General features: G+C 37.8%; 1 protein-coding gene across 6 annotated transcripts; it reads left to right on the top strand.

The window, feature by feature from the left end:
- Positions 1–26,382: 26,382 nt before the first annotated feature.
- Positions 26,383–54,266, top strand: INSIG2 (insulin induced gene 2). Of its 6 annotated transcripts, XM_045826192.1 has the most exons (7): positions 26,383–26,655; positions 35,572–35,617; positions 35,910–35,917; positions 46,450–46,574; positions 50,857–51,023; positions 51,202–51,301; positions 52,371–54,266. In XM_045826192.1, exons 1-7 carry the CDS (start codon positions 26,577–26,579, stop codon positions 52,410–52,412), a joined length of 567 nt encoding a protein of 188 aa, XP_045682148.1. In that variant the 5' UTR covers positions 26,383–26,576; the 3' UTR covers positions 52,413–54,266. The 6 variants fall into 6 exon arrangements, with proteins under 6 accessions (XP_045682148.1, XP_045682149.1, XP_045682147.1 ...); XM_045826191.1 differs by lacking the exon at positions 35,572–35,617 and having other exon boundaries at positions 26,387–26,655; positions 35,910–36,284; XM_045826194.1 differs by lacking the exon at positions 35,572–35,617 and having other exon boundaries at positions 26,400–26,522.
- The last annotated feature ends 17,823 nt before the right edge of the window (positions 54,267–72,089 follow it).

Raw genomic sequence — 72,089 nt, 5'->3', positions numbered from 1 at the left:
AGGGGAGTGGTGGGGAGAAAATGCAGACAACTGTAATTGAACAAAAATAAAGTAATTCATTAAAAAAAGAAATATTTAAGAAATACTTCTTAAATAAATGAGTAATTAAGGAAATAGATGATATCATTAGTGAACATCACTTCCCCACTTCAGCCTAGGACCCAAACCCACTTTGAAAAAAAGTTGTAATTACCACTTCTAAACCAAAAAAGATTTGAGACAGAAATAGAATGAGTTCATTGATGATGATGATGGTGATGATAGTATGTAATATTAATATGTAATTAAATAATAGAATAATTGTAACTAATAGTTAAATCTCAGTATTTATTGAGTGCTTATTGTATGTCAGTTATTATGATAGGTAATGGGGATAAAATATGGAGCAAAATCAAACATGGTACCTCTCATGTACTATCTTTTTTAATAAGTCCATTAATTAGGTATAATAATTTTCCCATTTGATAGATGAGAAATTGTGGAAAGTTAAGTAAATTGCTCATGATCACAAAGCTAGTAAGTTGCTGCTGATAGAACATGTATTTGAACCCTGGAGAGACTCCAAAGATTTTTACCATTGAATTGTATAAATTTTGAAGACAAGAAATTATATTTGACTAGTGTATTAACCGGAGAGATAATATCTCTTAGCAAATGCTGCAGATGCTACTAGATCTCCCAGCATCCATAGCAAACTGAGCATCACTGCATGCCAGAGATTGATTTAGGCGCTATGGGTATATTTTCTTTAATTTTTAAAGATTTTCATTAAAAAAATAAAGAAAAATTTTAATTTTCTTTAATCTTTTAATTTTATGGTAGGTATTATCCTCACTTTTATAGGTGTGTTGACAAAGGCTCAGGTAGGAAGAAGAAGCAAAGAAGTGGGCAAAAGCAGGTGAGATACTTGAAAACTTTCCAGCTCCTAAAGCTTTTACAGTATAACTTTTAAGCTGTATTTTAAAGACAGGAAAACCTTTTGAATTCAGATTCAATAAACCTAGAATTTGTAGCATTGAGACACTGAATCATAGGCTTTTATAGCTGAAAAAGACCTGAGAGACCACCTAGTCTCAGCCCTTCATGGGCCTTCTGATTGAGTTTAAAATTAGATAAATCTTAGGTAGCTCAAAACTTTTATATTATTTGCGTAATGTTATGATTTATAGACCAGTCACATCTTGCCATTTTAGAAGACCTACTCAATTTAAATGAATTACTAACTACTTCAGTCAATTTATAACTACATTTGCATGTAAGAAAAGTGTAATTCTTTATAAATATTTTACATTTGTAATAGTTACTAATTTAGTAGATAGGTCACCAACAGCATTCCTCTACGAAGAATGAGATGTGAACAAGACTTTTGTCATTTGAAAATGTCTCAAGACCTGAGGCACACATATATTAGAAAAGAGCCCTGGCTGCTGTAGCTCAGCAGGTTGAGTGTAGGGTGTGAACCAAAGGGTCGCTGGTTTGATTCCCAGTCAGTGCACATGCCTGGGTTTCGGGCCAGGTCCCCAGTGGGGGCCACCTGAGTGCAACCACACATTGATATTTCTTTCGCTCTCTTTCTCCCTCCCTTACCCTCTCTCTAAAAATAAATTTAAAAATCTGTTTACAAAAGCAAAGAAAAACACATTTTCAAAGTGTGATGGAGATGAAAGTCTCCCTTTCCTTCCTCCCTCTTTATCCCCCTCCTTCCCTTGTTCCCTCCTCTCCCTTCCCCTTTCTTTCTTTCTTTCTTTCTTTCTTCCTTCCTTCCTTCCTTCCTTCCTTCCTTCCTTCCTTCCTTCCTTCCTTCCTCTCTCTCTCTTTCCCTCTGTTTCTTTCCCATGCCACTGCTGCATTCTATTGTCTTGAACAAATAAGGATGAATCACATTTTAAATCTTTCATTTTCTGATCTATTAGTAGGATCTTGAATGCTTCTGGTCCCCAGGCCATTCAAAAGGAATAACTTTGAATAGAAAAGATGACATTATTGGTGAAATTGAAGGCTCACCTGAATTTACTTTAATGGGGATCCTAACTCCCCAGGGGAAAATGTCTGTAAAGATATCACTGAGCACTCAGAGGAAAATATTATGTTCTAACCTTTTAAAAATTAATCCAACTATTAGCAGGGATCCCAATTGTATTTCATTCAAGCCATAATCTGAAAGGTAGAGTGATTAAACCAAGACAAATGTAGTGTCATAAACAAATGTCATACCATAGATTTACCTACCACAAGACATTGGCATGGTTCAGGTCAAAGGTTAATTAAAGACATCGAAAGGTCATTCTGTGATTAGCTGAAAGCAGAGCTTTAATAGGGCATCAGTCCGAGCACACTGACAGAAGATTTATGCCAGCTGCGATGACACCGCCACGAATCCTGCTGATAACAAGAGCCTCAATATTGGACTGAACAGAATGATGAATGGAGCACACATATCCTCACACTTCTCATTACAAGCTCTTTCACTCCTGGTGGCACTGAGAAGCATTTATTTACTGGGGTTTGAAGGTGCGGGACAGCAGAACAGTATATCTAATACTTTTAAATGTAGACTTGTGATATAAAAATGAAACAAGAGATAAGATTAGGTCTTTGAATAATTGCACAGCTTTTCTTCCAAGATTATATTCACTTCTACTAACATTATTTTTCCCCCTATTGCTCTTCTAGTGTGTAAGCAGTTCAAGAAAATTAATTGTCTGAGGCAAAAGGTCAGAGGGAAAAAATTACTGATAAGCATTAAACATGCTTTAAAATAGTACCTCACCACATTTTGCCTTCCATAGCCCTCAGTACGTGGACAAAAAATAATATAAAGAAAAAGATATAAACATTTCCCACTATGCCATATTTAGGGTTGCTTAAATGCTATACTTATGTGCATTTGATTAGGTAAAGGACCTAGAAAGAAAGCCAAGTAAATGAAATATAAATAAAAATCAAACAAACACCTTATAATATTACTTAGCTGAAAGCAAAATGTGAAACTAAAGCCCTGATGAATAATGTTTACTTTTCCACAAAACTCCTTTTCAATATGTTATATATTTATCAAACTACTAGAGTATAAATTCTATGAATAAGTTCTATCATCTCTCAACCAGCAGACACCATGAAAATTATAACTACAAAAACTGTTATATTGTAAAAAGGCTACTTTCTATAGATTCAAACGTACTTGCTGCTGTAACTTCACAGTAGAAAAATCAGACTCTTTCTGCTTGGGCCACCAACCAGGGCCAGACCAGGGGGAGATCACATCACATATAACCCCAAGTCAATCCTCACATTTATTCAGAAACAAGCATGAGTCAGCCTGAAAGGAAGTGGTGGAACTAGAGGAGCTCTGAAAATTTTTCTTTCCTTTTTATAGGCAATTGTATTTGTGGGTAGAGAACAAATTGGAAATAAACTGATACAAACCATTAGTTCAGCCCAGCACGTGCAATCGTGTGGAGCCATGGGAAATACAGACATGTATGTGTCACCATGCACACAATATTAGGGTCACTTCTTGGCACTGAACAAACTGAATAAGTAGTTTGAGTGGCTGATTTAACTCCATCTGAGTGAATAAAAGCTGTTAATAATGAGAAGGATTTTCCTGTTGGGTTTTGAAAAGAGGCTTCTTTCATCACTTGTAGTTTAGGATTTTCAATTGCCCTAATAAATGTTAGCTAGCAAAGTCTTCAGAACAAATAACGTGGCCACGCAAAGAGCTTCTTGTCTCCTCCAGTGTGATCCACCAGAGGCTCATTTATGTAGGCAACCTCCAGCATTAAAATGCTGGACATGGTGGAGCAGTCCTGCCTGAGACCATAGGTCTTATCCAGGTCACTCATTCAATAGAATGCCCATTAGGCAGATTATCATGATGGCCATCAGAGAACTGTATTGGTCAATTTTTGGCAGTCCACATTTTGTCTGCCAGTATTTATAAAGCCCTTATAAAGTATGTATGTGTGTCTTGCAACTGTTTTGGGATAGTTGGAATCAGTATATTGTACGTGAGGTAAGTATTAACATCATGTATTTATACATAGAAAGGGTAATATTTTCCAAGCTACCTGTAAGAAATGTATGGCTGTCCCTCAGAAAAACTAAAGCTAACCAGTTTAAACAGCCTGTGCTCACTTCCCATGGCAAACAACAGGACTGAATGGTGTGAAAATAACATTATATCTTTCATTCTCTCCTTTTTGGTACCAAAAACATCTTATGGAAAATTTGGATATATTGTGTTCTTTAAAAAAATCTACTAAATAATTGATGATAAACTAATGTTTCTTGATAATCTATTTTGAGATAGGTTTTACAAAGGATTTATAAAAAAGTACAAATCAGAGGCCCTGCCCCCAGTGGGCTTACAAGCTTAAAAATCAAAAGACATACAAAACATGACAGTATGAGTTGCAACACAAAGTAAGGCTGTATGATAAGTATTGTGAAAATGGTATAGACCAGAGCTTGGCAAATTTTTCTGTAAAGGAAAAATAGTAATTATGTTAGGATTGCATGTTATGTGGTCTTTGGTTCAAATATTCAATTTTGCTCTTGTAGGGAAAAAGCAGCAATAGACAAGATGTAAATGAAGGATCATGGCTGTGTTCCAATAAAACTTTATTTTAAAAAATAGATGGCAGGCTGGATCTAGATGGAAGACCATGTTTTGATGGTATAGATATTAAGTAGTATGGGTATTCAGAGAAATAAGGGAATGTTACAGTGGGTGGAAAGGGAAGTCTTCATGCAGTAGCAGGAGAAAGATTGTACAGGAATGTATTGGAGAGTGATATTCTTGGTGGGAACAGAGTGTACATGAAAGTTATGTATAATAAAAAGCCTCTGTGTAGTTCTCTGTGTAGAAATAGAAGAAAGAAGGGCTCCTTCATGAAAGTACCCCAAGAAGAAAAGGCATTTCCCTTCTGAAAATCAACTGCCAAGAGATTAAATGTACAAATTAGGTCTTAAAGTGCATATTCCTAAAACCAAAGAGTCTGATTTAGGTGCTTTTCCCTTCTGTCAGGCTATTTTTATAGCCTCTCCTTGTGTAGGATTGGCATTGTGAGCTCCAGGGTGCAGTGATGTCAGACCACAGGAAGGGTGAAATTCATTGTATGAATACTTGGGAGAATTCCTTTGCAATGTTTTCTCTGTGTTAATAGTCACACACCAATCCAAATGACCTAGTAGTTCTGAGTATCTGTCTCTGATGACAAGAACTCTAGTTTAAGCCAAACCTTAAGTCAAATGGGTAATGTGTTAAAGTGTGTTAATCAGAATATTAGTTCTGGCTAGATAATGCCAGAAAAAGAGGGTTCTGTGGAATAAACTATGCTTCTTCCTAGAGATTGGCCAGATATATCGGAAAATTAAAGGACATGAAAATGCCTATTGCAAAGAAATGTTTAACTTGTATAACTATACATTTCCCAAATTTTAAACCACAGAACACATTTCTATGCAGCATCTATGAACATTTCATAGAACCTATTTTGGAAAACAATGCTTTAGCAAAACATGTGAAAATAAATATTGGTAACAATTTCTAGTTGTGGCTTCAAGTTAGCATGCAAGATAGGGGAGGGAGTGATGACAGAGATTTAAAAGCTCAAATGACTCTTGAAGGATATATGTATAGGGTGGAATTGCATCTTCTTATTTATTGTAACTATTTAAAGTCTACCTGTTTCAATGTACTTGCAACATATCAACTGCTGGTAAGCAGTACTAAAATGCTGAGATGGGAGAGCAGCAAATGGAGAGCAGGATATTTAAACTTTTAGATTATATTTTATTGACTATGCTATTATAGTTGTCCTGATTTTACCCCCTTTGCCCGACTCCACCAGCATCCCCCATTCCTCAGGCAATGTTCCATGATTATTCATGTCCATGGATCATGCATATAAGTTCTTTGGCTACTCCATTTCCTATACTGTATTTTACATGGCTAGTTAAATAGCCATGTACTTTACATGGCTATTCTGTAACTACCTATTTGTACTTTTATTTTTTAATGTTTTATTTATTTATTTTTAGACAGAGGGGAAGGGATGCAGAAAGAGAGGGAGAGAAACATCAGTATGTGGTTGCCTCTCACATGTCCCCTACTGGGCACCTGGTTCACAGCTCAGGCATGTGCTCTGACTGGGAATCAATCCAAGCAGCTACCCTGTTGTTTGCAGGCCAGCACTAGATCCACTGAGCCACACCAGCAAGGGCCCTATTTGTACTTCTTAATTCCCTCACCTTTTCCCTCCCATCTGGCAACCATCAAAACATCCTCTATATCTATGGTTCTGTCTCTGTTCTTCTTGTTTGCTTAGATTTTTAGATTCAGTTGTTGATAGATATGCATTTGTTGCCATTTTATTGTTCATAGTTTTGATCTTTACCATTTCCTATAATAACAGTTTGGTGATGATGACTCCTTTAGTTATTTCTTGTCTGGGAAGCTCTTTATCTGCCCTTCGATTCTAAATGATAGCTTTGCTAGGTAAAGCAATGTTGGCTATAGGTCCTTGTTTTTCATGACTTTGAATATTTCTTGCCCATTCCTTCTAGCCTGTGAAGTTTCTTTTGAGAAATCAGCTGACAGTTACGGGAACTCTCCTATAGTTAACTAACTGCTTTTCTGTTGCAGCTTTTAAGATTCTTTACCTTTAATGTTTAGCATTTTAATTATGGTGTGTCTTGGAGTGGGCCTCTTTGCATCCATCTTGTTTGGGACTCTCTGTGCTTCCTGGACTTGCATGTCTATTTCCTTCACCAAATTAGGGAAGTTTTCTTTCACTGTTTTTTCAAGTAGATTTCCAATTTCTTGCTCTTTCTCTTCTCATTCTGGCACCCCTATTATGCAAATATTGGATCACTTGAAGTTGGCCCAGAGGCTGCTTATGGTATCCTTGTTGTTTTTTTTTTTTTATTTTTTTTTTCTTGTTCTGATTGTTTTTTTGCTTCTTATGTTCCAAACATGGATTTGATTCTTGGCTTCATCAGTTCTACAGTTGTTTCCCTATAAATTTTTCTTTATTTCAATTAGTGTATCCTTTGTTTATGACTGGATCTTTTTTATGCTGTTGAGGTCCTCACTGGGTTCCTTGAGCATCGTTATAATCAGTTTTTTGAACTCTGCATCTGGTAGATTGCTTATCTCTACTTTGTTTAGTTCTTTTTCTGAAGCTTTGATCTGTTCTCTTATTTTGGCCATGTTTCTTTCTCTCTTCATTAGGCAGCCTCCCTGAGTTTGTTTCTATGTATTGGTAGAGCTACTTTGGCTCCATGTCTTGGTAGTGTGGCCTAAGGTAGTAGGTGTTTGTAGGGTCCAGTAGCAGAGTCTTCTTTATAACCCAAGCTGTGAATCTAGGCTGGACACTGATAGTCCAGGCCTGGAGCCACTTAACAAGAGGTATGGGAGCTGGGGGCTCTGTAAAGTGGCTGTTTCTTGTTTGATAGGATTTAGGAAGTCAGGAAGCATGAGCCAAGAGCAGTCATCATGTGGAAAAGTTATAGTTAACAGTTTGGATGGGAAAGACTCTCAGGGGACCTCGAAGGCTAGTGTTAGCCAGGTTAGTGGAGTCTCAAATATGGCATCTGCCTGATGGCTCTGTGACTCTTTTGGGGGAGGGCTGAAAGAAGGGCAATGACCTCTGCTTGCCATTCTTTCTGGGAAAAAGCTGTCCCCAGCTTGTGCCTTGATGCCAGACCCTTCAGTTCCTCCCTGTATGCTACTGGTGCCTTTCAAGCTGTTACCCCAGTGCTAGAGCTCAGATGGAGTGAGTCTGAATAACTCCATGTGTGGGTTCTTCAAGAGGAATTGCTTGGGACTCCAGTAGTTACTTCCACCATGTCAATCCCTGCTGGTTTTTGCAGCCAGTAGTTATGGGAACTTATTTTCCTGGCACTGGAACCCTGGGCTGGGATGCCTGGTATGGGACTAGGACTCCTTATTCTTGAGATATCTCTCCCAAATTTTATCCACCACATTTGAATGTGGGACCTTCCCATTGTACATCTCCACCCTTTCTACCAGTCTGGATGGATGTGGTTTCTTTAATTCTGTAGTTGTCAGACTTCCATTCAACTTGATTTCTGATTTTTCTGAGTGTTGGTTGTCCTATAGTTTAGTTGTAATTTTGATGTGGTTGTGTGAGGAGGTGAGCCCATGCCACCATCTTGACTGGAATATTTAAACTTAATTTCTTCTTCTTTTCTTTGTTGTTGATGTTAAAATTCTGGCTTAGTTCCCTTCATCCATGTCCTTCTGGAGCTTTGTTTGACTGAAAGCATGAAAATGATTGTCATCCTGAGCTATTCTTGTCAGGCAGAACTGAGCTAAGGGAAACAAATGTGTGATTAGCAAGTTCATAAACATCCCCATCCAGGCCTAACTCTCCTTCTCTGTAGAATAGAGGCAGAGTTGTGCAGAGGAATGAAGCAACCAAGATTTCTATTTCAGTATCTGGAGAATTCACTGGGAAGTGCTGTGAAATTTCCTGCAAACAAGTCAGACTTTACAATCTAATTAAACATAATTCTATGTTGAAGAGGCACTGGTTAGCGTTTTATAGCATTTTCTTTGTACTTCCTGGACATCCTAATTTTTATACCACTGTATTGCTATCTAATTTTTATCAGTTTGTTCACTTTATAGGTATTTATTAAGTAACAAGAACTAGCAAACTAATTAAGAATAAGACATGACCCCTGCCTTTGAGAGGTTGATAGTCCAGATGGGGAGAGTCACCAAAGCTAATTAATGTAATCAAATGTTATAAATGGTATAGAGATATGGGAACCCAAGGGAAGCAGTTGTCAGTTCTACCCAGGAATGTCAGGATAAGCTTCATGCATGGAACCAAATCTGGAAAAATGAGCAAGTGAGCATATTACCAGACCGATAGACATTCACATCCTCCAGAAATATTTTGCTGGTTAGTTCCTTGTGTATGTGGGTGATCAGCAAACCCTTAAGCCCATCTCACCTCTAACCCTTTTGCATTTGAGAATATTGTATCATCAGAGATTTTCAAAGTGGAGTGTATGAACCTAGGCTGGGACATGTTCAAATGATTCACTACAGTGTAAACAAATAATGTCAGAACTTTGAAAATTTTATTTCATCCCTTTGAAATCCCTTTGAAGTTTCTATATTTGAGTTTTATAATATACATATTAATACCATACTAGAGGTTTATAATTTATAAGCACATATACATATATTTCGTCTGCATGGTACAAATTGTTTTTACTTCTGGGGTGCAAGATCAGAAAGCTTTGTAAGCCACATGTATTCATTAGTTATCTGAAGTAATTGTAAGTACCTAAGTTTCATCTTCTTTATTCAATAATTATTCCTCAGAGTTTTCTCATTTTTAGTAAAAATAACACACTATTTTATGTCTGATGTTCCAGGCTCTGTACTAAGGCACTTTGTATAAAGTACCTCAGTTAACTATTACAATAGTCTAAATGAGATTGAGGTAACTATCCCAGTATATGATTGAGAAGCTGAGGAGCATAGATATTTAGTAATTTTCCCGATTAAAAAGTGGCAGAACAAGGGTTGAAATTAGATGTAGCGCCATTTGAATGTCAATGTGTTGAACATTTAACAATTGTCTTTTCAAAGTCAATGCAAAAAAATTACTCGTGGGCTCTTTGTTTTGTTAAAGATGATAGAAATTAGGTACCCATAGCCTTTTACAGTGTAATTTTCCTATGAAAATATGTATGCCTGTAAACAAAATTAAACTGTGATGCTTATTAAATTTATTCCTAAGTCTTTTATAATTGCATTTGATTTTTAAAAATGTATCTTTGATTTTGAAAGAACTACTCATCTTTGATAATTTATCATAAATAGGAAAATATTTATTTAGTACTTACCATATGTCAGACACTGGGAAAAAAATCTTTCCACATAATAGCAAGTCTCCAGTTAAGTTACTATTCAGGGTAATAGTTAAGTAATGGAGCCAAAATCTGAATCCAGGCAGTCTGACTTTGGCTTTGGAATCCATGCTGTTAACCATTAAGCTATATTCCCTCTTCATAAAACAGCATACAGTTTTCTGAACAAGAATGTTCATTGTAGTGTCTGTAACTGTGAAAAACTGCAAGGAACCTAAATGTCCATCAACAATGCCATCATTGTATTACATTCCCTATGGTACATCCACGTGGAATGGAATACAATAAATGTAAGCAGCCAATAAAAATGCTAATTGTACTGGTTGCCTAGGGCTGCCATAACAAATTATCACAGACTGGGTGGTTTAAAACAACAGGAATTTATTCTTTCACTGTTCTAAATGCTATAGGTCCGAAATCAGTGTCTTACCAGGGTTAGAGTTCCTGGGTTCCCCAAGATATAAGTTGAGAGAAAACTCCAGAGAAATTTCCAGATAGATTTTATTAAGCTTATTCTCCAGCACAAGGGAGGCAGCACACAGGAATGGAAGGTCCTCTGAACTGGCTGGGGGGCCTGGCTCTCCTTGACTGCTTTTACAAGCTGGGAACAAAGTAGGCTTGCTGCAAAGACAGGTTTATGTGAAAAGGTGGGATTTTTGAAAAAGGAAGCCTTGGCAATTTTCCATTTCAGGGTCCAGTGACTTCCTTTCCCAACTGTAGTTGCCTGGTAACTACTTCCTGCCTGTGCTGTGGGGACAAGATGATGGCCTACTCATTACTACCACCTTAGGAAGATCCTATAGAGGTTAAACCTTGATCAACTGTGTGTGTGGTTCATTAGTCTAAGCAGGGAGTTAGAAGATAAAAAACAGCCACTTATGTGTTTTTGAGTAGACAGTAGAAGGGTATTGACAATTCTGTGTTCCTTCTAGCCACCTGGTTTTAACTTGGCTTCCTGACCACCAGGTATTTTCCATTTCCACGCCCAAGTCCCTATGTTGTTTCAAAGGTGTCAGGAAGGCCAAAATCTCTCTGGAGACTGTAGAGGAGAATCCTTCCTTGCCTCCTTCAGCCTCTGGTGTCTCCAGGTATTCCTTGGCTTGCAGCAGCATCATTTCAGTCTCTGTCTCACATTTGCATGGCCCTCTCTGTCTAAATCTTTCTTTCCTTTCCCTTAACACAAACATCAGTCATTGGATTTAGGGCCCAGCCTAAATCTAGTATGATTTTATCTCTAGTATCTTAAATTTGATAGTCACTATTTCCCCCACCTGCTGTGGCTTAGCGGATTCAGTGCCAGCTTGTGGACCAAAGGGTTGCCAATTTGACTCCCAGTCAGGGCAGACATTGATGTTTCTATTCCTCTCTTTCTCCCTCCCTTGTTCTCTCTCTAAAAGTAAATAAATAAAATCTTTAAAAAAAAATAAACTCACTACTTCCCAGTAAGGTCACATTTTGAGATTTTGTGTGTATATTAATTTTGGGGGGATACTGCTCAACTCACCATACTTATTTAAAACTATATTTATTGAGATTCAAGATTAGATATTAATTAAAAATCCATTATAAAGCAATATGCATACTATTTCATTTTTATTAAAAACAAGTTTCTTTTTCTATGTATACATGAATAGAAAAATGTTTAGAAGAGTATACATCAAAATGTTAATATTGATTATATCTGTGTAGCAGGACTATGAGTGTTTTCTGCTTTTCTCTTTATTGCCAAACTATCTATATGTTTTGCTATGAAGAAAAAATAATCAGAAAATAATATCTATATTTTTAAACAAATCTATATTTACCTCAGAATTTCCTGTGGTACATTTACACAGTGGAATACTATGCAGCAGAAATAAAGAAGGAACCCCTACCCTTCACAACAGCATGGATGGAACTGGACAGCATTATGCAAAGCGAAATAAGTCAGGCAGTGAAAGACAAATCCGTATGACCTCACCTGTAAGTGGAACCTAATCAACTAAACAAACAGGCCCACAAAATAGAACCAGAGACATTGAAATAAAGAACAAACTGACAGTAACCAGAGCGGAGAGGTGAGCGGAATAAGGGAGAAGGGGAAGGGACAAGCAAGGGAACATGAATACAGGACTCATGGCCATGGACAACGAGGTGGGGAGATTGACTGTGGGAGTTGGGGGGGGAAGTTGAGGTGAACAAACAGGAAAAAGACAAGTATAACTGAACAACAATAAATTAAGAAAAAAAAGAAACCCTGTTGTCCTTATGCCTCTGCTGCTTTCAGGAAATCACTTGGGGAAAATCATTAGAAAAAATTTTGCTTTCTGTTTGCACAGAAAAAAACAATCTACTAGTTCTTCCTAGATTTCTAACCTCAAGTCCTTTGTTATTGTTTCTCGCCCCCACCCCCTTAACTACAAAAAGCCTCTAAATTCAACTTTTTACCTCTTGGTTATGGTCATACATAATTTTTTTCCATAGAATTTTCAGATATCAGGCAAAGGGTTTTGAAAGTATTTTACAGTGTAAATCAATGTCCCTTTAATTTTTCCATGTGCAAAACCTCATCTTCTCACCAATATTGTGACCCAAGGAAAAGATTATGTCACATTTCCTTGTGTTCTCATATTGTGATACACTATCTCTCAATGCCAAGAAAATATGTAATTATATGAAGACTAATTTTCTATGTAAAGACACCTCTTTAAAATAAATATTTAGTTCCCATCTAATATTTTATGAGAAATTAAGAGGCTTTTCCCAGGATATGTTTTTTATTTACTGAAAATCTGTTGTTTATCTCAACATACTCATTGTTGCTATATTACCATCAGCTACTTGGATAGTATTGTTTCTCTACTTGCTATCTCTGCAGTCAGAGTTCCAGTCCCTTGGGATGTTCAGACCATTTTAATCATCACCTTAGCAATTTCATGTTTTACAACATGAAAAATACATTGGTAGGCTCTTAAAATTGAGAATAATGTTGGGAATATTAACAGATCCACATAGTCAAATTTATTATGAGCTCCCTACTAAACTGAGAACTCTGAAGGCACAAACTGGGTTTTCTTCCTTCTTGTACAACCTCTGCACCATCTGGCCTATAGTGCTTACTAAATGAACTTACCAGTATAGTTTCCAAGACTCTAGACCTCCCATCAGCCTTATTAAGCTGAAGCTCAGAATACTTTTTTCCATTAGGGATGGGAAGTGACAGTGCTTGGCAGAGCACTAGGAGAAAAAGGGCTGGCAGATTCTTCTAACCCTGCTTCTATGTAAATATGTCCCTGGAATGTAGGGCATGCAAGTGTTTTGGCCCTTAGCTTTGGGCACACTTGCTTTTAGGCTGTGATTTAGGGATGCAAGAAGATGAGCAGTGGGTGGAGATTCTTTAGTGATTATAAAAGGACTCAAGATCAAGGAACTATCTGTCCCACCCCAGTCATCAGCCAGTCAAAGCACGCAGAAGGAACTTTCTGCTTCTGTCCCCTCCTTACTCCCCACCACCATGCACAGTCACTAGATGAACACAGACCCTAGGACCAGTAATGTACCACACACATATCCAGACACTGTCCATGAAACCCAGTCACCTCTGAGAGGAGTGTTGGGATTAAATGTATTTATGTATTATTTGGTGAGTATGTGGTGACAGGGGAGGTTGGGGATAGCCAGGACCAAATACACTCAGGTTTCTGGAAAGTGGGCACAAACACTGGATCCCATTTTTTTGCTGCAAAGCCTGTAACAAGCCCAGAGGAACTTTGGTTTACACAGTGGGGTACCTGTTGCCTCAATGCTAGGAGTAATTCCTTCAGCAGAGGTTGTAAGGCAGATCATAAGGTCAAAGAAATGCTCTATCCCCTCCCTGACCACATACAAGATTGAGAGTGCCAAAGCTAGCTGAATGTTCATCTTGTGATTACTGGCATAACTGAGTTTGGTATTGCTTCAGCAATTATGTTTCTGAGAAAGGCAGCAATACTGGTTAAAAAGGAGAACAGATCATTGAGTGACTTCATCCAGAAGAGTCTTCAGCATAATATCAGGAGTAGAATACATCATCCTGCTAGAAGAATCAGAAAAGAGAGCAGCTGAGTCAGTTGGGATGCTGAATCACTGAACAACATTCTGCATAATTATTGGAGCAAGAAAGAAATGCCAATGTTGTTTGCATCATTTCTTGCTTCAGTAGAAGAGAAGCTAAAGAACCTGATAAAGACAGATGTAAATTTTTTTTTAAATTATTTATTTATTTTTAGAGTAAAGAGAAGGGAGGGATTAAGAGGGGGAGAGAGAGACAGCAGTGTGTAGTTGCCTTTCACGTACATCCAACCAGGAACCTGGCCTATAGCCTAGGCATGTTGCCCTGACTGGGAATCGAACCAGTGACCCTTTGGTTTGCAGACCAACACTCAATTCACTGAACCACACCAGCCAGGGCTAGATGTAAAATTTCTGTTTCAAGAATCCCAGTTGACACTGATGGATTCCTGTTAAAAAAACAACCCCACAAATGTTTTCCAAAAATTAAATCTTACTGCAAAAAATGTAAAGGAGGGGAGTAAAGTAGCCTCAGATGTGAGAAATATCAATCTTCAAAGTCCATTATCCAAAGACCTTGTACATCAATACTTGATTTGAATTATGGAGCTGGGTTGTACCTTCATTTACATGGTATTTCCCCAAGTAGCCAGATAATATCAATATCTTGCATTTATATGACAATCATCTTCCCAGATGGCTTCATTAAATTGTATGTTTTATGAGACCCACTTTCTGAAATGTGGTCATCTCTGAATGAGAATGATGCTCCTGGGTAACTTAGGGCAAGGGAAAACTGTTTTGCATTTATGCTGTTTTTCTATAAGCGGACATGAAAATCTTTAGTTAGCAAGTGTTTACTGAGCATCTGTATGGGCAAAGCCCGAGACAAGGCTCTATATGGTAATATAAGAAAGATTAAAAGGCATGGTCTCACTGATCCAATACCAATATCTCAGTCTCTATTTAGAACAATTTTTTTCTGGGTCACAAATGTGGAAACTTGTGGCCAGAGAAATTTAGAGAACTGGCGAAGGTCAGGTGGTATTTGTTCTCGAAATGGGGGTCTTTATTTCCAGGTTTGGAAGAGTGGTTTTGATAACATCTAAAAATGTGTAAAATAAAAATCTGTTTAAGTGGAAAGGTTAAGGCTTTGGTTTTAGGAAAAGAAGAAAACATCAGTTCTCCAAAAAGGAAATGAAGGGTCCCTTATATGGTCATACAGATTTACTAATATTACTAAATATCTAGGACTGTGGTCATTGCACTGAGGCAAAGGAAAGCAGGGTTCCAACACTGAAGAGCTTGGCTGACTTTGAATGTATACTACTGCCTACATGTGGCCAGGAAACAGGAGCTATAGGGACATGACACTATTATATTTTAAGTACCAACAAGATCATGAATCATGGTAGAAATCCCAATTCTAATACTGTCTGCTCGGGATGTGGGACAAGTCACTTTACTTACCTGGGCCTTAGATATCCCATTTGTTAATCAAGAGGATGAACTAGATAATCTCTAAGAAAATTTTCTATTATATACAATTCAGTTATTCTATTTAAATGAGACTCTAGGATCATTTGGTACTAGAAATAGGGGAACGACTGTCCTGATGCTTACTTAGTGTCATGAAGAAAAGGGACAGTATTTAAATCAAAGGTGTAGTAACTCTTTCTTAATATAATATTAGAGCATTTCAACACATCAGTTTATTGATCAAAATATATTGGATTCTATACTGTCAACCTTAAAAGGCTTTAGCCAACTTCAGATGCATTTGAGTAACAAATGATTCATCTCTGTTCTAGATTCTGTATATTTTTTCTTTCCTAAGCTGGGATCTTCTTCAGAGATGTCTAACTTGTGGTTCTTAGTTTGTAGTAAAACTCCTAAAGTTTTTAGGTAAAAATAAACTTTTATGTATAAAACATTCTAAATTTCAAGACTTTTCCACAAAATGAAAGTGATAGATTATATATTAAAATAACAAGTAGTATAAAAATTCAGAGGGTAGTAGCATTATAATCATCATAGGTAATCAGGAAAACTTCCAGGGATATTTCTATGGGGCCTTAAGTTTGGCCTTGGGGAAATTTCAGAGAGCAATTGTTAGAGAAAGAGGCATTTTAGTTTTAATGATATTGTACAAAGAGCAGGACTTCCCAAATGCAGGTCTAAGAACCATTATGGTGCAGACTGAAGTTTGCACTGATACATAACTATTAAAAAAATTAAGAGCGATATAGTAAGTATGTCTGAAAACTAAATATAAGCAATTTAAAGGACTGTCCTTTGAGACTGTGTCCTCCCATCATTTTACTGTTAAAATATCCTTTTATGAAATGATAGTGGCCATGGATAGTAGATATTCTTATTTTGTGAAGTAATGGCATCAAATTTGTCCTTTGTATCATGGACTTTCTCTTTGAAATTTTATTGGGTTATGAAATTCTAAGTCCTGGGCACCACCACTTAGGTGATCATTCCTGATTATTTGGCCTTTACAGCCCTCACCCATGTGAGCCAAGATGTCATGTATAGCTTTACAACCAGGAAAAGCTGCACTACATTTTAGGATTTCATTTCCCTGTCCTTGTGATACCATCATGGCAGTAAATCCTGGTAAGGCTTAGTGGTGATGATGATATACTTAATTAAGCTTGATATGTTGGACCTAGGATATAGTCCAGGTCTTTCAATGATGATAGCACCCTGGAAAAAGCCATCTGCTTTGTAAACTGTTACTTTAGAGCTACATGCCATGTTGGCAGCAGAGGAGCTCCCAGTTCTTGTCAACATCAGTGCTTTGTAGGGATTGAATAAAGGAACTCTTTCATTATCCTTTCTCACTCTCTTGATTTAGAATTACTTGATTATTGATTTTTACTGTACTACAGATATGCTGAGTTCTTTTCTCAGAAGCCAATCTGGAGGATTTAAGTGATGCCTAACTTCTTGCCCACAGAGTTGTCCACCCCTCTAAGCCACCAGGTAAACATCCATTTCCCTGAGGAAATAAGTGTGGGGACACAGTGTTTTAGTGTAAAACCTTATGGTTTCATGTTTCTAAATTTGCTTCCCATGTCTCCTGGCCCCTTACTAAGGAGTATAAGGGAATTTTAATGGTGATACTAGGGCTGGTGCTATGTAAAAAGATGAGCTTCCTATATTTTAATAGACAAATTTCATACATATTTTTACTAAGCATTATGATTTTTTTTTTAAAGATTTTATTTATTTATTTTTAGGGAGGGAAGGGAGGGGGAGAGACAGAGACAGACAGAGAGAGAGAGAGAGAGAGAGAGAGAGAAACATCAATGTGCGGTTGCTGGGGGTTATGGCCTGCAACCCAGGAATGTACCCTAGCTGGGAATCGAACCTGGGACACTTTGGTTCCCAGCCCGCGCTCAATCCACTGAGCTACGCCAGCCAGGGCTAAGCATTATGATTTTTGAGTTAATGAAAATACTTTAGAAAAAAATATTTTAGAAACACAAACTCTGATTTTATCTTTTTCAATTCATAGATAAAGGAAACTAAGGCACAGATTAGGTAGTGACTAGCTCAAGGTCACCCAGCTGCTTAGCTGAAGTGTCAGGACTTGAAGTTGATCTAGTGTTCTCTCTTCAACCTCCCTCCAATACCCCATTGGAATTGAAATCATTGCAATAGCCACTGCCAAGTACTTAACAATGGATATTTGATGGTGGTCCTTTAAGTATGTACCAGGGTGGTTTTCAGTTTTTCCCTTCATCAGCACAGGAAGGCAAGGACATTGAACTGACTCTAATATTTCATGCTTAGCTCTGGATTCCCTTGGTTTTATATTTCTGACTCTTCCCTCAGTTTCTTGTAGGGCTTTATGATTTAATTTAATTTCATCTTATGGCTGGCTTTGGTACCCAGAAGAGTGGTAATTTGTCCTCTAAATTATTCACCCAGGGGAGTCAGTGTTCTTAGAAAGTGAGGAGGGGGGAGAACCTATAAGCTTCATCTCCTCAGAGGGATACATGCCACACACTGAAACCTCACTCACTTGTTCTCTCTCCACAATACCTTATCTCCTGTGTTCAGCTCTGGTTCCTATAATACCTTGTATTTCTGCAGAGCTTTTCACATTAACAAATAAAGCAATTTACAGAGTATTTACACAGTGACTAGTGACTAATTATACACCAGTAAACACTGCAATCATTCTGGACAAGCAGCATTTCTCTGCATTAGGTTTCTCTGTAGGAATGTGTATTAGAGTTATTTGCAGAGAGAGATTTGGGGCAAGTCCTGGCTCTGATGTCCAATTGTGCAATATAGGGACAGCTTATATAATCTGGGATGCACCTCTGGACTTTGTAGTTCAGGCCTGAGCTAGAGGCTAGCAGGGTTACAAAAGAAGAGAAAAAAAGGGTGACCATGAGTCTAGTGGATCTTACTAAAATTGCTGATAAAACCAGGCAAAAATGTATGTAACATTTTTACACACATTTGTGAGCTGTTGCTCACAAACAACATGTGAGATGATAAAGTCACTGCCAGAGTGTTTAGTATAGATATACAGGTGATGTTTTATGAAGAATTGGAGTACAGAATGGAGGACTGTTGCAGTTTTCAGTTAAAAGGATAAGAGATGAAAAATATTAAGGGCTACTATTTAATGAGTGCCTACTATGTGCTAAATTCTTTACATGTATTCTTTCATTTAATCCCACTGTCATACCATTAAACACTTAAAATTTACTAAGTTTTAAAGAAGTAAAGCAATGTTCTTCAGATTACACTGATAATTAGCAAGGGAGAATGGGCATTAAACCCTAGTCTGCATGGCTCTTAACCATGCCATTATCCTTCTCTACCCTAAGGAAGGGATGACAAGCTTAACAAGAGGCAAATACCTAGTATGTATATGTGTATATGTTGAAGTGGGTTATGCAGACAGAAGAAAAGGATTGGTAGCATTCTATTTATAGGGAAGCTAAAAAAATGAATTCAGTATTCTCAAAGTTTAATTTTTGGCAATACAATGGGGTGGGAGCACTGGAAGAGCTCCTAATAGACTGATGCAGTCCAGAAGCTCTTTGATGAATTCAAACAGAAAACAGACAAGCAGTCACATTCACAGATTAAACAGCAATACAAGCTTGTAAGAATGTTATACGTTAAATATCCAGAATGAAGGAAGATGTATGAAAAATTTAAGTAATCTAAAAGAATTTGTACACTTAAGTAGAGAAGGAAGAACAAGTAGCAAATGCCTTTGTTATATGGTGCCTGAGCTCTGTTCATCAGGCTCCACTAATCATGTGGTGTTTTAAAAACTTGTCTGTAAATTAAGTCTTTGAATCTGGGTGGAATTTAGTGGTCAGCTGACCAACAGTAGGGCAGAAGTGACGCCATGTGACTTAAAGGTGATTCGGCTGCTACCTGGTTTGACATGCAGCAGTGGATAACTAGAATGAACACCTGGTGAGAATGTCAGACTGAAGTATATCACCCAAAGGAAATAACCCATTTGCTGAAGTGGGACATTTACCATTGAAAAACCAAAGCAGTACAGGCAAAGTTTAGGAGCAAAGAGAAAAGTCAAAGTATGAGAAGTATTGGGTCTAAGGAGGGAAGTAGATAGAAAATGAAAATAAATCATAGGATCAGACTGGAAACAGGTCAGACTGTAGAGTGTAAGAATTCAGGACTGAAGTTATGAACAATACAAATATAAGTGGTTTGGGACTGATATGGTAAATCACACAGACACATTTTCACAGGTTGCACAGACATGTAACTGAAGTTTAAGGAGTGCCCGATACTTAAAATGTTAAAGGAGAAGAGCAGGAGAGTAGAACCCCCTAACTGCTTTAATTCCTATGGCTGTTTTTTTCCCATCTGAAAGACTGTAGAAAGGGAAGAGCTGCACTAATGTCAGTTTATTTTTTTTTAAATAAGGTACATTTCTTGGATGCTGAATGAACTCTGGGGTAAAATAGAGGAATTCCTGTCAATCATTTTTGAGACATCTTAAGAATTAAGGAAGACTGAAAATTGATAAATGTCTTATTCTCAAAACAAAGGTGAATCCTGTAAACTCTAGGAGATGGACTTAATAGCTAGGAAATTTTCTAGAAGAAATCATTCAAGACATGATTTTCAAGCCAGCAAAGAAGTCAGTGTAAGTTAGTGAAGATGAAATGGTTAGCTTGAATTTCTATTTCAAGTTACCAATCTCTAATATCACTCTGAATATGAGCTGGGTATATAGTAAACAAAGAGTTCTTTCTGATGAACAGATTTATCTCAACCAAAAGATAGGACTACCTCTAGAGCTCACCATAGGCCTCTGTGCTTGGCATTGTATTATCCAAAATGCTTATTAAGAACTTGGAATAAAATTTTGATGGCATGATGGCGTGTGGATGCAGGCTGAAAATAACACAAAGCTGAGAGGGCTCATCACTAGGTAGAATTATGGAATTTGCACCAAAAAGACCTCGATAGGTAGTAACTGTGGACATGGTTTAAAAGGAAGAAATTCAATAGGAAAATCATAGACCCTCTTACGTAGGCATCCACTCCTCAAACTCAGTGGAAAACACAGAAAAATCCAAACACCCCAAAATTTGACCCACAACCATAAAAGAACAGGATAGAGAAAATGTGGTTTGTGCACATGAAGAGTATTTAAGGTTGTTTAAATTTAACAACTTAATACAACTTAATAATGAGATGTAGCTGCCAAAAGTGCTATGGTAAATGGATATGTTAAAAGGAGGATCCAGAACAAGGGATGTGATGCTGCTGCTCTCTTTTCTCTGGAAGTGATTCTAGGGAGGGGATATTGTCAGATTAAAGTATATCTATAAGAAAACAACAATTGTGGTCAGAGGATAGAGAACCCTTCATATAGAAAATGACTATAGAAATGGGGTATATTTAGCCAGGACAAGAATCTTTGGTGGGTGCACTGTGGGAGGAAGATTAAAGAACTTTAAGGGTCATCATGTGAAATGGAGTCAAGGGATGGGTGCTGTAAAGAAGTTGAGTACAGATGAACCCTAGGAAAACCTTTTTCATATCTGGAGTTATGTAAAGATGAAAATAGTTACCTTAAGAGGTGATGAATTAGTAATCTTGGAGGCATTCAACAGAAATAAGGAGGTCATTTGTCAACAAGAATATCAAAGTGATTAATAATACCCACAAAACTATAACCTGTTTTGACTTAATCAGATACATTCCCTATAACAAAAAGTAGTTTAATGATGAGGAAATGAAGGCTCAGAGAAATCAAGTATCTTGCCTAGAAGATTAACAGAGAGCAAAGACTGGAAACCAGATCTGCCTCATTCTAAACAGGGCATCCTTTCCTACTTCCCCAGCCTTCCTAAAATAGAATGGAGCTCTAGGAGAGGACATTGTGTCAATCTTTCAGTTAACAGAGGAGCTACTGGATCTACTGGAGCTTGAGCGTCTGATAAACCCTCTGAGACTAGTAAGCATCACTAGGACTCTCCAAGCCATCATTTAGCTACACATATTGTGTCTCAGTTTGGAATGTCTTGTATGGTTCTATCATACTTCAATGCTAAAATTAATTTTATAAGTCTAAGATCTGCTTCTGAAAAGTCGAAGTTTTTAAAATTCTCTTTAATCATTATCAGACCATTAATTCCTAGCCTTAAAAAAAATAAATCCTTCTCAAATTCCAAAGACATTAAATTTAAAATCATTTCAAATGCTTTATTTTTATGGAAAATTCTTTTGCTTTTGGCAAATCTGAGTCTCAGAAGAAATCTAAATTCGAGCCCAAGAGTTTTCATAAGTATGTTTTATGTCTATTATATCACCTAGCCTTATACATATGTCTCTTGGAAAATTTTTAGCTTTTTGATCTTTTGGGTCCTCCATCTATTATCAGATAAAATCCTCTGCTTTGTGAATCTCTCTCTCTACACACACACACAGTTAGCAAATCACAGGAAATTCAATCTGAATTAGTCACAGAGCTGAATTAGCACAAGAAAAGTCTTTTAGAGAACACCTTATGTTTTTTGACCTCAAATTGTGTGGGCCCTTGTAATAACAGCTAGTGTTGCCTCTTGATTCTTGGTCTCTATTATTGCCTCTCTGACAAACAGTTTATAGCCTATGATCTTTCCAGTTGTCTTCTCACCCGATATTTTATACCTCAGGGACTTTGTCTTAGAGCTGTTCTGCATTTGCTTGCTCATCCATGGTGACCTTGTTTGGGCTTTTAGTTTATTTGTTGCCCGACGATACATACCAAGCCTTACAGGGACCATTGACTTTATATACATTCAATTTATTAACTTTAGTCATCACTGCTTCCTTACAGACTCAAAAAGCACCCTGAAAGGGGTACACCAAGGTCACCCTTTAAAGGTGAATGCCCTTTTCATTGCTGTCTTCTTTCAGAGATGTGGAGGTTCAACCTGTTCTATTCCCCATCCAGCCACGACCAGTCCCCCACTTTGGCCATTGTTTTTTTTTTTTTTTTCTGAAACCAGCATTGATCTTACTGATAATCATAGATTGCAGCAATGCAACCATGAAAATTCAGGTTAGTTTGCTTGCTTGTGACTAGATTGATTTATAAGCACCTCTGTCATTCCCCCTACCCCTTTTTTCAGTTTGTTTGAATGCAGTATAGAGTTTGTCATTGATTTAAAAATTAAAATCAGGTCAGTAATAGCAGAAAACATTTAATGAATTTACATCCAAGAAGGTAAGCATCCCTATTAGGAAACCACCTCACATTTGTTAACTACTTACTACTGAATGGTGGGTGACCTCAATATAGAGAGTTACAAGATGATAAGTAATACTGAATATTCTGGGCATATTATCAAGGAAATGTATAAAAGCTTTATCTACAAATATACCAAGAATTATCCATTACCATCTCAAAGTCCATTAAATTAATACAACAGAAAAAAATTTATTTTACATGATCTAAATGATTTAAAACATGGTCCTTTGTGGGAAAAAAATCACTGGATTAGGAAATAAAGGATCTTATACCTTTTTTGACCCCAAAACTAGTAAACCTTGGGCAAACTCTTCCTCTCTGTGAGCCTCTCTTGTCTATCTCACATCATTGACAAACGATGTAAGATGGTCCTGTGCTTAAAACGACAGCCTCTTTTCCCTGCTAGAATCTAGTCATTCCTTGATCTAGTTGCCCCATGCACTCGCAGCCCAGCAACTAAGTTGTGTGCCTATTAAGAGTCTGTTGTGATTGTTGCCAGTTGTGTCCTTGTAATTACATATTGTAATACAAAATTTGTAAGTTGATGAACTGAAAATATAAAAGGGCAGTTTTATGTCTATGACAAATAAGTTAAAAGCTATGGAGACCTGGATAAGGAGAATGTTACAAAAGAAACGTGCATATGTATTTATTAACTGTGAGCTAGATATTTGTATAAGAATGGACACAATATTTAGAAGGGTTCACATCACAGGCATTTTGGACCCTATATCAGTCTACGACCATTTTAAACAAAATTAAAGACAGAAAGTTTTTGTATTTACTGAGCTGGGGTGTGAATTTGCAATGCAAATTTACCCAAGGGCCAGCTTGTGGCCACGTTTCCACAGGTACTTATTTTTTATGCTTTTATTTCTCTCAGCTCTAGTCATTCTATGCTGTGGGACAGCGGTATACTTCATATTACTCTAATCGTGCTGTACTTTGGGGTCCTGCCTTTTAAATTTGAGGCCGCTGAATCTCAAGTTTAGCAGGCCCAACAATTTTATATTTGTTTTCTTATCTGAAAAAATCTGTCAAAGCAGAATTTCAATATTTTCCAATCAGTAAAAAATTTCACAGTAAGAGTGCCTTTCTTGCTATGTTCAGTCTTCTAGGGTCCTACTTTCTCTTAGATTTGGTTTTGTAATCCCTCTTCGCTTTTTCAGCCCTTTGATGATACTTAAAATATATTCTAACAGTTTTGTTTTCAGCAGGAGGATTTTTCTTTATAACCTGTTCTACATTATATGCCATAGACTTTCTATAGGCCACATACTCATGATTCTTGTTGAAAAACCAAATTGGCTTTTGAAATTGACACATCCCTCTGGAAGAGGTTGGTACCAGGTAAAACTTAATATTGCCAAAACTCAAACTTTTCCCGAAGTAAAACTAAAACTACTGAACTCCTTTGCGTTACCTAATTCTGTTTCCAATATGCTAAAAGACCTTATAAATTTTAGGTGGCCTGATTGTTGGTAATGATTTCATTTCACCTCCATGCCTTGATTTTCTTCTAACCTTATCAGCATTTTGAGAAAGCTAAATTTATATAAATCATCTAATACAAGGCTTTCCAGTAAAAGCCCCATGTGGGGCTTTTGCATACTTGTTACATGGCTAGTGTGACTGAGGAATTGAATTTTAAATGTATAAGCTGCACATGGCTAGGGCCTGCCCTACTGGAAGGCACAGATTCTAAGACAAATTTATTTATGATACTGTAGGGCAAATATTGGTTGTAGAAGAAGGCTTCATAAAAACATTTTTGTAAGCATGGTAGAACCACAAACACTACACTCAATCTTACTTATTTGGTTTTTGGTCTTTGTTGTGGCGTTCTGATGAGGGCATCCATGTTGACAGGGACACAAAAATAGTCAAGGGATTTTGTCTTTTTGAGGTTATAGGAGGATCATTTATTAATCTACTCATCTCTCAAAAGCTATCACCTGAACACCTAGCACATCCAAACACTTGGCCCTGGACCTCCTAAGGAAAATAAAACAAGGTTCCTACTCCTTTGCAGTTTGCAGTCTAGTTGGGGAAACATGCAGTAAACAGTTAATATATAATATACAATTTTAAATTGAGACAGGTGCTACAAAAATGATAAATATCTCCATACTTTTTTTTTCTTTCCTGGATGTTTTTGAGTTAGGCATCCATTCAGGTCCAGGATTCTTAGAAGCTTACTAAAGGCTTAGTAATCAACCCCTGTACAATTATGTTAGTCTAACAATATCTCACTTCAACAAGGCAAATAAATGTGTGTGTTTGTATTAGCTAAGTAAAGAGATTTTTTTTTTTTGGTTTGGTTTCTAGTTTACCTCTTGGCCCATTCAGTTGGAAGACCAAACATGTAAGGTTAAGGGAAAAAAACTTTCTCTGAAGTCACAGATTTACCAAATTGTTGATTACTTTGTCTCTGAAAAGGGCCCTAGAAATAATCTAGACTAATCCTTTATTTTATAAATGAGAAAGGAAGCCTAAACAATGAATTTACTGTACATGAATATGCACTTGCAGTCACAGCACCAGGTTTTAAGAATCCTTCATCAGTGTTCTATTGACCATATTACACCAACTTTGGATCACATCAAAGTAATCCAAAGTAGTGGTGATTTCTCAAAGTTCTTAGTCAATTTACATTCTATCATCAATTAATTTAAGATTTTAATGTTTCTATTAAATTGTGTCTTTTCGGGGGATTCTTTTAAATTCCTCATCTATTTAGTATGTAATCAGCTCAGATTGTATTATTTACTTTTTTTTAATTGGTAGTGTAAAAACCTATAAAAGAGAAATTTAAGAGCTATAGAAAACATTACAGAAACAAGGTCATATAAATTTAATTTCTCCTTCAATTTTATAAATAAATGTACTGCTAAAAAGGTCAGGAACATAAAAATCCATCTTATCACTTACCAGTTCAAAGTAAAAACAACAAAGGAATTTCACCAATTGTCAGGCGTTTGCAAAGCTTTTAAGCAATTATTCTAGGCCCAAATTTCATCTAAAACTTTCCTCAGCCCACTGTAACCTAACCACATCCATTCCACATCACTTTATGAGGATTGACAATCATTCAGCAGATTCAACCAGGTAACGTGGTTTTCATTCTAACAGTTTGAGAGGTTTACAGCAAAGAAAGGAAAACACAGAATATTATAACTTATTTATCAGGAGTACAATAATATGGATGTGGTTAGATTACAACAGTCTTGAAGAAGGAAAAAAGGTAAACAGCAGAGCCCAGCAAAAGCACAAAGGTACAGTCAGCATCCTTAGTGGGCCGGGCGGCCTGCACTCCAGACCCATTCTTTCAGCCCGGAGGAGAGGGACGTGCTGACAGGGGCGCCTTCGAAAGAGCGTGTGCGTGTCAGTGCCCATTACCTTACACAGCCCACAGGGTCTGGGCACTAGTCACAACCCACGACGGCCTAGTCAGCAAGTAAGAGCTGATCTGACACCCGCCCATTACCTAGACCGCCCACGCCTACAACCAACGGCCAATTTCTCGTGGACCGGGATACCCTTTTGCCTCGGTTCTCGGCTCCACAAACGAGCCGGTCAGAACCGGAAGCTTTTCTGCCCCGGTCTTCGGGCGTGTTTACGTCAGCCGCACAGGCGCAGTAGAGCTCAGGCGGAGTTGTGGGAGGAGAAAAGGAAGAGGCGGAGGGGGTTGGGACTGGTCCCAGAAGATGGCGGAGGCGGGGGTGAGTTGGGGTCTTCCTGCGAAGCGCCAGTGATTTGATCCTGAGGGAAGTGGCCCGAGGAAGTGGGTGGCCTGTGCGAAGAGGAACTGCTGGTGATTTTGCATTCTAGGAACTCTACTGCCAAGGGCGGGGAGCCAGGACTACAGATGGGGCCTGAAGGCCGAGGAGTTCACTCACCTGGAGACTGGTCGGCGAGGTTCAAGGGGACAACGGGGTTGGGGAGAGGTAATTGGAGTGGTCGAGGCTCCCCAGACAGTGTAAGAGTGTCGTAGAGGAAAGAAGGCTGGGGGATGGCGGGAAGGGCGACCCTGGATATCTGATGGGGGTGGAGAAGGTCGGCAAGCTGTCCAGCATAGAGCTGTTAGGACTTTGGAGGCTTGTAGCCAGGGAGAATGGTGGATCCAAAAAGGTAGATATTGCAGTAAGTTTGGAATCTACAGGACGGCAATGTTGACATTGGGTTGAGGAGTGGGGCTTTGGCATTTAGGATTGGAATTGGAAACTTTTGGAGAAGGTATGGGTATGCCAAAGAGAATTCTCGCCAAGACCCAGAAGTTGGTTGGTGATAACTCTCACTGCGCTATTCTAGAGTTGGTCAATGGAAAATAGCTGTCTGGTAAAGGAAGGCAGTGTGGATGATGGGGGGACGGGGAGAGGGTGCTAAAAGTGACAAGTACCAGTGCGCAGTTAGTGTTGGAAAAAAAGTTATTAAAGTGTTAGCTAGATCTGAAAATATACAATGAAGAGCTTACTATTTGGTAGGATTGATGAAGAAATGCTTTAAGAAGGAATTGATAGACTTGACAGCTGGGTCACTGGAAATGACCCGGATCAGTATTGCAGTGGAGCTGAGGATTGCAGGAAAGGCACACTCCAATCCTGGATGCAGGAAGAATGAAGGCAGCCAAGCAGTAGTTAGTGTTTCCCAACCTTTGGGTTTGGACTTGGTATAAGCCACTTTGTGAAAACAAAGAAGATGCTGACACTAATAGGGTTCCCACAGGAAAAAAAATAATAACCATATTGTCCTTCTACTTTCCACCGTCATTCTTTCTCTGGACATTTTGTCCAGCACTGTGTTTTGTTAGAGTTTTCAGTAGATATTGATATAAAGTGACCAAGCTGTGAATTGGGTACATTTGGGAAAGAGATTGATTCTTTTTAAACTGACAACTGTTGCTTTTACATATGATGGGCTGAAAAGGAAAGAATAAAATGTAACTCAGAAGTTTAAAGACAGCTTGTTTTCATTGTTATCAGAAAATTACTCCCAAACAGTGTAGGAACATTTTTAGAGTGAAATTTGACATTTAAAAGCAGTAATGGAATGTGAATGCTGCTTGGTTAATGGTTTCTGTGTCTGGATTTTAATGTGGAGAGGAAAGGTGAGTTTCAGTGTCTTCAAGGCAAACATTTTTCTTCCTGGAAGTTTTTAGTGTGTGTAGCCTATGATTCACATGTGTGTGCTTTTATTTAAGAAGAGTTAATTTTTTTTATTGATTTAAGTGTGTTTTTCCTAATGCTAATGCTTATTCTATTTTGAGAATGCCATTCTAATTAAGAGACATATGATGAAAAAGATGTGAGGTAGTAATTTAATTTAACTATTGAGTAGCCTTTGTGACCTAAGCACCTGAACAGACAGGATAATCCGAGGGAGCAAACATACTTCTGTGACTACTAATTATTGTATAGTGAATGATCTTGTTTGATTTTAGGGGTTGTTGCAATTATTAGATGCAACTGGTTCATAAGGTCACTAGGAGATTTTGTTTGTGTGTTTGTTTTCAGTAGCTTGTTGCCTGAAATTGTTTTAGTGGCAAATGTCAATTTTGATTTTCATTCACAAAGTTCAGAATCACTTGTAATGCTCGTTTATTTAGAAGTAATTAATATCAGTCCACTAACAGGTAACCATGTACCTGGAATAATGTCTTTCCAGTTTTGATTATTTGTTACTTATCTATCCAAACTATTTGAACTGTTTTTCTTTTTGTTCAGTAATGTACATTATGAAAATTGTAGGTGAGTGAACAGAGGGGAGAGGGGAGGGAATTTCAGGGGAAAAGGGTAAGGGTTTACAGGAACAAGTATAAAAGACATGGCCAAATACAAGGGGGAGTGAAAATGGGAGGGAGGTGGTGAGGGGTGGGCTGGGATGGGAGTAAAGGACAGAAAACTGTACTTGAACAACAATTAAAATAAAAAAAATTGTAGATCAGGGCCCAAGGTAGAATTTTTCATACCCTCTGGAAGTTTTTCTTTGTCAGTTGAAAAAAAAAAAGCTTATTTTGGTATTAGCAGTTCTTTAGCCACATGACTTTAAAAACTGTTTCTTGTGTAGCACTTAAATTGTTTTTGTGTGGTGTTTGTAGATGGAGGCAAGGAAGTGCTCCGGACATGGAACCAGAATGCTTGAGGCTAATACTGGTACTAGCTGGTAACAGTTTTATGATCTCAGAAAGTTACTTAACCTATTTTATTTTATAAAGTGAGGATTAAAAACACCTGCCCACTTACCAAGATTATTGTTGAGGATCTATTGAGATATTATCCTCTAAAGGGTATCTTTATACCAGAGACTTCTTTCCTGATCAGCAAAGTGTTTCTAGAGTAATGAAAATTTTTCAAATAGTTATTTTTTAATTTTGGAGAATCAAATTTATTATTGATATAGGTAATATTTAAAGCTATATGTGTGCTTTGTTTAAAGAAAATAATTTCAACACATAATCAGAAAAACAAACTTTAAAACAAACAAATTAGGGAATACTTATTCTAAGAGCTTTCACTTTAGAATAATCCACTCCCTTTTTTTTATCATTAATGTTATTACAGCTGTCCCCAATTTTCCCCCACTTTGTCCCCTTCCACCCAGTCTCCACCCCGCAAGCCTTCATCACAAAAAAACTATGGTAATTTACATTACATATATTTACCAAAAAAATCCACATCCTATAATTATAATATGACTGAATATTTTTCTAGAGAATTTTGTGTTAGGGATGTTCACCTGCTCCTAACTAAGCCAACCAGTCCCTTTCCTATCACAATGGTTAGTACCAGTGGTAGGCAACTGGCTCAAAGAAGCCGTATAATAGTCCCTTATCTGAAGATTTGAAGTTAAGTTCCAGAGAGCCAAGACTGTATCATTATTTAACAAAATCTACTGTTTAGCTAAATTTTAAGTATGTATATTCACAAAATTATAGTAATAAATAAAGAGTACAAGGAACAACAAAGTAAAATAACCCACTCCCCTAGTGTGTGACTAATATTATAAACAATATTATTTTCCAGTAACTTAATTGTTCCACAGTAGAGAATGAATGGTCTAGTGGAATTTCTTATCCCTTTGATGAGTATGGCCATTTCCAAGAATTCAATTTACATGTCTGTGGTAGTGAGATCCAGTAGAACACAGTCTTGATCTTGTCATTGCACATGACCACATTGAGTCTCATTTGCATCACGAGCAAAATGAGAGAACAGTCAGATCACTGGTTCTTAACTTCTTTGGGATTGTGGATTTGTTGGTACTTGTTATACCCTGCAGAACTCTCTTCCCAGAACAATGCATATATGCACAACTTTTTTGTTTGTTTTTGTTCTGCATTAGGCTCACATACCCCTTAGAATGGATGATCACCCATTTCACTGTCATTGCTTAAATTTTAGGATACTATGATTCTAAAGCATTTAACTTTTATTTTTGTCTACAGTAATTATATAGTCAGAAAATTAGGTTTTTAGACTTTTCAAAGATCTTTAAAAAACTCATTCAAATTAACATCAAAGAAATATCATGCTATTTTTAAAGAAAACTTTTAGGGTGAAGGAGGAAACTGTAAACAAGCACTACTAGGAAAGGTTGAATAAACAGCTGTGGTAGAATAACGTAAACAGTTTAGAAAGTCTCTAGCAGCCTTGAAATAGAATAAGGAAAGAGTGTCTAGAAATTAGTGGCTCTCAGTGGAGAGTATTGTATCTCTGGGGGCATTTGGAAATCTGCGGGGACATTTTTAATCGTCTCAAATTGGGAAAGAGGCATGTAGTGGCATCTGGTGGGCACAAGCCAGGGATGCCCAGTGTTTTGCAATGTTTAGGGAGGTTCCACACAACAAGGAATCATCCAGCCCCAAATTACAAAGCCTTTTGACAGCCACTGGTGAGTGATTGTGAGATGGGGTCTACCACAACTGAAATAACTGCATGAACAAATGATTTACTAGAGCAGTTTGGGTAACTTAAAATGTATATACAGTTCATCCTTGAACAAGATGGGTTTGAACTGCATGAGCCCATTCATATACAGATTCCCCCCCACCCCAGTAAAATTCATTTGGCCCTTGGTACTGTGGGTTTTGCATCCACAGATTCAATCAACCCTGTATTGAAAACAGTATTTCCAATCCTTAGTTGGGAATCCACAGATGTGAGAACTGACTGTATTCATTGCCGTATGCCATATTATATAAGGAGCGTGAACATCTGTGGATTTTGGTATCTGTGGGCAGTCCTAGAACTAATCCCTTGTGGATACTGAGAGTCAACTGTAGTTAAGGTTTTTGGAGAGTCAGAAATTATACACAGGCTTTCAACTGCAAGTACAGCACCCCCAACCCATGTTGTACAAGGGTGAACTAGTTTTAACAGCAAAAAAGGGGTTTTGCTGTGTTTCCTCGAAGTTTGGAAAGTAAAGAGTCTATTGTTGGTCTAATGCAGCCTGTAAAGTTGGCAATAAGGTTTTTTTTTTTCTTTAAAACATTTTTTTTATTCCTTGATTTAGTACATTTAAAGATAATTTTGCCCTGGCTGGTGTGGCTCAGAGTGGACTGAGTGCTGGCCTGCAGACTGAAAGAAAATTTCAGGATGTTTGTACATTCATTGTGTTTGTGTTACTATATAGTCGCCTACTTATACTGGCATTAGTACCTTGAGAATGTATTATAGTTGAGATTGTTTTCTAATATCTACCTGTTAGCAGCAGTGTTAGACCTTGGTTCATGAGTTCAGCAAAGAAAGAATTCAGAACCAAGAACTCTAGTGCAAGATGATTATTTAGAAAGTCACAGAGGTAGAAGAAGTGAGCCAGCTGGGCTGTGTGAACTCAGGAAACAAGTTACAGAGGCAAAAGAAGAGCCCTTGGAGCTTAGAAGAAAGAAAGCAAAGGTACACATGCCTGAGGGAAGAAAGTGGTGGAGGGGAGGCATGGACTTGCACCAGAGAGAGAGCATACACTGGGTTCTTTGTCTTAGGGGTTTTTATCTGCTTTCTAAAGGTGGGAATTTTAGGGGAGGTATCAGGGGAAGACCTCAATAGAACATTCATCAACTTTCTAGGTGTGTTCTTTCAGGATCATGGTCTCTACTGATTGGTTAGTTCTGGGGTAGGTTTCATTAGTCATTGCATCTGGTCCTGATGTCATCCATGGCGTTGCTTCATCTGCTTTTGTTGCTTTTCTGGGCCTGGAGCTGAAATACAGCTGTGGCCACAGAGACAGAGTTTTGGTCAACAGACTCAAGGCTTTGTTCCTAAGATTATTTGATGCTTCTCAGAACCCCCTTGTCCTGTGGACTTAAAGCTTAAGGGAGTGGTCCTGCAAGGGAGGAGGAGGCAGGTGGGTAAGGGTTTTGGATGTGGCCAGCTTGAATCAGCTTCTGCCCTGGCTGGTGTGGCTCAGTGGATTGAGCATCAGCCTACGAACCAAAGGGTTGCTGGTTTGATTCCCAATCAGGGTGCATGCCTCGGTTGCAGGCTAGGGGTCAGAGGTGTGTGAGAGGCAACCACACACTGATGTTTCTCCCCCCACCCCTTCCCCCTCTCTAAAAATAAGTAGATAAAATCTTTCTAATTTTTTTTAAATCTTAAAAAAAAAAAGAACCAGCTTCTATTTCAGTTTCCTCATTTCAATGGCCAAGGAATTTTCCTAGCTTCTTACTACCCTGCTTCATATCCATCTTTTCAGTAACCAAATCCTCTTCTATAGACCCAGGTGCCTGAGAAGTTAGGCTGGAGTGAGACTCAAAGGTTAGAGGGGAGAGAAAGGGCTTTGGAATCAGTCAAATGTAAGGAAGAATCTCAGTTCTAATATTGCATATCATGTGACAATAAGCAAGTTGCTAAATCTCTTTGACTTAATATCTTCATTTATAAAATGGGGGTGATAATACTTATGTTTAGGGTTATTTTGAAGATTAGAGTTACTGTATGTCTGGCATGGACTAGGCCCTCTGTAAATGGGTGCTACATCAATAGAGATGATGATGATGATGATAATGAAGATGAAGAAGATTTCTGTAGCTACTGAATAGCTTGCTTAAGTGACTAGAACACATGACTTGCTGACATGCTGCATACTTACAGCAAGGAATGGTCTGTGAGATCAGGTCAGGAGGAGGTGTTTTCTGGGCGTTTTCAAACGGTGTTCAATCTATTTTCCCATGAATCAGCTGTAATGTGTACCATTTTCTCTAGTTTCCTAAGCTGTGCAGAGGTGTCCAACCTTTTGGTGTTTCTAGGCCACACTAGAAGAAGAGTTGTCCTGGGCCACACATTAAATACACTGTGACACATAATCACACAAAAGTCTTACAATGTTTTAAGTAAATTTACAGTCTTGTGTTGGGCCACATTTATAGCCACCCTTAGCCTCATGCAGCCTGCAGGCTACAGATTGGACACACCTGCTGAGAGCTTAGTTATGCTATAGACTAAGTAGGTTTGTGAGGGCTGGCTTGAGGACAGAATTCCTCCCTTGATTGTTGAATACGGAGCTTCGGGTGTAGCAGAGGCTTAGTAAAAAAGTGTGCTGTTTGTTTTTATCATATGAAACTGATAGGCTCTGAAAATTGCTAGTACTTGACAGATATTTTCATACTGATTATTTCTAAAGGCAGTACCCCTTCCTGCCAATTCACACACGAGTTTTGTTCCAAAGTTCATTTGTAAGATAATTTGAAACTTGGAAACTCAAGAGGAAATGCACTGTGCTTTCCCATGTATAATGTGGTCCTATATATAATATGTACCCATGGTTTTAGCACTGCACATCTATAATGTACACAAATCAGTACTACCCATGTAGAATGAGCATCCTTATTTTTCCCTTAAAAATTTGGTCAAAAAGTGTGCATTATACATGGCAATATACAGTATTTTAAATGATGATCAAGTGCTCAGTTTACTTTCCCAAAGGCCTGTTTAGCCCAGGGAATTTGATTCAGAAAGAATTAACCCAATTTCTTTAAACGAATGTGAATATATAGAACTCACACTGTGGTCTAGGCCAGTACCTTTCTGGATACATAGGCACAGTGGTGACTTAATAGTGAATAGGACCTATATAAAAAGTTAATAATTCATAAAACACTATACATATTATCATAAGATAGCTATTAGAAGTACCATCCTAACCGTTTAAATAAACTGCTTTGAGATTCAAGGGAAACATCATATATGTGCTGACTTGTGATGATATCCAAGATATGTTATTTTGGGGTGGGATAAAAATAAGTTACAAAAATAGTGTAATTAGTATTTTCCCATTAAAAATGATAATATTTATAGAAAACACACTTTGGGAGGAATTTCATGATTAGAATGAGGGCTTTGGAGTGAGATGGCATTGGTTTGGTTTCCAGCTCAGCCTCTTATTAGGGATGTAAACTTGGTTAAATGACTTAACTTTTTTGGCTTTCTTGTCTCACCTATAAAATGAACATAATAATCTCACTTACCTTTTAGAATTATTGTGAGAGTTCTATGAGTGACCATATGTCAAATGCTTTGAATAGCTCATAGAAAGCCTCAAATGTTGTCTTAAACAAAAAAGAAAGATTACTTTGGTTAGAGGAGTGAACAAATACCTACATTGATTATACTAGCAAAATTCTAGCTTTTAGAAATCAGGATCTATGTGGATAAAATTTGTTAGAATCTAGCTTCTTCGTTAGAATCTAGGTTATTCTTCATTTCCTTAGCTTTCTTTCTTCTGCTTCCTACTCCAGCTTTCTCATAAAAGCGCCCATGATTATAATAAGGGTGGATTGAGTCAAGGCTGGGGTGGGACACAGCTGTGGATGTGGAGAGACCAGGTCAGATCTGGTTTCTATGCTTGATATTTGTGTAGGTGACTGGGTAGTGGTTTATGTTTGGTAAGACACTTTGTACAGAATTTCAAATATATATGCATTAAATACTAAAACACGTTGGGGACCGTCCTGCCTGGTCTCAAGAAGCTGTAACCCCCCGTGACTTAGGCTGAGTGAGAGACCTCCGGACCAGGAGCCACTAAGGAGAGATGGGTAAGATTTCCCCATAAGGGAATCATCTAAGACAGGCATGATCACGAGGAGGCCTCTGGGAAGAGACTCGGGGCTGTGGAAATGAAGGGGTGATTGACATCAACTCCTGCCCCCTCGGCTCTGTCAAAACCTGAGTCCTTGTTCTTAGAAGTGAGAAATCCAAGTCTCCTGGCTGCCTTTGTCTCCTTTGTTGACTCAGGCCTGTGGAAATAACAGGGGCAGTGCAGCCCAGACCAGAGACGGCGGACCCCTGAGGTAATCAGGCCTGGGACATAGAATATGCAAGATCCTGTGAGATCTGTTTGTTGGAGGATGTTATTAAATTAGAATATGAAGGCACAAGCAGGAAACGAGACTAGCCTTTTAGATCCTGTAGTGATAAAACCCCAAACTCTGCCCAGAATCACAGTGGGGGTTCTGTCTGCACCTTTGTAAGTCACCTACTTCTTTTGATCTTTTCTGTCAGGCTGTGAATCCACAAACTAAATCTGTATTCTTAATAAAAATCTGCTTGGGAATGGACACGGGGCGATCTCCACTAGAGAGAGTGGCTGTTCTGTCCCTATTTCCCCACAGGACCTGGAGGTCTCTGTGTATGTTTTTCTCGTGTTTCGATGAGCATCTGCAGCAGAGATGGATACTGCTGGCTGGTATCCGCCACAAAAACACATCATTTTGTCCCCCACTAAAGGTTATCCTCATGAGCAAGTCACAATTTATTGTGAACAATTAAGCATTTTCAATCAGAATGTGTTAATTTTCTGTAAAGTATAAATTTCTGTGAAGTGTAAAGATTTAGGTATGAGTAACAGAAATCTGAATTTTGATCTTTCAGATTCTAATGGAAGTGTCTCATATAACTTGTTCTACTTTTCTCTCAGGTGGGGGAAGCTGTTCTTACTATTATTCTTGCTTTTGTCTCTTAAGTTACTTATTCTGTTGTACTCAATGTTAAGTGTTACATTTTAAAAAGAATTACAGCATTCATATAGAAATTGTTTTAAACCTCAGAGAGGTTTAAATTGTTTTATTTAGTAACTAATTTAAATAACTATATGATTGTTAATTCATTATTTGTTCTTTTAAATTAATTAGTATTGAAATCAGGAAAATTATATAATCATTTATTCCGTATTAGACCCACATTGATTTTTTTTTTCTTATCTCTTGCAGGATTTCTGGTAGGTCCTATTTTTAGGACAAGATGTGGTACTATTGAAACGCCAATCTACTCTGATTCACAGACACTTACCTTTTCAGCTGGGAAGCCTTTTTTTCCCCCAGCTTACTGAACCTATGAAACCATGGCGGAAGGAGAGACAGAGTCACCTGGGCCCAAAAAATGTGGCCCCTATATCTCATCTGTGACTAGCCGTAGTGTAAATTTGATGATTCGAGGAGTAGTGCTTTTTTTTATTGGAGTATTTCTGGCATTAGTGTTAAATTTACTTCAGATTCAGAGAAATGTGACGCTTTTTCCACCTGATGTGATTGCAAGCATCTTTTCTTCAGCATGGTGGGTACCACCATGCTGTGGCACAGCCTCAGGTATGTGTAGGTTATTTCTGTAATGCTTAGAAAGAAAATGGGGTGAGTGTGGATGTTGTCAGAGCAACACTTCATTTAAAAATCAACTTTATTGAGGTATAATTTAAATGTAATCAATGTACCTGTTTTAAATGAACAGTTTGATGAGTTAGAGCAAATGCATATAGTCATGTAGCTACCACCACAATCCAATGATGGGACATTTCCATTACCCTCAGATTCACTTGTGCCCTCTTATAGTCTACTTCCCACCCCCAGCTTTAGGCTTCCACTGATTTTTCTATGACTAGTGTATTTTTGCCTGTTATAAAATATAATATGAATGGAATCATGGAGTATGTACTCTTTTGTGTCTGATTTCTGTCTGACCTATGACTTTAAAAAATATAATTCTAAAAACCTGATTCCCTTAGGGATGGTGCTTTCAACCTCTTAATTTTGTTCTATCTTCAACCCATCGCACGTAAGTCTTATTTTAAGTTATGTTGATGATCACCACTGTTTGGTTTGAAGGGTTTGGTTTTAAGGGTGTATTATGGTCTTCTTGAAGTAAATAAAAATTTGAAAGCCAGAATAGTTTGTTCAAGTGTACAGCTTCGAGTTATTTTTCAGGTTTTGTATGTTTCTTTCTTTGGCATCATGTTTTTAAATGTACCTTACAAATAATGAATGCTTAAAGAGATCAATTAGGTAAATTCTCTTTGCTTAAAATCATTATAATCTTATACTTGGGATCCTTTTTTTGGTGGACAGTATGTAGTGGATAAAGCTGTGCATTTCAGAAGCCCTATTGATGATGCTGATCTTTCGTAATGAGTAGCTCTGTAGCTTTTTCTAGTGACTGAGACCAATAGATTAATGATATTCTATACAATAAGGTAATGGAAGTCATGCTTGTGTGGTAGGAGGGAGTTCTGATGAGGGAGAAAATTGCTCATTTGAATTTCTATTTGGTGTCTCCTACTTAATATACACAAATAATTTACACTATAATGTAGATCCTTCTTGACTTACATCCTAAAGCTGGAGGTCAAAGGGTAAGGAGTTAGTTGTGAGATGTATTGAACCTCCTAAAACCTACCAGATAATTACATAATTCCATTGCTTGGATGGGTGTTGTCATGGTAAGATTTCAGTGTAGTTTATATGTTGATGTCTCACTATTTATAATATTCATATCAAAAGAAAAGTTATAAAGGTGATGATTCTTAGCTTCCACAGGGTTATTATTCTCTGAGAGAATAGGTAAAATAGTCCAAAGACAAGACAGCATAAATGATAATTTGTCATTCTCTGTTGTAGCATGTACTTTCCTTTCTTTCATTTTAATTTGGAAAGAGGAAAAGTTTTCCCAACAACTTCTTCTAGTTCTTTCTTTATTTTCTACTGCAGTATAACTGCTGTCTGGCTACCAATAAAAACTTTTGGTGACTTGGAAGAACATGTCTTTTAAGAATAGACAAATGGAAAGTCAGAGGAGGGAAATAATTACTTACTGAATGTCTACTCATGTGCTAGGCCACATCCTTTAACCCCAAAGATCTTCAGGGCAACTTTGGGAGTCAGAAGTATGGCACCATGCCTGTTTTGGAGGGATGAGGAACCTGAAATGATGAGAGGATTTTTTTTTGTTTGTTTTAAATTTTAATATATTTTATTGATTATGCTATTACAGTTCCATTTTTTTCTCCCCTTTATTCCCCCCTGCCCTTTACCCCCTGCCCACCATCAGTTCCCCACCTTTGTTTATGTCCATGGGTCATACATATAAATTATTTGACTTCTCCATTTCCCATATTATTATTAACCTTCCCCTTTCTATTTTGTAGCTACTGTTCATGCTTCTTATCCCTGTACCTTTTCCCCCATTCTCCCACCTTCCCCACCCCCTGCCCCGCTGAAAATCCTCCATCTGATCTCTATTTCTGTGAATCTTTTCCTATTCTAGTTGTTTGCTAAGTTTGTTTTTGTTTTTTTTTTTTAGGTTCAGTTGTTGAAAGTTGTGAGTTTCTTGTCATTTTATGTTCGTGTTTTTGATCTTCTTCTTTTTGTTAGATGAGTCCCTTTAACATTTCATGTAAGAGCTTGGTGATGATGAACTCCTTTAACTTGACCTTATCTGAGAAGCATTTTATCTGCCCTTCCATTCTAAATGATAGCTTTGCTGGATAGAGTAATCTTGGATGTAGGTCTTTGCCTTTCATGACTTTGAATACTTCTTTCCAGCCTCTTCTTGCCTATAAGGTTTCTTTTGAGCAATCAGCTTACAGTCTTATGGGAACTCCTTTGTAGGTAACTGTCTCCTTTTCTCTTGCTGCTTTTAAGATTCTCTCCTTCTCTTTCATCTTGGGCAATGTAATTACGATGTGTCTTGGTGTGTGCTTCCATGGGTCCAACTTCTTTGGGACTCTCTGAGCTTCCTGGACTTCCTGGAAGTCTATTTCCTTTGCCAGATTAGGGAAGTTCTCCTTCATTAAGTTTTCAGTTATTTGCTCTTGTTCTTTTCCTTCTGGATCCCTGTGATTCAGATGTTGGAACACTGAAAGTTTTCCTGGAGGTTCCTAAGCCTGTCCTCATATTTTTGAATTCTTATTTTTTCATTCTGTTCTGGTTGAATGTTTATTTCTTCCTTCTGCTCCAAATTGTTGATATGAGTCCCTCTTTCCTTCCCATCACTGTTGGTTCCCTATGCATTTTCCTTTAATTCACTTTTTATGGCCTTTGCTTTCCTCTGTTTTGCAACCATACTCAACCATTTCTGTGTGCATCGGGATTACCAGTGTTTTGAGCTGTACATCTGATAGGTTGGCTATCTCTTCATTGCTTAGTTGTATTTTTTCTGGAGCTTTGATCTGTTCTTTCATTTGGACCATATTTTTTTGTCTCGGCATGCCTGTTATGTAGTCAGAGGCAGAGCCTTAGGTATTCACCAGGGCAGGGCAACCCAGGTCACTGTGTTATGGTGCTATATGTGGGGCAGGGGTCTGAGAGGGGACAGTGCCACTTGCTGAGTTTTCTGCGGGCTTTCAGTCACTTCCTCTACTACCCACAAGCAAATTGGGCTCTTTTGGTGCTGATTCCCAGGTGGGTGGTTTTGTTCTAGGACCCTGTGAGTCTCCCCAAAGAACTCTCCTATCAGGCTGGGAGTTTCTCTTGGCCCCCCAAACTCCTACAGGTTTTTCAGAGGTTTTGAGGCTTTATTTCCCTGCACTTGAGCCCTGGGTTGTGTGGTCTCTCTGGCTCCCCAGTTGTTCCGATTTATCTGCATGTAAATGTGGAACCACCTGCTCCACCAGGAGCCACCTCGCCTGCCCTGTCCTCTAGTTACTGCCTTGCTGTGAGTCCTCTCCACCCTGGCTGCCTGTGTCTGCCCCTTGTACCCGTCTGGATGAATGTTTCTTCTTTAACATCTTGGTTGTTGGACTTCCATACAGTTTGATTTTCTAGCAGTTCTAGTTGTGTTTTTGTTTTTAAAAATGTTGTTGTCCTTTTGGTTGCGTGAGGAGGCGAAGCGTATCTAACCTCTGCCTCCATCTTGGCCAGAAGTCCCAAAATGATGAGAGGATATTAAGGAATCCAGGGTCCCAGAGGCAGTGAATGGTGTGGTTAGGTCAAATGTCCCATGCTGGTGAAGGGGAAAGAGGGAGCTACTCTACTCCTGGTGCATCTTTTTAACACCTGTGGCCTAATAAGTGTGAGGGAGGCTTGGATGGAATGCACTGACATGGGTTGCACATCCTGGGCTGGGGTAAGAGAACTTAACTAAGGTTATATTGTACCTCCACTGCAGATATGAATGGAGCGATGTGGGCACTTCTGCCACAAACTCACGATTAGGAAGGAAAATTCTGAATATTAATGTCACTCACTTCGTCCCTGTTTTCCTTCCTTTTCCCAGCTACTAGGTTTCTCACACTTGCAAACTTAACATCATACCTTTTCATTTGGGAATTTGCAGTTCTTGCTAAATTGTTTCTTCTGAAAGCAGTGTATTCTGTGATGCACCTGGGCAAAAGAAATTAAGAGGCATTAGGAGATTTATATTTCATTTACCTGTGCTACTGATTCTTTTTGGATAATTCATGTTGTTTAGTAGATGAGGATGAAGATATCAGATTTGTGGAAGTTGCCAAGGATGGGAAATGAATTCTTGCATAATTGCTGCTCCCCCAATCCTCAATTTTAGGGAAAATATCAAGGAAAAATAAATGATGTAAGAAACAATGTGTACAAGTTTGTGTGTATGTAGCATGCATATTTTTTCTGTATATGTGTTGGTATACATTTTCAAAACTCTCTAGGCTTTTACCATCTTAAATCAGAAAAACTGGTGATTGTCCTTTGATTTTCCTGTCCAACTAATATTCATAGACTGAGCAGCTACCTCCTGGAGGGTCTCTACAATAACCACTTTCTATGTGTAAACAGAAGGGCCCCTGATTATCTGCTGCCTTTCTGTATAACACATAGGGCTGGGGAATTTGCTATGGGTGCTTGTGGAGAGACAGCTAGTAGAGAACTTTGTTAAATTGCTTTTGATATGATTTTCCTTTTCTTAGTTCTCTCTTTTTAGTTTAGTAATGACTAATGTTTTAAGTTGATTAATTTCTTTATGTTCAGTGAATTAGAATTGGCATTAGAAACCTCTTCAACATTATTGAGGGCCTCTAAAGGAACCTTTCTGAAGAATAAATAGAAAGAAAAAGATAACTGTAATTGTAGTGCAAAATAAGTAGAGAAATTGATTAAAAAATCATAAGTTTTACCAGATGGTACTCATACCTATGAAACCAACATCTGATTTAAAAAGAAAAAAACAAGTCTTTCCTGCTTAGCCATGTAGTCAGTTACCCAGTTTCTGGAGAGCCCTGCAAGACTCCTCTCTCTCTAACTCCCACATCCATTTTCCAAGTTTTACATCTTTCCTCTATCTCTTTCTTGGGCCAGGCCCTCAGCCATTCTGCTTAGAATTTTCAGCTTTTTCTTTTTCTACCTCTAATTTTGTCCTCTCCCTCAGCCTTCCATGTAAGAGCAGTTTCCTTTCCATTTGGTACAAGTGTTATTTTCCTGGCTCCCCAACATCTGTAGGGTAAATTCTCTGTGATTTGGCTCTTGCCTTTTCTTATCTTCCTCAGAGTCTTTCTGGATCCTGAGCTCCCTTTCTGCGTAATGCTTACAATGTCTATGCAGTACTGGGTATTTTCTGTTCCCAAATGTTTCACTTTGGTTAGAAAGCTCTTTCTTTTTTTTTTTTTTTAATTTTATTTTAATCATTGTTCAAATACAGTTTTCTCTTTTTTACTCCCAATCCAGGGCCCCCCACCCCTACCCACTTCCCTCCCATTACCACTCTCCCCTTAGTTTATGACCATGTGTCCTTTAAGTTTGTTCCCGTGAACCCTTCCCACTGTCCCCTGAAATTCCCTCTACTGTCTTCTGTGGGCACTGTCAGTCTGACCTCTATTTCAGTGTCTTTGGTTATATTTTGCTTGTTTCTTTGTTTTGTTGTTTAGGTTCCTGTTAAAGGTGAGATCATATGGTATTTATCTTTCACTGCCTGGCTTGTTTCTCTTAGCATAATGTTTTCCAGCTCCATCCACGCTGTTGCAAAGAGTAGGAGCTCCTTCTTTCTTTCTACTGCATAGAATTCCATTGTGTAAATGTACCATAGTTTTTCGATCCATTCATTTACTGATGGGCATCTTGGTTGCTTCCAGCATCTAGCTATTGTAAATTGTGCTGCTATGAACATTGGGATGCATAGGTTCTTTTGAATTGGTGTTTTAGTATTCTTAGGATAGAGTCCCAGCAGTGGAATCGCAGGGTCAAAAGGCAGATCCGTTTTTAGTTTTCTGAGGAAGTTCCATACTGCTTAGAAAGCTCTTTTCTGTACCACTTATCTGATGAATGCTCCTGCCTGAAGTATCCCCTCTTCTGTGAAGCTTTCCTGACACCTCTCCTCCTCTCAGAGCATGCCAGGAGGAGCCTGGGACCTCACTGGGCTCTGTCAGTGCTACCCCTAACACATTACTCTATTTAATTGTTTCTGTGGTCACTTTGGAAGCTTAAGTATTTGTTGAATGAAAACATTGCCTATCCTATAATATTCCATAGTTTTCCATGAAAGTACATCTCATTAAGTGGTTTTGTTTTTTCAGCCTTTTTTCCTGACAAAATGGTTGATTTAACTGTTCCTTTTAGTGTATCACTGCATTAAACACATTACCATGAAAAAGATGACCATATTGATGTTTTACAAACTTTTCTTGCTTATAGCCTTAGTAGCCTGTCACTAGTCACTGGAAAATAAATATACAGGTGTACTTGGGAGATATTGTAGGTTTGATTCCAGACCACTACAATAAAGCAATATTGCAATAAAATGAGTCACATGAATATTTTGGTTTCCTAGTGCATATAGAAATTATGTTTACATTATACTTTAGTATGTTAAGTGTGCAATAGCACTATGTCTAAAAAAACAATGTACATACCTTTATTAAAAAATACAATACCAGCTAAAAAATGCTAACTATTGTCTGAGCTTGCACTGAGTTGTAATCTTTTTGCTTAAATTGGTAAAAATCCCTCAATATCTGCAAAGCTCAGTAAAACAAAGCGTAAAAAATAAGGTATGTGGGTGTCCTAAGAAATATGATTTTGCATCAGAGAACCATCTAACTAACCAGGATTTGTTTGCATATGATTTTATGCAGGCATGCTTATAACAGTCTTTTTTGTTAAAATATGAAAGTAGAGAAGGAGGAAAAGAAGACCAAAATACCTATGCTGAGCTCATAAATAGGAGAGCATCATTGTGCTGTAGATATTGCTATCAGACTCTGCCTTGCTTTTATGTAAAGGGAAGAGAGAAGACATTTAATGGGAAGTGACAAGCTTCCTTGAAATCTCCCTCTCAGTGAGCATTGGAGAACTGTGCACTCAATGGATTTGATTTTTATTGGCAAATCCCAAGGTTGGCAGCATGGCAGTTTAAATTCCTTTTGTGTTTTTTGCTTTCTCTCCTCAGTTGTCTCTCACTTTCGAGTCAGATATCAAATGCATAAAAATATAGTCAATTTTACTTATTTATATCTTTGCACACATGTCAGTCCTCTCTATGTGATAATTCTTTACCTATGGTGTCAACTGCTGAGGAAAATTGACTTGGAATGCCTGATCTTAGTTGGTTTTACTTAGCAGCAGACAAAGGGAGGAGAGAGAGGGCAAGAATGAGAGTGAGGAATGACATATGAGCTGTTAGTTTTATGACCCAGTAAGAAAAAAAAAGAGGTAATATTCATTTAGATACACTGCAGCTCTAGATATGCTTGTTGCCACTTTAATTTTGTAGAAATTTGGAAATGCTGTCAATTAATTTTACAGGATTTTAGAGCATAGCTTTTCAAATAGGAATATGCAGTAAATTCTCATTCAAAGTCTTCAGTAGGTTCTGTAGTTTTAATTGAAATAACAGATAACAAAGCCAGTTCACAGGCTAATTGGTATAAACAAGAGTTTAAGTTCCTACAGAGTTGTAATGAAATGGCAGTGAATGAAGTGACCTTATTCAAGGACCTGTTGTAATGTAAGACTTTTAAATTTACTGGTAGTCTTTGGAGCTCTGCATTACTGAAGTTTGTTGTTAATCTCTTGATAGTCCGTGAACCTATATAAAGCCAAAGCCTAACTCAAAAGAGCATATTCAAGTGTTTTGTGGATTACAAAATGCATACATCATTGCAGCATCTCACCTCCAGATGGAAGGGCAGTCCTACAGCCTATTTTTCATGCTGCCCCATTGGTCTGCTAGCCTGTGATTTTTGATATTGATTTCCATTTTCCTTGAAGATGGAATGCATCATTTGTGAGGTATAGCTACCCAGTATCAAGCCAAGCAGAAGCTTCTGATCCTCAGGCACATAGAGTTTGGTACAATAGTTTCGTGATATGTCATAGGTAGTATTGGATGTTTTAGACATGCTTTTCAACTGATGTGACAGTTGTGTCTTTGTTTCCTTATGGGAGCATAACCATTTTGTTTTTAGGAAGATTAATAGGAAGTAGCTAGGCAGCTTTGATTTGCTAAATTTAATCTGTGAAAATACATTTTCCTTATAACTTGTGAAGAAAGTTCTGGTTCATTAGTTTATTTTTTATGACTAAGCATTTTTAATCTTCTCCAACCAGATGAATAAAAAGTTGAGGATTGACAAGTATTTAAGTTAAAAATTGGGTGAGACTGATATGTTCCCTAGAGCAAGGGATATAAAAGAAAGAATAAACAAATAGGACTTTATCAAAATAAAAAGCTTCTGCACGGCTAAAGAAAACATCAGTAAAATGAAAAGGGAACCAACTGTATCGGAAAATATGTTTGCAAATGATAACTCGGACAAGGGTTTGATCTCCAAAATATATAAAGAACTCACACGAGTCCACTCCAGGAAGATAAACAACCCAAGTAAAAAATGGGCAAAGGATTTCAAAAGACACTTCTCCAAGGAGGACATGCAGAGGGCCCAGAGACACATGAAAGGATGCCCAGCATCAATGGCCATCAGAGAGATGTAAATTAAAACCACAATGAGATACTACTTCACACTGGTCAGAATGTCCATCACAAACAAATCAACAAACAACAAGTGCTGGTGAGGTTGTAGAGAAAAGGGAACCCTAGTGCACTGTTGGTGGGAATGTAGACTGTTGCAGCCACTGTGGAAAACAGTATTGAATTTCCTCAGAAAGCTAAAATGGAACTGCCTTTTGACCCAAAAATTCCACTGCTGGGATTATACCCTAAGAATCCTGAAATACCAATTCAAAAGAACCTATGCACACCAATGTTCATAGTAGCCAAGTGTTGGAAGCAACCTAAGTGCGCATCAGTAAATGAGTGGGTCAAAATATTATGGTACATTTACACAATGGGATGCCCTGCAGCAGAAAGAAAGAAGGAGCTCCTGTCCTTCCCGACCGCATGGATAGATCTGGAGAGTTTTATGCTGAGTGAAATAAGTCAGGCAATGAAAGACAAATACCATATGATCTCACCTGTAAGTGGAACCTAATCAACAAAACAAACAAGTGAGCAAAATAGAAGCAGAAACATTGAAATAAAGAACAAACTGATAGTAACCAGAGGGGAGGGAGGAGAAGGATACTGGGGGAAAATAGAGGAAGGGTCGTCAAGGAACATGTATAAAGGACACATGGGCAAAGCCAAATGGGGTAGGACTGAGGGTGCGAGGCAGGGATGGGTGGGGCGGGGGGAGTAATGGGAGGAAAATGGAGACAACTGTACTTGAATGACAATAAAAGAATAAACTGGGTGAGAATATTTTGAGTCTCAATTGTAGACATTTTGCATATACTTTTTCATAGTTAATTACACAATTAGCAGTCAAGATGGTCTTTCCAAAAGTAAGAAATGTACTAAAACAATATCTTATATTTTAAGTGAATTTAAATTTTTACCAAAAATTTAGAATTCTTATATAGACCATGTTTCCTCCATATTTTTCTATGTGTAGATTGAATCTTATGTGTAGATTTGTGTTGCAAGTTTTTCTGCTTTGACAGTATGACCTAGCCCATTATAGGGCCAGGGTGGGAGGGAGTGTCAGATCAAGGCACTAGAAGCAGGAGACTGAGACAAGATGATGAAGAGGCAAAGATGATCTATGTAACAGGATAGCCATAGCCATTTGCATATTGTGTGTATGATGAACTTATTGTATGTGTTTAGCTCCTAGCTTTTCTTTAGGATGATGGCGTTTAATACAATATTTCATGGTTACATACTTAGAACATTGCTTAACTGGCAAATGGTTTGATGCTTTTCAGGTCTCAGAGATATTGGTAGTAGAAAAGTAGCATGAATCATTGAGTCCAGTCTGCTAAATTGTGAATCATAGACTGAAATAGTGTTGTGCCTTTTATAATTTAGAATACTGTTGTACTCATTTACAGTACTTTCATCAGTAGTGTTCTCATATTTTATTCCTTTTGGAAGGTAAGTTTAAAATATCAGTTGTCATTAAGTAATTTAAAGAGTTTTTTAAAAGAATCTTTCAAATGGTTATGGTGATCGTAGTGACTCAGCGTTAAGTTTTGACAGTATAACATTGGAGATGACTTAATTTTTTTCTCTTTTTATCTGCAGCTGCGATCGGGTTATTATACCCCTGTATTGACAAGCATCTAGGAGAACCACATAAATTTAAAAGAGAGTGGTCCAGTGTAATGCGGTGTGTAGCTGTCTTTGTTGGTATAAATCATGCCAGCGCTGTATCCTTTTGTTATAATGAAATGCATAATAAGAAAGCAGCTCCCAAAAAACCAAAGGTTAACTGATTCCTTGCAACTTAACTGTTGTCAAATTGTGATTATGCCCACTTAGTCATAAAAAGAATTTGTGTCCTATTGTTGAAACATCACGATAGCATCTGTACGATGCTGCTACTGTGTGGGGTTTAGCCTTTCATTTGAATCTCATTTCTTCAAATATAACTTAGAAAATTTGCATGTTTAAAACACATGTTTTTGTTAAATTAGGTCACTAAACTACTTATATACAGGTTTTGTAACGCTAGCATTGAAAGAGGTAAATTTTCAAAGGATTCCATTCCTCTCTCTTCATTTAATATTTGCCACGAAGGACATGTGGTGGCTTCATGTGCTGTTTTTTTGTTTTTTGTTTTTAATTTCAAGAACCTATAAATACTGCCTGCCCCCTACCCCGACAGACTGTCATTTGTTGGTTTTAATTAACACCAGCAAACCACATAAATGTTCTTAAAGGTGCCATAGTAGAAATATCCAGTTTAGACCTTGGTTAAAAACAACTTTTTTCTCTAAGGTACATATTTTTATAGTTCGATCATTTAAGGATTCTCATGTTTGATTTAGTGATTAATGATCATTTTTATAGCTAGGAGGGCAAGGTAGCCTACCTCTACTTTCCTTCTCCCCTTCTGTTTTTTACTTCTCAGAAAAAAAAAATTTCTACCCTTAGAACAAAAGTTTTTGCTCTAATAAGGTTTTAATTCTGTCATCCTCATTACTTTCTTCACTCTCACCCCCAGCTTTCCTTTGTAGAAGAGGATTTGGGAAATGCCTATTCAATCTTCCCTTTTCTATAGGGGTGGCTTAGAGACGTGGTGGGAGTCTTTGGTATTGGGAAGAGCAGGAAGTGTGACTCAGGGCTACCCAATGTTTCCTCATGTAACTGCACTGGGCTTAGGGCTGGCATTCAATTGGAGATAGGGTGAGTCATGCGGCCATTCGATTGCTATGCCTTTTACGGAAAGTATTGACATGTTTTGAAGAAGCTTGGGGAAGAGGCAGGGTCTTATATGCTGAGAACACATCTGTTCTTTCTGTTCCCATTGTGTGTGGCCCTTGAATATCTGTGGATTTGGAAGGCCCTCAGGGGCTGTTACTATGTTGGTTTTACATTTCCTTTTGTATGAAACAATTTCCTAATATGTTTAGTTTGGGGAAATCTTTGATATTTAGGATTTTATAGTGAACAAATCTAGTGGTTAGGAGGACTTAAAAAGATTGACTCATAGAATATTATATCTAGAAGAAAACTTAGAAATCACCTACTTCCATATGTTCTTTATAAAGATGATAAGACAAATAAAGGCTAGAGGGGTTAGGTACTTTGCTATGTCATTCGTGCTGCAAGGCTGTGCCAGAGCTGAGACTAGACCCCAGAGATCCTGACTCCAATCTAGGAATGTTCACTGTCCTACCAAGGAGCCCCACAAGTGTATAAATTTTCTCTATCTAGCAGATTAGACCATTCTTTCTCAGACATTTTAGCTATTTAAAAAATATTTTATTTATTTATTTTTAGAGAGGGTAAGGGAGGGAGAAAGAGAAGGGGAGAAACCTCAGTGTGTGGTTGCTTCTTGCATACCCACTACTGGGCACCTGGCCTGCAACCCAGGCATGTGCTCTGACTGGGAATCAAACCAGTAACCCTTTGGTTTGCAGGCCAGCACTCAATCCACAGAGCCACACCAGCCAAGGCATTTTAGCTATTTTTAAGTTGAGGAACCTAAATAGCCTTTTTCTGGAATTTAAAAATGTTTATATATCTAAATTCTTTGCTTTGGTCTTTCTTTTTCATCTCCAGGAAATGCTTAAAGTATTTCAGTCTTATACTTAAACTGTGACGGTCTTAGGTGGACATCCTTTATGCAATATCCAAAGTGTTTTCAAATTTGTAACATACAGTTAATTTGACTTCATAAAATCACATGGTACTATTTTTAAGATTGATATTTTACCTATTTCCATTTCCTTTACCTATTTCCATTTCCTTTTGTATGAAACAATTTCCTAATATGTTTAGTTTGGGGAAATCTTTGATATTTAGGATTTTATAGTGAACAAATCTAGTGGTTAGGAGGACTAACCACTAGTGGTTAGGAGGAGTAACCACTAACCATCTAGTTGGTCAGGTTTAGTATGTGTACCCTAGAAGCTTCCTTATTTTGTATTGACGCTTAATGAAGTTAATTTAGTTAGCAAAGATAGTACCCAGTTAATGTCAAAATCTACTCTTTATGTCAACGTAAGAAATGTCCAAACCTGTAAGAATTTTTATGAGTTTATTTGAGCCAAACTGACAACAGTCACTGGGAAAAAAACCTCAATAGATTGAAAAAGTGCTCCGGAAAATGGCATTTTTGCACCTTATTTTATACATCAGAATCAAAGGAGAAGACATAAGGGGGTTACATAAAATCTATTGATGATAGATTAGGGAGGTGGGAGAAAGCAAAGCAGGGAAAACCTCTGGGATTGAATAAAAGGTAACATGATAGACACATACTTTTACACAGGTGAGTAGCGGATCGTTATCAGTTAACAATTAACATGATAACATTAACAATGAGGAGGCTCGGTGGTCTATCCTTGTACAGTGCCTATGCTTTGAGGGGTCCTGAAAAAGAAAATTTGACATGCAAAAAGACAACTGACATGCTTCGTTGAGGTCAAGATCGACTTTTGTTGGGGAATATTCTAGCCTAGGACAGTGACTGTCCACTATGACTTGCTTTTAGTTAAAAGTTTTTAATTTCAGACCATCCTCTGTGGTTGCTTTCGGTCTCTGAGTTTGTAAGGCTACCATGCAGGCCTCCTCTGAGTTGGTCAGGTTTAGTATGTGGCCCTTTTTCTTCCACATTTACAAGATTGTTTATCGCGTAGAGAAATTAGAGTTTACAAGCTCTTTGGGGAGTTTTGGGTATTAATGCCTGTTAAAGAGTAAGAAAAGCTAAAAAAAAAAAAAAAAGAATAAGAAAAGTTGGCCCTGACCAGTGTGGTTCAGTTGGTTGGAGTGTTGTCCTGCAGAGTGAAAGAATAAGAAAAGCTTTTTCTGAAAGCATACTCATAAACTATAGGTTTTTTTGATAAATCAAGCCTCAACAGGGAATGACCTTGGAGGAGTGCCCATAGCTGAGAAGTAAGCACACTGGGTGTTCAGGATACTAGCTGGTTGGGTAGGGGAGGGAGAATGCTGGTAAACAACACAGTGTTAAAGGAAGTAGGGAGTGGTTTCTTATCTGTTTTTGTTTTTTTTCTTTTTTGTTTTTGTTTTTTTTTTCAGTCTACTCTCTTCTCTGTAGTTGCAGCTTGATGAGTTAGTTTGGTGAGGTACGTAGTTTCTGCTGGGGAGCTGGATATAAAACCACAATGTGGGCTTTGGGACATAGATAACATCCCTTTAGTGATACTTGAAATTAATTCTTTTAGTGTAATCCTCTAGCAAAGAAATGAGAAAACTGAATGTGTAAAGCTTCGTTTTGCTCAGAGATTTTGGAATAGGAAAGGGCTATACATTTGTGAAATAGTGCTTAAGTAGGTGATGGAAATAAAACATCATTTGAGCAAACTGTCCTATACCAGAATGTCTCAGGCACCAAACTAATTTGACAGGTTGCAAGATAATGTTCACTTCAAGGCTTTATCCTCAACAAATTAAAACTAGAGCAGTTGACATAATAGAAAGGGATACTGTGTCCTTGGTACTCTTGTTTCCAAACTGCGTTATTATAAAATGTGTCTGTCAGTAAATCATATAGAGAATGTAGACCCTGTTAAATAGCTGTCAGCTCTTCTATTTTCAAATTCCTGTATGTTTCTCAACTAATTCTCAGCCTGTTTGAGAAGTAATATTGGTTTTCTTTTTAGCAAAAGCGTGTTTCTTTAGCAGAACTTGTGTTCTCAGGCTTCCTGGTAACACATGCAAAGAAAGCAGTTCTCAAATAATGAGTCTGCTCTTATAATTGGCAGTGTGTATAGAGTGTTTTTGTTTTGTTTTAGGAATTACAGGTTGGTAGGATCTGTTAATGAAATGCTATGCCCTCTGTGTGTCTTTAATAAATATCAGAGACCATTTTAATCCCATCTAATCTCAGACATTGTATCAAAAGACTGCACTGTAGAATAAGCAATTAATTTCCTTTTAACAGTAACGTCTCTTATTTTGAAAAATGAATGGGTTAAATTATTGGTTATAAATTTTAAGATGACTCTTTAACATTGACCTCAGAAAGTGGACTTTGATAACAACATACAGTTATCTCTCACATTGGCTGCACTATCCATTGGACTGTGGTGGACTTTTGATAGATCTAGAACTGGTTTTGGCCTTGGAGTAGGAATTGCTTTTTTGGCAACATTGGTCACTCAACTGCTAGTCTACAATGGTGTTTATCAGTAAGTATTCTTTTTGGTGCTTGTTTGGTAAAAGAGATCAGTGATAACTGAATTCAGAATTGAGATGTTAAAATTGGTTTAGCCAGATTAATCTGAAAAGTAACTTATTTTTATTGTAATTATTTTAATAAATGTCATTATACATTTATTAATGTTAAAAACATTTCTATTATTTTAGATATACATCTCCAGATTTTCTTTATGTTCGTTCTTGGTTACCATGTATATTTTTTGCTGGAGGTATAACAATGGGAAACATTGGCCGACAACTGGCAATGGTAAGCTAATGCTTATTTAATCACTTTTATTAAGATGTAAGACAAGTTTTCTCCAAATGATAGTCACTTTTTAAGGGAAAGCAATTTGTGAAGCCAGCATTCTTTGATTTCTCTCTGCAATTCCACTGAAATAAGCCATTTAGAAGAATTTAGTCACAAGTGTATTAAAAGTTGAAGGAACCACTGGAAAGGAAAGCTAAAATGGGTTATGAATAGGGTGATATGATTTATTTCCCCTCTTTTTAAAACTAATTTTATAGGTTTCTACTCCTCAAAAGGGGACAATTTTAAAAGTGAAAAGAGGCTCTATTAATAATGGCATTGCAACAATAATATAAATTAGAACTATCTCCAGCAAATCAAGATGTTTCATTATTTTAGTTGAAAAAGAAAGGACATTATTTACAACCCCAATCGTGAGTGGCAAAGGTTGGGGAGTAACATTCAGCGGCCACATCAGTTTCAAGAATAAGTGTTGTGACTTTTACCATTTTAATGAGTAGGGGAATTGGGTAGTGTATGTTGCTTTCTTTTTGATAATCCAAGTACCCAATTATTCTAAGTATACTTGTTCCCTTTGAATTGTGGGTGTACATTTTTATAGTTTTACTTTTAAAATATTGTTTTGGATAGAAACTTTTGCTAATGTAATAGATATTTTCCTTTAAATTGTAAAGTGATTTGAAAATAAATTATCTGAATTCACTGTATAAGTCTTGTCCTTAAGTTCATAACCTTTCCTTCACTGATTAACCTTACTGAGCACTCAAAGAAACTTACTTTCATATTCTAGGACTCATCTGAATCATAAACTGTCACTATTTGCTTGTAATGCAGAAACTTCATCTTCTGCTTTTGGCTATGGCACTTTCACTTCTAGAATGTGATTTTTTTTTTTTTGCCCTATCACATTTGTCATTTAATCCTTATAGTTGTGTAACTCTGATAGTCTTTGAGGAATAAAGTGAGCATAGATTAATAACATATTAATTTTTAAAAATTTTTAGTTTAAATTGCTATTCAATATAAACCCTTATTTGTTAACCTTTTAACCTTTTCAATTTTACAGTATGAATGTAAAGTTATCGCAGAAAAATCTCATCAGGAATGAAGAAGTCAGAAATGTATTTTTTGTACAGAAAAACAAGTCGAAAAGGGCATGTAAATGATATATACCAATGAAACTATGGACTCTAAAATTGCCAGGATGCAGTTTTTACCTTGATTTATATATATATATATATATATATATATATATATATATATACACACACACACACACACACACACACACACACATATATGCATATATTACTGCAATCTGTGATTGCTTCATCTGTAAATCAGTTACAAACCTTTATGTATTTGACTTAAATAATTGTAAAATATATATGCACTACATTAAAAATGTAGATTAATAAATGAAATTCTTAACTAATTTTTTAAACATACCATATGTTGTATCGCAATGTTGATGTGCCAAAATATTCTGTTACTGTCAGTATAAGAATGCTTTGAACAATTTATAAACTTAGTGTAATAAAATAAGAGGAAAGCCAAAAAAAGAAAAAAAGGAATTGGAAAGCTGGTATATTCTCTTCGCTTACTGTTGTGCCTATTTATTTTTCTAATCATAACAGTATGAGTATGAATGCCCTAGTTAGTGTCCACAGGGTGGGGCAAAAGTAGGTTTACAGTTGCTCATATAGAAAATAATACAATAATAAATAATACAAGAACAACTATGTTTCACATGTTCGCAGCTGTAAACCTACTTTTACCCTATCCTGTATTTTAATGTTGTTTCAGAGAACTTTGGATGTTTTAATTAAAATGTGATACAAATGAACTTCCATAGAACATTTTTCAAACTTGCATTACTGGAGAGAGTTCAGAGAGTAATTCTTCTTTCGACAGATTTTACTGGAGGTAAAAGTGATCAGTGGGAAAGGCTATCAGCATTAAATTGTTTTTAGTCTAAACCTAAACATATATAATTAAAACTAAGGACCTCTGGGGAATTTAGTTTTAGAAATACAAAGACCTAATTCAGTGCTACAAAGTGTTAAGTCATAACTGTCATTTGCAATATAGAAACCTGCGGCTTTTGCACAAGGAACACCTAAAAACTCCCAAACAGATTTAGATGAAGTTTCTAATTCTATTGAGTTCTGTTCAATAGATTGTAAAATCTGTTGGTTTGCATAAATTAAATAACTTTGGTTGGGCTGCCTCATATGACAGGTTGTAAAGGATTGCCATCTGGGGAATGGATGAGCACATAATTTCTTATGTATTCCTATGCCCATTAGTGGGTAGTTCAAACCAGTTTAAGAATGTATTGAGATGGCATATTGTGCACACATTAGAGATCTTGATAACAATTTTGTGCTTATCTTTTAAACAACTAGAGTAATTTAAATATGTTTGAACATATTTTTAATTAATTTTCCCCACTTTTTATTTTTGAAATTGATGGCAATTATCAGATACACAAGGGCGAATGAAATCTGCTTACTCTGTGTGTGTTTGTGTGTGTATGTACTGAATTGAGTGAGAGAGAGAATGTATATGTGTATTTGGATGTTATGTACCTGTGTTCTCTTAACATGTTAACTATGTATTCGTTTTTTGGTTTTAAAACCAATGCTGTCAGACTGAATGAAGTCTTGTATGCCAAACTTGAATGTGCTTTTTACATTTTAAGGCTGAAAGTGTTAAAGTCCTAAGAGCATTTTATATTGAATATATGTATGCATTCAAGACTATAGTGGTGATAAACATATTGCTGTAATTTATTATCCTGTCTTCCAGATAATGTTATTCATTTAGACCAAATAAGGTATATTTTTAGAATCAACTTTGTAAGCACTATAAATCTTTAATAAGTTATAAGGTCTATGATGTGTTTACTTTGAAAATTTCTGTTAAAAGCAAAGTGTATTAAATATATAATTATATTCTTGGTTAAGAGTCATTTTTTCTTTTTCATGTTAAGTCATAGAATGTAGTCCTGAGGATTAATTTAATTGATATTAACATGTATGGTTGAATTTACTAAGATATGAAAGGATATTAAGTTTAGCATTACAGGAATTCAATGGTGTCATTTTGAGCGTTCTTAAATTATTTTCAGATTATCTAGGAAGCATGAAAATATCACAAAATTGTTTTGATATTTTGATAAGTGTATAAATATATTACATCTTTATTTTGCAGTGAAAGTAGTAAAATGTTTTAATGTTGTTACATTGGCAGTGATTTCTTGATTTTATTATTTAAAGTTATAGAAATTTAGGGGTTGAAACTGAGACTAAATTCTACAAAAACACAAGAATACAATTAAAATTAACTAGCCAGAACCCTGCTAATACTTTTGTTATAAAATATTGAACTGAACTATTTTAACATCTTTAATGTTGAAACCTAAGTGGTGCATAGACTTCACACATCTTGCATTTTCTAGATAGAATCTAGAGTTGTTCAACATTTTTAAATACCTCTCTGGTTTTCTTGGCTAGCTCACCTGCATAATGAAATATATTATTTGTAAGGCAATTCTTTCAGTGGTGGTCTTTGAACAGTAGAGTCTTATGTTCATGTGTCTGAAAAAGTCTACCATATTTTACCATGTATAATGCTCACTTTTTTGCCCAAATTTTTGAGGGAAAAATAAGGGTGCCCATTATACATGGGTATAATGATTACCTACCATGGGTGAAGTAATGGATATCCTGTATATAATGCACACAAAAATGTGGGTGCACATTGTACATGGCAAAATACGATATTTCTTTTTTATTTTTATTTTTTTAAATATATTTTATTGATTATGCTATTACAGTTGTCCCATTTTCCCCCCTTCACCCTGCACACCCCCTCCCACCCACATTCCCCTCCTTTAGTTCATGGCCATGTGTCATACTTGTACGTTCTTTAGCTTCTACATTTCCCATACTATTCTTGCCCTCCCCCTGTCTATTTTCTACCTACCTTCTATGCTACTTATTCTCTGTACCTTTTCCCCTTCTCTCCTCCTCCCACTCCCCTGTTGTTAAACCTCCATGTGATCTCCATTTCTGTGGTTCTGTTCCTGTTCTAGTTGTTTGCTTAGTTTGGTTTTGTTTTAGGTGTGGTTGTTAATAATTTTGAGTTTGCTGTCAATTTACTATACATGTTTTTGTCTTCTTTTTCTTAGATAAGTCCCTTTAACATTTCATAAAATAAGGGCTTAATGATGATGAACTCCTTTAACTTGACCTTATCTGAAAAGCACTTTATTTGCCCTTCCATTCTAAATGAAAGCTTTGCTGGATAGAGCAATCTTAGATGGAGGTCCTTGCCTTTCATGACTTGGAATACTTTTTTCCAGCCCCTTCTTGCCTGCAAAGTCTCTTTTGAGAAATCAGCTGACAGTCTGATGGGAACCTCCTTTGTAGGTTACTGTTCCCTTATCTCTTGCTGCTTCTAGGATTCTCTCCTTCATTTTAATCTTGGGTAATGTAATTATGATGTGCCTTGGTGTGTTCCTCCTTGGGTCCAACTTTGGGACTCTTTGAGCTTCCTGGACTTCCTGGACATCTATTTCCTTAGTCAGATTGGGGAAGTTCTTTATTATTTGTTCAAATAATTTTTCCACTTGTTGCTCTTCCTCTTCTCCTTCTGGTACCCTTATAATTCAGACAAAGGAATGTTTAAAGATGTCCTGGAGGTTCCTAAGCCTCTCATTTTTTTAAATTCTTGTTTCTTCATTCTTTTCTGATTAGGTGTTTCTTTCTTCCTTCTGGTCTACTCCATTGATTTGAGTCCCAGTTTCCTTCCCATCACTGTTGGTTCCCTGTACATTTTCCTTTATTTCACTTAGCATAGCCTTCACTTTTTTATCTAATTTGCAACCAAATTCAACCAATTCTGTGAGCATCCTGATTACCAGTGTTTTGAACTGTGCATCTGATAGGTTGGCTATCTCTTCATCACTTAGTTATATTTTTTCTGGAGCTTTGATCTGTGTTTTCGTTTGAGCTATTTTTTTTTTTTTTGTCTCGACATGCCTGTTTTGTAATGAAGGGCGGAGCCTTAGGTGTTCACCCGGGCAGGGAAACCCAGGTCACTATGTTGTGATAAATGTGGGGCAGGGATCCAAGAGGGAACAGTGGCACTTGCTCCACTCTGCCAGGGTTTAGTCACTTCCCCCGCTTCCCCCAAGCAAATTGGGCCCTTCTGGTGCTGATTCCCGTGTGGGTGGGTTTGTGTATGTTCCAGGACCCTTTGGGTCTCTCCAGTGTGAGGCTGGGAGTTTCTCCCGGCACCTCAACCCCCACAGGTGTTTTTAGTTGATGTTTTGAGGCTTTATTTGCCCACGCTGGGACCCTGGGTTATGTGGTGTGTCTTGCTCTGCAGTTTCACCTGGTTTATCGGCATGAATGTGGGACTGTCTGGTCCGTCAGCCTCCTTGTGCGCAGCACTCCTCCACAATCCGCCGCCTCACTGGTCCGCCAGCCGCCACCTGAGTGCCCGGGGTCCACCAGCTGCTGCCTTGTGCACCCGGGGTCCGCCAGCTACTGCTTTGCCGGGACCCCTCTCAGCCTGGCCGCCCAACTTTGCCCCTCCTACCACTCTGGATGAATGTGTCTACTTTAACTCCTTGGTTGTCAGACTTCCATACAGTTCAATTTTCTGTCAGTACTGGTTGTTTTTTGTTTCTAAATTATTGTCCTTATTTTGGTTGTGCGAGGAGGCACAGTGTGTCTACCTACATCTCCATCTTGGCCAGAAGTCTGGTATTTCACTCTTGAGGAACAGTTTAGCAGACCATAGAATTCTAGGTTCACAGTGTCCTCTCTACTGCCATCACTTTGAAGATTTTTAAATCTTTGTCTTGTCATTTAATGTTGCAGATGTCAAGTCTACTATTGGTGTGATTTTCTTCCCTTTGTAGACAGTTTTTCTTTTCTCTCCAGGAACTTTATATGATTTTCTTTTTATTCCCAAGGTTTTTCATTTCCACTTTAAATTATAGGTTTGTTTTTAATTTTCTTGCTTGGTATTTGGTATGCATTTTCAATTTGTGGACTCATGTCTTCAATTTGGGAAGATTCTTAAATCTGGCTGCATATTGGAATCATATAGGAATGTATATAGATACTCTGATGCCTGGCTCAAATCCCCAGAGACTCTCATGTGATTGATCTAGAGTGTGTCCTAAGTGTTCAGAGTTTTAGAAGTTCCTCAGGTGATTCTAATGTGCAGTTCATGTTGCCAATTACTGGTGTAGATACATGTAAGAGAAAGTTGAGGGTGAGAGAGTAGTGACTTTGGAAATGAAGAGTGAGACACATTGAGCTAAATTTTGGATTGAATCATCTGAACTTGGTGACTTTAATGTGAAGGTTAAGGATGAAGAAGTATCAAAGGTAACTTAATTTTTCTTTCTTGGGAAAGTAGGTAGGTGGTATTTCCATAAAGGCAAAAAGAAGTATGCAGAGAAGTAGATGAATGGATAAAGTTACTGAGTTGAGTTTATGTTGAAGTTGAGATAGGTAGGAGACATCTGGTAAAGATGAGTCATAATGAGTTGGATATTTGAGTTATCAGCATTTGGCAGATATAAATGAAGTTCTAGGAGTGGATAAGATCATGTAGGGAGCACGTTACAGTGAAAAGGGACCAGATCTGAGGCACACTGGCTTGTTGGCAGAGGAACTGGTGAAGGAAATAAAGGAGGTGTGTTCAGGAGTAGGAGGGAAAACAGAAGAGTGCTATGAATAAAGCTAAGGCAGGAGAGAGTTTCACGCAAAGGCTAATTGGTAGTATGAAGTGCAGTTGGAAGAAATAATTAACCTTAGAGATAAAGGAAGTAATATCTTGTAGGGAACCATTTCCCATGTGTGGAAATGTAGCTCAGCACACATGTGGAGAACCAGTAGGGAGTGAGTGGCACACAGGACCACACCCATTGAGAGGTTTTCACTTGGGGAATCAGGCCTGCATTGTACCTAAGCTGTTATGAGGCTTGCTTTTGCTAAAACTCCCTCACCCTGAACTGAGGCAGCAGGTGCTTATTGTAACTTCCTAAAGTCTGTATTAAACCTTCCAAGTATGGAGTGTAACCGGTTCAACCACTTTTCCCCTTGTTATGCAACATCCTTCTCTTTGATGTAATTAGCAACATTCCTTCCTTTATTATCGGTGAGAGGTAGTCACCTGCAGGAACCTGTGCATAGTCAATGAGGACTACCCTCCATGTAATGTACCCAGAGAAGCAATAGAGGCCTGTCCAGGCATGGGCTGGGGCCCTCTTGTGCGCTTGCGCGCTCTCTCTCTCTCTCTCTCTCTCAGAGAGTGGCCATGCCGCCCCTTTTTCTCCGCAGAAGAAATAGGGAAATCCTTTTTCTCTACAGGATTTCTGTAGTCCGTGTGTATTTGTCTCGTGGCTACAATGCACGGATCCTGCCAGCTAGGATCCACATCAGTATCTGATGTTTTACGTTGAAAATGCTTTTTTTAACCTGTTTTACCTTAACATTTAAAATATAAATTAATAGCTTACAAAATATATTTAAGAAAAGCCTGACAATATACTAAGTCATTTATTGTGAGTGAGAGGAACTGGAGGCAGCTAGAGATTTTGAAAGAATGGTGGAGATTTGGACACCTGTGAAGAAGGGACACAGGAAATGACTAGAGATGAAAGAATCGCCAGACAGTTTTGAGGCCATCAGGGACCCAGGTGAAACTAGAGATCAGATCAGTTTGGAGCCAATTGACATGACTATGCCCATCAAAGTGGGCTCAGTAGCTGAGGAATTTAGGCCAATTGTGTTGAAGTAGATTGGTTGTAGTTGGGGATTCATTCATTGGTGATGTGGCACAAAACTATGTGAAAAATCAATGGAGGATCCAACTGAAGATCAAGAGATTTATTGTGGGATTCAGGAAAATTGGAGAAGGAAGTTGAATCAGCAGAGGTGACCTGACAGCATGACAGAACAGGGTGAGGTAAAAGGACAGCAAGTCTTAAGATTAAAACTCTTTAATAGGAAGGGTGATAGGTTTGGAGTTCTATAGTCACAGAGGAATTCAGTGCAACATTTCCAGATCTTGAGGTCCAGGGAGTGGTCATAACTGTTTTTATAGTTTACTGAAGTGGGTGGAGATGAACAGCAGTGGAGTAGAGTTCAAAGGCCTGTATTACTAACTGTGAATACCAGTACTAGTATTTCTTGGAATGATCCACAGGTCAGATGGAAGGGTCTCATCTATGACCATTTAAATGAAATACTTATTCAGCTGCCTTGATTGTATAGGCATACCTTGGAAACGGTATGGGTTTGGTTCCCAACCACCATAATAAAGCCAGTATCACAGAGAGAGTTATGTGAATATTTTGTTTCCTCAGTGCCTATAAAAGTTATGTTTATACTAGACTGTAATCTGTTAAGTGTGCAATAGCATTATGTATAAAAAAAGCACATGCCTTACTTTAAAAATGCCAAATTTTTATTGCTAAAAAAATTGCTAACCATTTGACCCTTCAGCAAGTCATAATCTTTTTGCTGGTAGAGGGTCTTGCCTCATTGTTGTTGAAAACACAGCATCTGTGAAGCACAATAAAGTGAAGTACAATAAAACAAGGTATGTCTGTATTGGGGTTTTAATTAGAGCTTCTATTCACCTCCTTTTATTTATTTTTAGTATTTTTTCATTGTGCTAGGTGTTCTGAAATTTTCCCATAGGTTGTTTAGGAGTGGATCTTTTCCCATTAATCCTGTTTGTTCAGATATTTCTTTAATTCTGGGCAATTAAATTTGTCTTTGCTTTTATTATTCCTTTGTTCACCCCCCCCCCAAAAATTTCTTTATTCAGGAGATCTTTGACCTTTTGTTTGTGTTTTCTATGTATCCCTTAGCTTTTCTCTGTTGTGCTACATTCTGGGGTTTGCTTAAGTGGATCTTCTGGCTCCAGAAGTTGCTCTTCAACTATAGCCATTCAGTGTTCAGACCATCAGTTGAATTTTTAATTTCATTGATCACAATTTTAATTTCTAAGATCTCTTTTTTTGTGTGAATGTGGAAGTGTGTTGTCATTCTTGTATTTTCTGAGGATATTAATTCTTCTAAATTTCTACACTCTTTTAAAGAATGATTGTAGGGGAGGGAAAGATGAACCTGACCAGCCTTATCTCTGGATGTAAAGGCTCCCTGATTTGCTCTGGGCACACTGCCATGCCCCTCTGACCTAATGCTCACACTTACACTCGCCTCTGCAGGTAGATGCTGTGTTGTCTGCTGAGTCCAAGGTGGGTCAGTGGAAGTGTGAGGGGTTGACCAGATAGCTGCTTCTGCAGGAGGCTGCTCAAACCTGTCAGATCATTTGTTTTTGTCATTTCCAGCTCTGGGCATCAACCACCTCTGAGCTTTGAATGTCCCTGGTTTCATATTTAGCAAGTCTTCTCCTGAGTGTTTTGTGTTTCAGTTTCTCTCCATCTATCTACTCTCAATGTTTTTTTGCTTTCAGGGATTTCTTGTAGTGTCAAATCAATGGAGGATACTTTTCCTTATTTGGCAGAATAGTTGTGGATTTCTTTTCTTTTTAAAAATCTATTTTCTTGTTATTTCCATGGATTTGGGAAGGAAACAGGAGCTGTAGCTTGACTAGTCTGTTGCCCTGATTCAGCCTTCCCCACCATTATTGTATACCATATAATCATGTCATCTGCCTGATCATTTGTCTTTACATTTCAAAAACATAATTTAGTTGAGAGCTGAGGTAAATAGATGAAGTCTGTGGTTTCTTACTTGGTTTCAGTAAAAATTGGGGCATAGAGATTTTTCTCCCTTGAAATACATTTAGTTCATTGAGTTCATTGTGCCAGGAAGGATAGTGTACTAGAATCTGTTTTTTATGTATGCCTCTTTTCTTTTTTATCACTGATGAAATCTGTGAAACCTGTCATTTTTCTTTGTGACTTGTAAGACAGATTTTCCAGGGTATGTCAACTGTTCTGAAGACAATGTTGTTAAGTATCAGATTTGGCAGATTTGATAGATAACGATGTGCCTGGGAAAGACTTGGCTATTGATGAGCCCCGTGTCAAAATGATCACCATATATGGACAATTTTCCCTCTCACCATTTCTCTGGTTACTGCCTCTGAGGATTTTCATCAATAAGGGGCAGTTTTGATTCCACATTGAAATTGTGTGCTGGTGCAACTGTGTCCTATTCTGCTTTTCCATGCTAGGGTTTGTGACTGCTAATGTGCTGTGGCCTCCCCAAAGGTGTGTTTCAAAAGTAATGAGCATCCTGTTAAGAAAAATAATTGCCTTTTAAAAACAGTCCTGTTTTATTATGGTTCTGAGAACAAATTCATCCAGCTCTACTGTGTTTCCATGAGATTGTTCATTTTCAAGATTTGTTTCTTCCAGAAACACTTCTTTAGGAAAATGTGATCATGGACTGATTCACTGTGGTGAGCAATTGAGTAGACAGAGGAAAGAAAGAATTCAAGGGCTGCATCTGTTTGTTTTAGAAGAAAAGTTTCTAAAATACATTACCTGGGAATTTCTGCTATTGAACAAAACTCATTTTATTCTCTTTATAGTCATCATATGTCACTCCTAGATTTTCCAGGAATGTCTGCTCAACCAAAGTATGATGGCAGCAGTTCTGTTTTGAAGCAAGTCTTTCTGCTTTTATAAAAGCTTGAGAATTTCCAGCAGGACATTATAGAAAGACAAAGTGCTCCCCCTTCATCTTAGGATCAGTTGGATGCAGCTGCTGTGCAGTCTCTGCCACTCGGCCTGGGAAGTTTGCAGACTGACAAACAGCAGATAAAGTATAAAGATGTGTGTAAAGACAGATCTTAGTGGGATTTTTTATGCCTGAGACCTAGTGTGTGTCAATATGCCTGTGCAAGAGAAAGCAGAGCAGTATATGTTGAAGCAGCTCTTTTTTCAAGTTATATATAAAATACATAATGAAGTTAAGTCAGGTTCAGCTTTTTATCCCAGAAAAAATAAACTAGTGATCCTTAGAAGTTTGTTAGGATTAGTCCTGGTCCTATGGCCCCAACTAACTGCAAAGGGACTGGGATGTGTGAGGCCTCCCCCAAGGGGCAGAAGCACCAGCCAAGTACAGGTGATCACTGGTAATGTCTAACACAGTTGGAGTAGTGTTTTGTAGCACTCTTTTTACTACTAGAATATTTTTCTTCCTAGATGATTCATGGTGAACACAACTATAAGAAAATAAAACATTGTTTTTGGTGGTAAATTAAAAGTACAGTCTTTAAAATATATAAAATATAAACTCTATTCAAATCCTTGAAAGGTGGGAAAGAAGAAAAGTGTTTGCTTTTGTCTTTTTTCATCATCTGAAAGGAGAAGTGAGGGGGCAGGAATGATTCAAGCTTTGCCTTTGTGTCTCCCATGAACATCTTCACCACACACCTGCAGATGTTGGCCAGTTTATAGCTGCCATGTCCACGTTTCCCTGAATGGCAGGACCATGTTTCAAACCCTGTTCTGACTTCACTGTAAAGGCCTAGGACTTTCTACCACACTGTACTGTCTGCAAGTTCCTGCAAGTGGTTCTTTATATGCATTTCCAACAGATTTCTAAAGCCATCATTTCAACTAAAGTTGACTTGGCACTGTAGGTGTTGCTGATGTGAATGCACACTTGACTTCATAGACACATGTTTAATATGTTACTTCACTCTGGAGTCTGGGTTCTTTTGAAAGTTAATATAAGCCTTCTTAGAAATAGCCTAATGACTTCAGCCCTCAGTGATGCCTGGACTTGGACCTTGAGCCTCCCAGTAACAGATGTTCTGCTGCAGCCTCCACAGGCACAGTCCCATATGGAAATCTGACAGAACAGAAGGAGATAAATTTTTTGAACAGGTTTGATTTCTGACCTTTTAAAAAGTTCAATGTGAGAGAAATCTGTGAATTATTGTGCTGGTTGGTATAGTTTTTGATGTGCCCTGTAATACATAAGTACAGGCCTTGTGGGATCCATGCAAATGGGTTGTATAGATGGTACTCTCTGTACCATCCTTTGCCTGTGGGCAGGAAAGGCCTCTGAAAGGTTGGGCACAGGTACTTGACAGGGTTTGAAGGAAAAGTCAGACTCAGCTTGAGGACCTAAGGGCATTTCTCTTTGGCATGGGATGGACAGGAAAACCACAAAGACAGGTAAAAGTACTGAAGAATCTGTGGTCCAGTCTGGAAGTAGTGAAGATTGCAGGGGAGAAAGTGGTGGGAGGTAAGACTTAACAGACTTTACTTCTCTTTGGGGATTTAAATGACTCCCATGACGCCTAGAAGCAGGTATGCTTCCACTTAGGCAGGGTGCCTAAGATTTAGGAAGCCTGCAAACTGAGACTGCTGCACTACCACAGTTCATCACATTCCCGTTAACATAATTATCAGACTTTCACTGAAAAATAATGTTCTGCGGCTGATGATGATGTGGTCCTGAAGTGCAGCAGAGCCAGGAAAGAGCGCTGGGATTAGACAACTCTAGACTTGAACACTGGGGCCCTACAGAAGTCTCCCAAGCTTTCTAACCTTCAGTTTTTCATCTGTAAAATGGAGATACACTACCAGTTTTCTTTGAGGCCTGTTAACATTAAATGCAATATGTAAATGGACATCAGTGAAATATTAGTTCCTTTTATTTCCCTCTTCACTTCAGAATATGGGTAAGAGGCAGTGCATTAACATTTCCTTTGCATTAGGGTACTTTTCTAATGACTCGGTCAAAATGAAAGGAAGCTTAATGCATGAATCCACTATCCACAGCTTCTTCAGGATTAGTTAACAGAGCAGGTTCCTAAGAAAGTAGGGCAGCAAACTGGCTAGTTTTTACGTTGAGTAATTGATTGGTGGGTTGGAGGTTTGGCCAGGTGCTGCTGGGGTGTTTTCCAGGAAGGGAAAGGCAAGGTGCTACAGGATGGCATGAAGACACCAGAGGAAAGGAAGGACATGAGAAATAGGAGCTAGGTTTTGTTAGTATCTTATTTTTGCCTAGGGATGATGGCTTTGTTCTCATACTTTACAGTGTTACCTCTGTGAGAGTGCAGTTTCCTAATGAAGAGTTACATTTTAATTAGCCATAAGATATCTGATTTCTAATATATCAGTTCTTTTCTTCAGACTTCAGCGTTTCGGATTCCTGCCACTTGCCTACTGCTTTCACATGTATCAGGAGGAAACCACCAAGCAGCCTATAAATCCTATTATGAGACCTCGGGATATTAATTGTCAAGTTCTCCTCCTTGGTTACACAAGTGCTGAAAAAGTGGTTTTCTTTCAATAGTGCCTTGTCAAAACGCCAGGCACAGTTTGTTTTTGACATTTGCTGCTACTGTTAAATAATAGTCTTGCTTCTGTCATAGCTAATGTTGACTTGAAGGCATTTGGAGGGCATTGCTCAACTCCAACCTTAACAGTAAGACCTGGGTCTTGACAGGTATTTTTCTGGCTTGCCCACAGCAACTGAATGTAAGGATTGTGACCTTTGCTTTTCTAAACTCAACAAAATTTCAGGTGGGCACATACCACTTAAAACTTTAGATCTAATTGTGCACATGTTTTGTACTCACAGATGTAAACACACAAATGCACATACACAGACAAGTTGGAGTTCTTTAAGTTTTGCCATTCTAGGAATGACATTGGTATCAATTTAATAGTATCTCAGTTGAAGACCCCTTAAAGCCTGTCTGTGTGCCTTGGTACACCTTTATCTGTTAGAATGCCACACTTAATTACAGATCTCTTTAAAAAAATCAATAAACAGTTTTATTGTTTCTGCATTTGCAATGTAGCAAGCCCCTAAGCACTGCCCAGCCAGCAGTGTGCACTGCCTGCCATCTGTCAGAGGGAATCAGGGCTCTTCACATGCAGCATTTTCTTCTGTTGCTATCTATGTCCATTAGAAATTTAATTGTGTACCATTTTTTCTAATTTTGTGTGATAGCATATTTTGAATTTTTTCTCCAGTGCCTTACGGACAAACATGTAGACACCTCTTTCTGATGGGATGATTATTTCTGAAATGTCCAACATTTATGAGATAATGAACTGAAAGATTTTTAAAAAAATGGTCAGAATGAGAACTGTATAAGAATTCTGTGGAACTGCATAGGAGTTGGCATCATTTATATATGAAGAGGCCAAGGAATGTGCGGCTGGTTTCAAAATAAATAGCAAAGGAATGGTTAATTAGACAAGTCTGTTTTGCAGTTTCAGAAAAATAGAAGTATACCAGTCATTAAGATTTCTAATAACTAAGACAACTTGGACTTGGAACTTTATATGTGAAGCAGTTGTAAACCTAATGGATAAGTTTCTGTCATGCCCTGCAACACACTTTTCTTTAACTCTGTTTATGTCATCAAATTTATCTTGAAATTTTGAGATAAAATTTTTAGAGATTTCCCAAGTTACAAAACCTGAGCATATGAATTCCTGTGCTGTTTTCTCTGTCTTCTTTTTCCTGAGGCTGATATTTGTTTGGGAGACTTGTTTAAATTGCAGCAGTTTTTCTTCTGAGAAGAACATGGACTCATTTAGAATCAGGATATAATTATCACATGCCAATTCATATATATTACATAGCCAATTAACTGAATTATGAGATTCACAGAGAAGAATGGTAGAGCTGGAAGGGACCCTAAATTCACCTAGGGCTGTCCAGCCTTATCATTTTACAAATGCAGAGGCAAAACTCACATTGGTTTAGTGCTTATCTGTGGTCACAATGCCAATTAATGGCAGAAAGGGACATTTTAGTAGTTTTAATGGGGCATTAACATTTCAATTCATGAAAAAAAATGTAATTTTATAGCTATAGAAGATTTATGGCAATGTTGACAACTAGTAGGCAATGAAACATTCATGAATTATGAATGTTTGTATTATGAAGGACAATTATTTGTTACCTTAAATAACAGCTGGTAAATAACATTGAATATCTATTATATGCCTTACCTATACCACTTCATTTACTAACCCCATTTAAACTATGGAGTAAATATAATTATAAAAGTATAAAGTCAGTCCTTTATATGTGAAGAAATAGGATTACAGAGATCAAGTGTAACCTGCCCATGTCACACAGGGAGACTCTACTCTTAAAAAGCTGGGATGGAGCCCAGTCCTTGTCTTCCCCAGGCTGCACCTGTACTGCTTGTGATGTCAGCACAGGAACGTGTGGGTGGAACCTGGTTCATTTCTATGAAATGTTGGATGTGGAACTTAAACATATATGTGAAGATCATGCCCTTGCCCTTCCTAAGCAATTTTAAATTTCATTTGGAGCCATGAACAACTCCACTGGTACAGTTCTTGGCTAGGGAATAGGTTTAGAGCCTGAATATCATTATTTTTTGATGAAACAAATTGGACGTCTTGAAAGAAGAGGTGTAGGGAAGATTATTTGCATCATGACATTAAAATGCAGATATTTTTAAATCAAGGAATTGGGTTCAATATTCTCATAATGAAATATGATAATACATTTTAATTTATGACAAATATAAACCTCTAAGCCACTCTATTTTCTTAAAGTTTAAAATTAAAATTGAAATACTTTAAAAATTTTAAATGTTGTTAGCATGACCATAACAGAATAACAATGAAATAGAGTCATTATTTTCTAAATTTTCATTAGACTTGCATATGAAAAAATAAGCATTTATGAAATTGAAAGTAATTGCTGCATATTATGCCTTATATTTTGAAGTTCATGACTTTAATGACAAGACAGAAAAAAAAAGATTAGGCTAATTATAAGATCAAAGACTAATTAATGAATATAAATGCAAGAGGTCAATTATTTCATCTCCCTCTGCCCCACCTTTAGATCTGAAAAGGATAGTCCTACATACCGTGTTAAGCTCCACTTGTCCCCAACTTTGTCCTTCCTAACTAGGCCAATCAGAAGACTAGAGCCACAAGGTCCTGTGGAGGAGTGGGGTTGGCTCAGTGGGAATTCTACTGATCTATCCCAGCTCTATCAGTTTGGGACTTTAGGGGTTATGCATGACAGAACACCTGATTCATAAATGACTTAAGCAAGAAAGAAAGTTACTCGCTCATGAAACTGAAGAGCAGGACTGGCTCCAAGTATGTATAGCTGGGATTCAGGTTGCAAAAATGGCCATTGCAATTTAGCTTCTTTCCATCCCTTTGTTCTATCTGCTGTGATGGCATTTGTCTGGGCTTCACGGAGGTGGGATGGTGTTGGCAACTCCAGCCTAAGAGCTCTCCCATTCAGGTCCCTATCTCAGAAGTCTCTGCAAAAATCTCATCATACCTTGTTGGCTCTGGACAGATCAGGTCCATTGCCAAATCAAATACCATGGCTGGTTCTCCACAGAGGAGATAGGATATGATGACAAAAATAAAGATAAATATTTTTTTTTTACAAAAGATGTCCTCTATTAGAGCCAAAAAGTCATAAGTAGAAGCTGAAAAAGCAGTAGAGAGTTGCTAATTGTAGAGAGAATCAGAGACTGTAAACAATGAGGAAAGAGAAGAGAGGAAAACCATGAATGTCTTCCTATTCCCATGAAACCTACATTTCTCTCCAATAAACTCTTTAAAAAGGATTTAAACTGAGTAGTTTTCTGTCCTTTTAACTAAATGACCAAGACTAAGATAGTGTGGTAGCATTCTCTCTATTGAGTAAGGCTGAATTCTGGGTAATATGTAAACTATAGATGTCCTACAGATGAACTTGCGTTCCTCAATGGGAAGAGAAGCCTGCCTACTAAACAGATTATCCAAAGGTTATTTGGAGCAATTAGATGTACGGTTTGAACTAAATGAGCTTGGAGGCCCCATGAAACCTGAGGTTCTAAGGGTGTTTGGTTCTCAGAAAATATCTACACTTGGTTTCATGTAAAACTCACCTTTTTCAACCCTTTTATCACTTTTACCAAATATGTGTTCATTTATAACTTGAATTTCAAGCAAGTGGAAAAATTCCCAGCTTAACTTACTTGGTGTAATAGAAGGTCTATAAATAATAATCCATGTTTAAAGCATGAATTACCTATACTTACTTTCAAATAGGATCTTCTTTTGCAAATAAGAACATTTAGTTAGGTCAATGGACCTGGAGGCACCATTGAAAGTTCCTTGAATCTGAGCTAGGTCACAACTAAACCATTTCAGTCCCTTGAAAACTAGGAAGATTGGAAAAGGGGAGCATAGAACCTTTCCAAGAAGTCCATCCCAATTTTCCAGCAGCAATCATCCTCATTTGGCATTTACCAAATGCTAGGTTGGATGGCTTGGGAGATCAATTTGCCCTTCAAGATGATAGGAATGCATTTTATTTAGTTCCAGCTGCAGATTCCAAAGAAGGCAGTTTGTAGGACAAATCTTTTCATGATGTTGTCATTCAAGAGAAAGATTAGTTTTTCTGTTCTTATACTTCACAGAGATTTTGTGCAACCAGATGACAGATTTCCAGGGCTGCTTGTTTACCCTTTCTTTCTGGCTCATCATGAATGAATCCAAGTGGAGCACCACCAACTCTAGCATCAGGATCAGGTTCTCTAATCTGAATTTTTGAAGGTCTCTGTATGGAGTTGCACCAGGAGTACCACCTCTGGTCATTTGGCTTAGATCCCTGCCCTAGCAAGTTATACAGCTTTGATTTTTGGCAAGCCAATTAATTCCACTGGGATAGGATGTCTTTACAATTTCAGAATGAAATTCTCTTGCCAAAACCATTATGTCCTTTCTTAGTAAAGTTGATATGCTGGGTCAGACTCCTCCCAAGTGTTATAAACTGCTTTCTCTTTTCATAATTACTGGAATAAGTATGGAATGAAGAAAAAGAATCTTGACATCTGAAGCCAAGCAATGTAGGAAGATGTTAGATCACTTTTGGCAAGAGAGAAAGGCTCTGAGAGCTGGACTTAGATACAAGAAACTCACCCCTTTATGTGCTATTTTTTAATGGTCATACTCACCCCTGAGGGTTTGTTAGTATTTTTTTCCCTCATTGGCTATCTTTAGTTCCTACTTGTCCTGGGAAAGTGCCTGTTTTCATGCCTGACACCCACGATCCTTAAGCAAAGAATAAAGGTCATGTGCATGGGAATAGGAGAGCACAGAAGATGCCTATTAAAAATTCATCCCCCTAGAAGGATTAATCCCTTGTAGAATTTTAGTTTTTGTTATTTGGCACATCTTAGTCATATTAAAAGTGAACTTATTCTATAGCTGAGTGTTTGTTCAGGAGTCAAAAAGAATACATTATTGGCTTCTGGCCAAGATGGCTGTGTAGGTAAAGGAGGTACTGTCATCTTCCCATAACCACATAAAAAAAAAACAGCTAAACTACAGAACAAATATTTCAGAATCACCTGAAATCTAGCTACACAGAAGTGCTACAACTAGGGACTTAGAAGAAGCCACATTGAGACTGTAGGCAGGAGGGGCAGAGATGCTGAATAGGCTGGTCCCACACTCGTGTGGTGGATACAAATCAGGAGGGATCTTATCTGCAGTTTCCCCCTGAAGAGCAAAGTGGTCTAGGCCTACACCAGGCCCCCAGCCTAGGGTTCCAGTTCCAGAGAGAAGTCTCCATAACTTCCGGATGTAAAAACCATGGGGGATTGTGGCTGAGTGAGATGGAGGGCTTCTGGAGTTTCAGGTGTTCCTCTTAAAGGGCCTGTGCATGTGCTTACTCAGACTCACTCCTTCTGAGCTCCAGCACTGAGGCAGCAGCTTGAAAGGCTCCAGGGGCATAAGGGAAGGAACTGAAGTGTCGGGCATCAGTGTGAGAACTGAAGAGTCCAGTTTCACCAAGAGAGAACTGCTAGCAGAAGCCATTGTTTTTTTCTGAGCCCTTCCCTAACTGAACCTGTTGGTGGGTACTATATCTGAGTCTCCATTAACCTGGCTAACCTTGTTTGCTCTACCCCTGGTGATTTCCTGAGATCCTACCCCACCAACTTGTGGGCCCACCCAACCTGTTTCCAGTGGCTTTTTCACACAAATGACCTATCTAGGCTCATTCTTCAGACTTTCCTAAAATGTCTCAAGCAGAGTCTGGCCTCACTGTGCCCTGTACCTCTCACCAAGTGGCCCCAGGCCTAGCACTAGCAGCAGCCAGCCTTGATTTGCAGCTTAGCCTCTCCTGAGCACTTCCAAGCTAAGCACAAGTAGCAGCCATTTTTAGATTGCTTTCTAGCTCATGCAGGGTGGTTCCAGGAAGAATACAGGTGGTGACTGATCTTGGCCTGAATTTCTTGAAAGGCCCACAGCTGGCATTTGCAGTGGACAGCTTTAGACTATGTTAGAGCACCACCCAATCATCTCCACAAAGTGATACACTCAAGGGGTGGACTCAGCAGTCACCAGAGACTTGCTAAAGTAAGTAAAGGGGCTTCAGGAGGTAGGCCCTGAACAGTGTAATCTCCATAGTAGTCACAGCCAGTCCTTACAGGTGATCAACTTGGATATAAATCCCTCCCATTGACATGCAAAGAGCAATCAAGGCTGAACTAGAAGGTGTACACAGCTCACTCAGGGTAGGGGGTACACCTGGAGTTCCCAGCTCTGGTGAATGGGGTGGCTGTGGCACTGGACTCTACAGGACATCTACTACAATTAGGCCCAAGCCTGAGAGATGTTGCAGCTTTACTTAATACATAGAAAGAAAAACAGGGAGGCTGCCAAAATATGGAGACAAAGAAACATGCCCCAAATGAAAGAACAGAACTAAACTCCAGAAAAAGAACTAAACAAAATGCAGACAAGCAATCTACTAGGTGTGGAGTTTAAAACACTAGCTGTAAGAATCCTCAGTAAACTTAGGGGAAAGTAGATAGAAAGAACTTTAACAGCATAAAAAAGGCCATGAAAACCATAAAAAAGAACCAGTCAGAAATGAAGGACACACTAACTGACATGAAGAATAATTACAGAGAATCGACAGTATAGTAGATGAAGCTGAGAATCAAAGCAGTGATTTGGAATATAGAGAAGCAAAAGGAAAAAAAAAAAACACCCACTCAGAATAGCAAAAGAAAAAAAAAGAATTAAAAAAATGAGGATAGTATAAGGAGCCTCAGGAAAACTTCAAATACATAAACATTCACATCATGGGGGTGCCAGACAAAGAGAGAGAGAGAAATTGATAACCTATTTTAAACAATGATGGAAAACTTCCCTAACCTGGTGAAGGAGATAGACATACAAGCCCAGGAAGTGTAGAGGGTCCAGAACAAGATGAACCCAAAGAGGCTCACACCATGACACATCATAATTAAAATGCAGGAGGTTAAAGACAAGGAGAGAATCTTAAAAGCAGCAAGAGAAAGAGTTACCTATAAGGGAGTTCCCATTAGACTCTCAGCTGATATCTCAACAAAAGCATTGCAGGCCAGAAGGAATTGTCAAGAAATATTCAAAGTGATGAACAGCAAGCATCTACAGCCAAGATTACTCTACCCAACAAAGCTATCATTTAGAATAGAAGAATATATAAAGAGCTTCCCAGACAAAGCTAAATGAGTTCATCACTACCAAACCATTATTATATGAAACATTAAGAAGAAGAAAAAAAGGTAAAAATATAAACAATAAAATGGCAATAAATACATATCTATCAATAATTGAATCTAAAGAGCAAAATAAACAAGCAGAACAGGAACAGACTCATAGATACAGAGAACATTTTGATAGTTGCCAGGGGGAGGGGGCTCAAAGGGATGGATAAAAAAGGTGAAGGGATTAAGAAATACAAATTGGTAG

Source organism: Phyllostomus hastatus, unplaced genomic scaffold (genome assembly GCF_019186645.2).
Source record: "Phyllostomus hastatus isolate PE091 unplaced genomic scaffold, TTU_PhHast_1.1 phas_scaffold_60, whole genome shotgun sequence".
Taxonomy (NCBI): Eukaryota; Metazoa; Chordata; class Mammalia; order Chiroptera; family Phyllostomidae; genus Phyllostomus; species Phyllostomus hastatus.
Note: the sequence above shows the minus strand (reverse complement) of the source record. Positions and strands in the feature narration are given on the sequence as shown.

Coding starts and splice junctions, on each gene's coding strand:
- INSIG2 (XM_045826191.1), top strand. CDS start 36,041: ATGGCGGAAGGAGAGACAGAGTCACCTGGGCCCAAAAAATGTGGCCCC. Junction 36,285..46,449: donor ATGCTGTGGCACAGCCTCAG/GTATGTGTAGGT, acceptor TTTTATCTGCAG/CTGCGATCGGGTTATTATAC. Junction 51,302..52,370: donor TTGGCCGACAACTGGCAATG/GTAAGCTAATGC, acceptor TCAATTTTACAG/TATGAATGTAAAGTTATCGC.